Source organism: Cryptomeria japonica, chromosome 6 (genome assembly GCF_030272615.1).
Source record: "Cryptomeria japonica chromosome 6, Sugi_1.0, whole genome shotgun sequence".
NCBI classification, from domain to species: Eukaryota; Viridiplantae; Streptophyta; class Pinopsida; order Cupressales; family Cupressaceae; genus Cryptomeria; species Cryptomeria japonica.
The window spans coordinates 143,429,344-143,501,432 of record NC_081410.1 but is presented as its reverse complement, the minus strand read 5'-3'; the positions used below and the strand labels follow the sequence as shown (position 1 = coordinate 143,501,432).

The 72,089-nt window shown below is 34.2% G+C and overlaps 2 protein-coding genes across 2 annotated transcripts; both read left to right on the top strand.

Annotated features, from left to right (window-relative positions):
- The first annotated feature begins 24,928 nt into the window (after positions 1–24,928).
- Positions 24,929–57,480, top strand: LOC131064973 (uncharacterized). Its single transcript, XM_059207238.1, has 6 exons — positions 24,929–25,514; positions 25,607–25,741; positions 26,099–26,406; positions 26,500–26,699; positions 56,127–57,140; positions 57,233–57,480. Exons 1-5 carry the CDS (start codon positions 25,188–25,190, stop codon positions 56,651–56,653), a joined length of 1,497 nt encoding a protein of 498 aa, XP_059063221.1. The 5' UTR covers positions 24,929–25,187; the 3' UTR covers positions 56,654–57,140; positions 57,233–57,480.
- LOC131856056 (uncharacterized) lies at positions 57,147–58,394 on the top strand. Its single transcript, XM_059207239.1, has 2 exons — positions 57,147–57,499; positions 57,605–58,394. The coding sequence occupies exons 1-2, from the start codon at positions 57,239–57,241 to the stop codon at positions 57,995–57,997; spliced, it is 654 nt and encodes a 217-aa protein (XP_059063222.1). The 5' UTR covers positions 57,147–57,238; the 3' UTR covers positions 57,998–58,394.
- The last annotated feature ends 13,695 nt before the right edge of the window (positions 58,395–72,089 follow it).

Here is a 72,089-nt window from a genome sequence, read left to right as displayed (position 1 = left end):
AATTGAGGTTCATGCCAAAAATCACTGTCCACTTCTAAATTTTCTCTAGCAAATGCTCGACTATCAAATTTGTATCTGGCAACATACGGTTGAAGCTTGAACTTTTTGAATTCAAGTTCAAGGTTCAATGCATCTAAAACAGATGCACAACTATAGTGGCCAGGTTCCACAGGAAATATCACCCCGGATTTCCCTGCACTCTTTTTGCCAATGTATGCCAGTTGACGACATACCTCAATTAAAACATAACTATCTAACACAAACTGGGGCAACCTGAAAGGTTCACCCTAGAATCTGCCAACTTGAATATAAGTGAACTGTGGAAATTGGATAAAATAAGTACCATAAATGTCGATGAATTAAATGGCCTCCATTGTCAATCTTTTATTTATGTTTCCCTGCAACTCGTGAACCAATCTCCCTGCAAAAATGTCATTCCACCTCATAAAATTCTCTGCATATTTTTGTTCCTGCGGGTGAGGATAATATTCATACACCTTTATCCCATCAATCCAGAGTTCATGATCAAGCCCATTCCAATCACAGGTACATGCAAGCATATAAAATAAATAAGATGACATAAAGAAGCCACTCATTACTACAAACCTGTTCAGACTTTCATGCAATCTTTTTGCAATTACCTACCCCCAATCCAGGTAGGCACTCCCATTCAACATTACTTGGATATAGAAGTACATCCAATCTTCCCAATAGAAGGCATGGGCATTCTCTTTTAACCTATTTGAAAGAATGACAATGTCCTGCACCTCTGCTATGAAGTGTTCTCTGGTAAGCAGCTTTGGCAATCTAGACCCCCCTTTTTGAATCTTCAATAGCCAATTTCTTGTAATCACACTTTTATAAGTGCTCTTCTTCTCGGAGAAGAATGAATATGACGTTCCAATAGTCCAGTCCTCATATGGCTCTTTATGAGGTATACCCATGGTTGCCATTATAGTTTCTCTATCAATTTTTAACAGCACTTCGCCATTGACATTCTGGATGCATATGTGCTCTGCATCATGCCTATTCATACATTCTAGTACCAACTTTGGGCATGGTGCAGCAATGGGGAATACGGTGGCCTCAACCAAACCACTCTTCACTATTCTTTCCATCATTGAATTATGAACTAAGTTTTTGGCTCTCTCGAGAAAATCAGAGAGGTCCGCTAGAGCTAATGAAGTATCTCCCATCTCTGCGAGTGAACTAACCAGGCAAGAATTGCAACCTAGTTTGGGTAGGGTGGGCCTCATTATGGCACCTCTCATTTACAAGAAATTTATAGGGATGCAATGAACTTATACACAACAAAGGAGAATGAACGACAAGTAATTTCTAGAATAAGAGAATATAGCAAAAGAGAGAATGACTAAAACTAACCTGGTTTCAATAGCGAATTCTTGAAAATCTTCTACATGCAGATAAAATACCTTCAATTTCTCCCGCTTGCATTACAACTGAAGAAAATTCTAGAAACAATTGCTAGCTTCCGCAACAATTATAGACAAAATCACACTTAAAATTTAGCAAGTGGTACAAATTAAGGAAGTTTGTGTGAGCTATCACCTGATTTGACATATAGCCAGCATGCATTTAATGTTCGGATCACTTCATCACACGGCTCATGCCTTATCATAATTACTTGTCATAATTTTTAGAAACTAACCTTTTTTAAATCCTCAAAATATTCTCTTTTCTCGTCGCCACCTTACTTAATGATGCATGTATCAATTCTGCATAGAAATTTTTGATCTTTTAGAATTGAGACTTTGAACCTTGAACCAAGAACCAAAAAGGCTTCAAAGGTTCAAGTTCAAACAAGAGAAATAACATAGAACAACATAAAATACCAACTTTGAGACAAGACAAATAACAATTAATGAGTGAAGACGAAACCGACACATGACCAACGTTGAACCTTGAACCTTGAACCAAAAAGGGTTCAATGGTTTGAGTTCAATACAAATTACAGCAAAGCACCCGCCTTATCATAGAACAAAGTCACAAAGAGAAGCCCTTTTGAGCGCGTTTTTAACTTTGAACCTTGAACTTTTACAAAGGTTCAAGGACTTGAGTTCAAAGATAGAAAATATATGACCAAAAGGAAAAGAGAAACCAAAAGGTGACCTTTGTGATTGAAATTTTAATGAAAACTGGGGAGGACTAACATTGGCTCTGACTGGGGACTAGGACGGTAAGGGACCAAAACATGAACTTCAGGATCTCTGGTTTCGCAAACAAACCTTATCAGAAAGGACCAAAACAAACACAAAAATGGAACTGGAACAACAAACTAAACAAACCAAAACTTATGTACAAGACTCACGAGGGACTCCCACTTATAATTGATATAGCTTCAGATCCTGCCCATTATAGGTCAGGGGAAGAACAGTACCATCTTGATATGCTAATTTGAAAGAGCTAGGGCCTTTTACCTCCTAAATTGCAAATAGTCCTTTCCATAATGATTCAAACTTCGCATGTGCTCCTTTTGGTTCCCTTCTTTTGTCCCAAAGCAAAACCTGATCACCCAGCATGAATTTATGTGGCCTGGCTCACCTGCCAAATTTTTTTTTGACCCTCATTTGATATTCTATGATCCGATCAACTAGCTTGTCTCTTTCTTCATCAATCCTCATCAAATGCATAATCCTTTTCTCCAAGGAATTTTGAAAATACATATCCTCAATGACAGTCTGTAACTTTGAAGCTGCAAGTTTTAAGGGAAGTGACACCTGAGCCCCCACGTCGTATACTAGTTGAAAAGGTGACATCCCTATGGCTCTTTTCGAAGATGTACGATCTGTCCAAAGAGCTTCATACAATCTTTTGTGCTAGTCTTTGAAATTTTCACTCACCAATTTCTTCATAATATTTATTAGATTTTTATTACTCGACTCCACCTAGCCGTTACCCTGAGGGTAATAATCTGAAGAGTAAGCAAGGGATATCCTATGATCATAACAAAACAATGAAATCTCAGCAGAAGAGAAGTTAGTTGCATTATCAGCCACAATTTTTTCAGGAACTCCAAATCGAACTAGAATATTTTCTTTAAGAAAACTACAAACAATCTCAGAAGCCATCTTTCGCACTAGAATGGCTTCAACCCATTTGGTGAAGTAATATGTGGCTACCAATATGTGTGTATGCCCTGCACTTGAGGTAGGTGACAAGGGACCTATAAAATCTAAACCCCGTTGTTTGAATGGTTCATTCACAACTACCGGTCGAAGAGGTAATGCTACAAGTTGTGGCTTTCCTGTGAATAATTTACACTTTTCACACTTGGCTACCCAAGTGTATGGATCCTTGAACATACCTGGCCAATAATAACAATTTCTCAAGATTTTGTACGCAGTTCATGTTGATGAAAAATGACAACCACAGGCTTCATCATGAAAGTTCTTTAACAATGACTCTTGAAGTGACTTATCCACACAGCGCAGGAAAGTTCCATCTAACCCCTTTTTGTACAACACATCATCAAAAATAACATATTTGGCAGCCTTTAGTCTCAAGTTCCATTTTTCTCTTGGAGAGAGATGTGCTAGATAGTCCCCATAGGTTAAGTAATATGCAACATCTGCAAACCAGGAATCTTGAAGCCCAAGAAATAGGACTAAGGGTGATGCGGAGCAACATGAAAAATCCTTCAAGAACCCCAAATCAACATGGAGTTTCAATCTCAACACAACATCTTCACTTGTATTAGAGGCATAATCTGATCATAATAATTATTCTACAGTCCAAAACAATATTATATCAACCAACCAATACAATATCAAATGCATCATATCATTTTACAACCCTTTGAACATTAATCAAGACCAAAACAATGCATTATGTTGTCCCGGTTAATGATAGTTTGATATACCCGTACTCAGTTATTAATAACTATAAAATCAGAGCATATTTGGAAGATCTCTTTGGTGAGGCTATATAAAACTAGGTTTCTAAAACCATATCCAAAATTGAGAACGATCCAACGATGAAATAAAAAGTTATCATCTCTGCACCAAGACTAATTTTGACTATCATAAATCTGGAAAATGTATGCTTGCTGCCTGCTAGGGCATCATATTTCACAACAAATACTTAAAAAAAATAAAACAATACAATACTCAAATGAAATCACTCTGAGTCTACTTTCATAATATTCAAGTCATTAATTTTTCCAATGGTGAAATCACAAGATAAGTACAAACCCTTTCCAGCAACTCCATTTAAGACAGTTTAAAACCAGTTTTCACCAAAATCTTCATAACTTCCACAAATATAAAAAAAAATGCCTCAAACCAAAGGGAAAAGAAAGATGATTCACATATATTTCCAATAATTTTATTTAGAGGTCTTAATAATATCATATGAGTTCATACCATACGCTGCAATGTGACTGTTCTCAGGAAGTATCAAATCTGCAATTAACAACTTTCACCAAAACTTCCATATCTTCTTCATTTCTAAAAATAATAACTCCAAAAAAAAAGTAAAAGAAAGGTAATTGACATATATAACTATACATTATACATATACAAAGGTTTCCAGGCCATACATGGTCGTACAAGGCCTGGAACCAACACAAAAACTGGAAAGCCAACCAAAATAACAATAGTAGAATGCACCAAAATGTATTCAAAATGTTCTCCTTTCTTCTATATTCTTCCAATAATGATTTGGTTCAACAAATACAACATATTTATAGACTCTTTGGTAGTTATAAACCATCCAACTACCTTTATGACCCTTCATCTTCCCTTTTACAACTTTATGTGCAATTTTTGCACTTTTACATTTTTGCAAATGTTGCACTTTTGCAATTTTCTTGCAACTTTGACACTTTTTCCTGATGACTCTCCAAATTGTAAAAACCTTATAAAAATGTCCAAATAATCTATTTAATACCTTTTACATACTTGATAGCCTTCTCATGGCCTTTTATACAATTTTGACCATCTTGACCTATAAGGGCCTATATGGACAACTAGGACACAATCAGGACTTGCTTACATTTTTAGGCTTCCAAGTCTTACAAATCATTTCAAATGGATTCAAATAAATTATAAATGACATTCAAATATAAATTATATTTCAAATGATGAATTTGACCATATATTTTCCTTATGCCATGGGTGCTCCTGCACCAAAAGGCAGCTCCTCAGTCGTTTCATTCTTACTTTCTGCAGTCAACTTACACAGGCCTTGTCCCCTCACTAATTCTATTGGTTTAATGTCCAAATTAAACTCTTATATTTTAGACACCCATGAGGCTCTATTATTCATTCTTATACCTTGTTGTGTTAGAATTCTCTCAACTGCAGAATGAGGCACATAAACAACTGCATGAGAATGAAGGATATAGTACCTAAATTGTTTTACAACTTTCATGACCGCATACACTTGTTTTTCCATTAGGGAATATTTCAGCTCATGTTTCTTGAGGGGAACACTCATGAAGGATATTGGGACTTCTTCATTACCTTCATTCTTTTGTAACAAAATCCATGACATGGTATGCTCTGAGGCATAACAATAGATAATAAAATCCTTCTTAAAATATGGATTAACAAGAACAGGTGCCTGAGCAATGGCTTCCTTTATTGATTCAAATTCTTTATTTCCCTCTTCATTCCACTTGAATGCTTGCTTTTCACTCATCAAGTTTACAATGTACCTAGTGATTTCTGCAAAATCTAGAACAAATCTCCTTATAAAATTTACATATCCAAAGAAAGATCTGACTGCATTTTTTTTTTATGGTAGACTTAGTTGCTAAATTGCCTTTACCTTCTTAGGGTCCACTCTTACTCCTTCTTTAGAGATGATATGACCAAGAAATTTACCTTCTGTCACCCCAAATACTGACTTCTTTGGGTTCAGTGACACTCCATGTTCACGACACCTTTGCAACACTTGCCTCAAGTCTCTCAGGTGATTAGTTATCCTCTTAGAAAAAATCGTTAAATCATCAAGATATACAACAATTATCTTATCTTTTAGATGACCAAAAGATAAATCCATATCCCTCTGAAAAGTTGCCCCTGCATTGATCAGACCAAATGGCATCCTATTATAAGTGAAAGTACCCCATGAAGTGATGAAGGCAATTTTATGCTGGTCACTTTCTAAAACAATGATTTGATTATAACCGAAAAATCCGTCAAGCATGGACATCATTTCTGAACCTGAAATTGTTTGCAAAATATGATCCATAGTAGGTAATGGGTAGTTATCTTTGAGACTGGCCTGATTCAAGTTCCTAAAGTCCACGCAAATTCTTATTTCTCCCTTTTTCTTATGGACAGGGACAATATTGGCTATCCAAGTAGAATGGTGAATCTAGGGTATATAATCCTAGCTTTCAACATTTTGTCTACTTCCTAAAATATTGCTTCAGCTACCTTAGGATTAAAATTTCTAAGCTTTTGCCGAAAAAGACTCACTCCAAGCTTCAGATGAATGTGATGTTGAAATTTTCCTCCCCTTAAGTTCTTCAAGTCATCATAACACCAAGCAAAAAATATTTGTATTCCAACAGGATAGAAATGAATCTTTCTTTCTCTGCATGTGTGCAACATTTTCCTAGATTTATATATTTGGGATCTTCCTCAGTGTGAATGTTAATTCTTTCATAACCTCCAACATCTTGGACTGCAGGAATCTATTCATCTTTTCTTTTCTTATAGTCATCATGGCAATCAAAGAGACGTTCTAAATATACAAACCCTTTAGGAATCTTATTCCCTTTTAACTACATAACCCCATCACTCAGCTCTTTGGCCCGCTCTGGTGAAAACTCTTTACATTCCGCATTTGACCCTTCAAAGAATGTAGTAGCGAATGTTTCTATACACTACATGAAATTGTTAATTTGTTTATCATTTTCAAAGACCTGCCAAAACTTAGAATTATCAGGTACACTAGGTCGATATATCAACTCCACTCGGTAGGTATCATTGGTGAACTCAGGATGAGGAATTAATAAAGAAGTCGATACTGCCAAAGAATCTGCTTTGGATTTTTGTTCTCTGGGAATGGCTTCAATGGAACATACATCAAAATCTTCAATTTCATCCCAGACTCTATTTTGGTAATGCTTCAATCTCTCATTTTTCACATTGAACAATCCTCTGACCTGTTTCACAATCAACTCCGCATCTCCCTTGACTTGGAGAAGCTTTACTCCCATTTTTTTTGCTTCAGCTAATCCTAACAATAAAGCTTCATACTCAGCAATATTGTTTGTGTTTTTGAATTCCAATTTAAAAGAAAAAGGAATGTGAACACCAGGGGGAGGAATAAGAACTACCCCTATACCAGAACCTGATGTCGCACAACTCCCATCAAACTCCATCAGCCATAAATTTTCTTCTGCCTCCAGTTGTGACACATTTTTTGCAGCTTCATTATCAGATAAAATCATGTAATTTCCGAATTGACATTCATGATATAAAATTTGAGCATTTGGATCGTCAGAGGGAAAAATAGTGAACATAGATTTAGGTTCAAGCCACAAAATGACTCGATGTTTTCCTATGGGAATAGTGGCTTGAGACCAATCCATCTTTATCTCACCCCATAAGTCTCTACAGAATGTACGACTTAGTAACATGCCACAACTTGTAGGGATATCAACTATTAAAATAGTTAGCTTGATTCTTTTATTCGGGTGAGAAGCAAGGACTAATTGAGCATCTTTGATCTATCCTAATAGGGGTATTTGCTTGGAGTCCATTGAATAACATTTGCCAAAGGTTTTTGTTAAGGATAACCCCAACGCCTTGGCTACTGTAGATGGCGTGATATTATCTGATGCACCTAAGTCTATAATACAATTGTTTAATTTATGACCATTTACGAACAGAGATATATAAAAAGGCTCGGTTTTTGACTCAAGGATAGATAAAGTATCATCAGTTTGAAGGGTTGTTATTTTAGGAATCATGTCATGAGTAACATGATGGTCTGACACATCACTTTGGGAAGACAATGTAGCATTTACTAACTGGTGTGCCCCATTAGCTTGTAATACATCATTTCCTTTTACAAACTTAACTACTCTATCCAATTCTTTGGGATTTGATTTAAGGTACTCAACTGGTGTAATTTGAATCCGAGAGGATTTACAAAACTGTACAATATCAAATGAACCCTCTATCTCTATAGATTTTATCAACTGAGGTTCTTGAGGCTTATGATCATTGTTATGAAATCTAGAAACAATATCCTTACCTTTAGAATTCACACCAAAGGATGAAGAAACGCCCTGAGGTTTTACATTTTGTTGATTCCTTGTCAGCACAGCACATGAAGGATCCTCTAAAGTAACCAAAATGTCACCTCCTCTTTCTGAATCTGACTCGTACTCTAGGAAGTGGATTTCAAAGTCGCCAGGTTTCCTAAAAGATTTTTCTTCACTCAATTCATTTGAAATCTATTTAGAACTAATCAGCTACACATAACACACCATTTCATGACAAGAATTGCCATCATGATCATTCATAAGATGAAAAACACACATACTTCCCTTTGGTGGTGGGGTTTCAATCACCAATCTTTGCTGGGTCGGGGGTAATTGTAAAGATTTGTTTCCAATCCCCAAAGACTAATTTGTGTTCCTCCTAGATATGTCTTGATAAGGTGATGAATAAGATGTACTAGTTCTGGGTAGCTGTCTTTTAAGAGTTATTACATCGTTCATTAGTATCTGGGTTACAAGATCTGAAGAAGTAGAGGGTTGAGCATTAAGTACTTTTACTTCTTTCTTCCACTTTCATGCAGTGATCAAGTCATCCTCCAACTCAACGGCAAGTGTTTTAACATCACTCAGGATTGCAACTCTTTGTCTGCGGATCAAGAAACCTATCTCTGAAGGCATGGAATTTATAAAAAAACATTTCAAATTGTCATCTGAGGGTTTTTGATTGATGGGAATTTTATGTACAATCGTATCAAATTTTGCTACAAAATCTCTCATAGATTCTGAAATCTCCTTTTTTAACTGGGCTAATTGAGCCAAAAGAGAGTGCTCGTCCTCTACTACTTTGAACCTTGCTTCACACCTTGTTTTCAAGTCCTGCCAATTTGTTATTACACTGTTTGGCAGGTGATAAAACCAATCCGCAACAATTCCAATTAGTGTTTGTACAAATAGCCCCACTGCAACATCTTCATGCTAGAAAACTATTATACCGCAGGCAACATTGAATGCATTCAAGTGTTCATCAACCGTGATCTTCCCCTCACCACTAAATTTTGGCAAGTGGTCTCTCACTCCTTTGGGTAAAGCATTCAAATTTAAACCCAAATTTAGTGGACCTATTGCGGCCCCCCAAGAATTTTTTGTTGCCATTGGAAGAATGATATTGAGAGGGGTTGGGTTGATTATGCTGGGTAAAGAAACACCATGCAAGGTTAGGGCTTAACAAACTAAGGATACAGGGAGTGAAGGAGACGAAGAAGGAGGTCTACTTCTTGCTCGTCTCCTAGGTGAAAAGGACGACTAAAAATTTAGGTTCTGCAATTCTTGAAAAACAGAGTCAACTATCCCTTCCTGCCTTTGAGACCTAGTATATCTGCTTGGCTCCAATCTGTCTACAATGCAAAATTTTGATGGCACCCAAAATGATTCTTAAAAATTGACAATCCAATTCTTGATATCCTGTAACCAGGCAACCAGTCTTATGATTCGACTCCCCAGCAGAGTCGCCAGAAATCTGTTGGTTAATAGATTTGCCTTTTCTTCAATTTTTATGTGTTTTTAAAATAAAGACTCCTACACACCCATTATGAAAAAGCAAATGTACCAACAGTTGGGTTACCAAGCTTTGGTTTACCCTCTGCATAAGAGTGCAACTCCTCGTAAGATGCTCAAGAAATGTTTATGTAGATTACTCAAGAAACAAACACACTTTTAACCAGAAAGCGAGAAAGGCTTCCACATTCATTTGTCAACACAAACGAATGCTGCAAAATATCTATTTAAAAGTATAAAGCTCACAGACTCTATCTTTGTATGCATTCATTCAACATAAAATTTATTCCATCCATAATACTCATAGTAATGAAAATGTTGATCGATTCTCGCTCATGTCTCACAGGACAAGGGGGATCAGAGTCATTCAAACAACTATGAAGTAATATTTAAACAAAGAAAATCAATGAATCCACAAACTAAGATAAATCTAGTAATGAAGAAAATATATTCAGCGCATAAGCATATATCCCAACAGAGACTGCTAATCTTTCAAACACACAGATTTGAAGATTGAACCACAATTTTAATTTCACTCAAAAACCAGAATTGTCTATATTGAAAATCCAAAGAAAAACTCAGTTTTTGTTTTCTTCAATCAAAATTTTTGGACCTTTTAAATGGCTTATCCAACCATATAAATAGCCTTCAGGATATGATAGTTTGTTACACATAAAACCAGAGTTAAATAATTAACTCTATCCCAAAGTTTAAATAATTCTAGTTTCATAAAACTGAAAGCGATAACTAAACTAAAAATGCGGCATGAGCCACGAGCTAAGAAAGCACGATCAAGCTCCAACAGTTGATGTGGCTTCAGCCTGTCTATCCTGTGATCTGGGAGTACTTCGAATGTTCCACCATTTCAGGTGAGTTGTTGAGAAGCTTAAGATGATCTGGTAATGTGGAGGCCTATGTGTAAAATCTGTTGCTTCCATACTTCTTTCTTTTTACCTACCTGCAGGAGTTTACTCTTGTGCATCTCCAAATGATCGAAACAGACAACCAACATAGATTCGACTCTTGCGACCTTTCAGAAGTCCTCAATTGTTAAGGACTTTGCTTCCTAAACCTGTTGTATTCGATCTTTGAAGGCCTGAATCATTTGTGATGAATCCTCAAGCGTTTGCTTATCTTCTCTTAAGAGCTGAAGATCTATGCATTTCATGTATTTTTGCATAGTGTGAGTCAACTCCTTCAATTCTTTTAAAAGCTTGAGGAATTCTTCATGTCCTTGTTGAATGATTTAGTTCCTCTAGTCAATGTTTTCTTTGCAAACAAAGAGTATGTTGTCATCTAGGCCATGCACCATCTTCTCAGCGAGGAAGTTCATTACCCCATATCTCTATGTATCTCTCATTTGCCTTAACACAACCAGCCATTTACTTTTCTCTTTCTCCCAGGCAACCATGTATTTTTCCAGCTCTTTCCCAATAGATTCCACATTCTAAAACACTTTGACCAAATCAGATATATAACTTGTCCCTTGTTGTGCAATTGATTCGAATCATTTGCTAAAAACATCTGTGATCATTTGGCTCCTTTGAACCTGATCAAGTAACTTTTGATTCAAAGGTGATTTTGGGTTGAATGATAAAGAAACTTGGGAGAGGGGCCGAGGATTTGGATTCTGGATTGCATTAATATATTGGGCCATCTGTATTATAATTTGTTTCATCTCGCTTTTATCTTTCTCATCCTTCCAGGTCCTTGTGAGAATCCTTTTAGTTGAAGATTCCAAGTGTTTAACATCAGCGGTCCGAGAAGTTGTCCCTAGATTGATCTTTTCAATGATAAAGTATTTCTCGGTAACATTCTCAATCTCTTTATCTATTGGAGGTCTAGCTACCTCTGCAACCCAGTGTCCCGTCTACTCATCCACATCAATCATGGTTTCTGTTTTGAGTCTTTTGGACTTTGAAGTCCTCCCTAGGCATTTGCTAACCATATCCTCCATTGGGATTGAAATAGGGATGACGTTCCTCTTTTTGGTAAGTGAGGCACTCATCCACTTGGGAGTGGTGGATGTTTCCTTTGGCAATGGTGATTGTTGATTATTGGTGACAACGATCATAGTATTCCTAGAATCTTCAAGTTGAATGATTTCTTTTCCACTATCTGCCGCATCTAGGAGAGGTTGATCTTGCATTTGGGCATCCATTGTTTCTTGAGTTTCCTCCTTATAATCTGTCCACTACCATTGAACTTGTCGGGGTTTTCTGATTACTTTTCCTGCTATGTGATCTAGTAACATGGGTGGAAGCTGAACCCACATAAGACTCTCCTAGACCTGTATTTTTAGTCTTCTTTGTCCTTTGTTTCCTTTCACCCACAATATCAAGAACAACATTAGAAGAAGGAAGAGATGTTTGGGAAGCCGCATGAGTTCGACCAACTTTCTTATCCTTAAGTGTAGGAATAGGATTTTGTTTGAAACAATGATCCTTCAACCATTTCTCTGTTCTTCTGATTACATTAAAGGTTTTGGACTGAATGCTATCATCCCCTTTTCTACTCCAATCAATTTTTGAGATAAGATGTCCCTGTATCTTCTCATCAAACTCGGGATCAACTACTTCTTCATCTCCTTCTTCTTGCACCCCAGAAACATTCATAGATAGGCCCATTGTGACAATTTGTTGAATTGTGAACCTTGACCACAATCTTCTTCGGACTTTGAACTCATCAACACAGTTTTCCCAATAATCCTCCAATTGAGGTTCATGCCGAAAATCATTGTCCACTTCTAAATTTTCTCTAGCAAACGCTCGGCTATCAAATTTGTATCTGACAACATACGGTTGAAGCTTGAAATTTTTGAATTCAAGTTCAAGGTTCAATGCGTCAAAAACATATGCACAACTATAGTGGCCAAGTTCCACAGGAAATATCACCCTGGACTTCCCTCCACTCTTTTTGTCAATGTATGCCAGTTGATGACAGACCTCAATTATAACAGGGTCAGTGCAAGAAGATGAGTCCACTTTTTGGCGAAAAAGTGGAAGTGTTTTCCCTGATTTTCAGATTTTGTCTCATTTGAGCTTAAATTTTGAAACACTTAGAGATTGAATCTTGGAAAAAGTCAGTAATATAAAAGATATCCCTCTGAGTATTCTTTCCAAATATATAATTTATTTTAATACCCACATAATAAAAAATAACTTTTTAAATGGAGTTTTGAAAACTATGTTTTAAAAATGCTTGTTTCAAGACCATACCATGCATGTGTACGACCCACACTTTTTGACACAATTAAAATTATTTTCTCAAACCATTTTGGGAAATGGTTTGTAACACACTGAAGATTGATGAGCATATTTTTCTGTATTTTTTTTTCTAATATTTTTTTTTTAAATTAATTTTTTAATGGCCGTAATTATCTTTTTAAAAATTTGACATGTACGACCCACATAACTTGATGTAAACTTCACATTTTTTGATTTTTTTTTTTTTAAATACAAAAGAATTTTGTGTAGATTGATGACATATAATTTTTTTTCCAAAATTCTTTAAAATAAAAAAGTTATTAAATTAACAAAATTAGTTAATATTTCAAATTTATGGACCCGATTTAGTATAAATTAAATGAAAAATAGTTAAAATAATCAATTTTAAAATAAATTTACATATTTAGAATCTAGACAGTATAATCTGAAATGGGTTTTAATTTTGTATAAAAATTCTTTGATTAGAGGCACGTAAACTATTTCTGAAGTTCATATTTGTGCTTTCATTCATGGAGATTTGAATTTGTAGGTCCATGTCTTAGGTGTGGCCATCCCAGGCCTGTCCCGGGCCTAATCCCGAGCCAAGTGGCGGGTTGTGGAATCAACTTCCACAAAACAGGCCCCCATTTTCAAACAAGGGTGGCTTGTGGAAAAAAATGAAAAAATGCCATTTAGAAATGGGGGCCCACTTTTAAACAAAACGGGGGCCTGTTTCTAAAAAACAGGCCCCCGTTTCTAAAAAACGGGCCCCCGTTTTGTTTAAAAGTGGGCCCCCGTTTTAGAACAAAACGGAGGCCCATTTTTTTTTGTTTCGAACCCCCGTTACCTTTCGGCTCAGGAGCCCGAAGCACAAACGGGCCCCCGTTTATAAGAGCGCATTTTCCAATGCACGGACTTCCACAAATTTGTGACTCATTACCTTGCACTTGCCCAACATAACTATTTAACACAAACCGGGGCAACCTGAAAGGTTCACCCAGGAAACCGCCAACTCGAATATAAGTGAAATGGAGAAATTGGATAAAATAACTACCATAAATGTCAATGAATTCCATGGCCTCCATTGTCAATCTTTTATTTATGTTTCCCTGCAACTCATGAACCAATCTCCCTGCAAAAATGTCATTCCATCTCATAAAATTCTCTACATATTTTTGTTCCTGCAGGTGAGGATAATATTCATACACCTTTATCCCATCAATCTAGGGTTCATGATGCAACCCATTCCAATCCTGGGTACGTGCAAGCATATAAAATAAATAAGATGACATAAAGAAGCCATTCATTCCTGCAAACCTATTCAGACTTTCATGTAATCTTTCTGCAATTACCTTCCCCCAATCCAGGTAGGCGCTCCCATTCAACATGACTTGGATATAGAAGTACATCCAGTCTTCCCAATAGAAGGAATGGGCATTCCCTTTTAACCTATTCAAAAGAATGACAATGTCCCGCACCTCTGCTATGAAGAATGAATACGACATGCCAATAGTCCAGTCCTCATATGGCTCTTTATGAGGTATACCCATGGTTGCCATTACAGTTTCTCTATCATTTTTTAATAGCACTTCGCCATTGACATTCCTGATGCATCTGTGCTCTGCATCATACCTATTCATACATTCTAGTACCAACTTGGGGCATGGTTCAACAATGGGGAATGTGGCAGCCTTAACCAAACCACTCTTCACTATTATTTCCATCATTGAATTTTGAACTGGGTTTTTGGCTCTCTCGATAAAATTAGAGAGGTCCGCTAGAGCTAATGAAGTATCTCCCATCTCTGGGAGTGAACTAACCAAGCAAGAATTGCGACCTAGTTTGGGCAGGGTGGGCCTCATTATGGCACCTCTGATTTACAAGCAATTTACAAGGATGCAATGAACTTATACACAACAAAGGAGAACGAATGACAACTAATTTTTAGAATAAGAAAATATAGCAGAAGAGAGAATGATTGAAACTAACTTGGTTTCAAAAGAAAATTCTTGAAAAGATTCTACGCACAAACAAAATACCTTTAATTTCTCTCGCTTGCATTACAACTGAAGAAAATTTTAGAAACAATTGCTAGCTTCTGCAACAATGATATACAAAATCACACTTAAAACTTAGCAAGTTGTACAAATTAAGGAAGTTCGTGCGAGCTATCGCCTGATTTGACATATAGCCGACATGCATTTAATGTTCAGATCACTTCATCGCACAACTCACGCCTTGTCATAATTTTTAGAAACTAACCTTTTTGAAATCCCCAGAATATTCTCTTTTCTCGCTGCCACCTTACTTAATGACGCATGTATCAATTCTGCATAGAACTTTTTGGTCTTTAAGAATTCAGACTTTGAACCTTGAAACAAGAACCAAAAAGGGTTCAAAGGTTCAAGTTCAAATAAGAGAAATAACACAGAACAACATAGAATACCAACTTCATGACAAGAAAAATAGCAATTAATGAGTGAAGACGAAACCAACGCATGACCAATGTTGAACCTTGAACCTTGAACCAAAAAGGGTTCAACGGTTCAAGTTTAATACAAATTACAACAAAGCGCCCGCCTTATCATAGAACAAAGTTGCGAAGAGAAGCCCTTTTGAGTGTGTTTTGAACTTTGAACCTTGAACTTTTACAAAGGTTCAAGGACTCGGGTTCAAAGACAAAAAATCTATGACCGAAAGGAAAAGAAAAACCAAAGGCGACCTCTGCAATTGAAATTTTAATGAAAACTAGGGGGGACTAACTATATATATATATATATATATATATATATATATATTTGTTCGTAATATAAAGTCACATTCATATATATATAGACGTATTCCTTTACGTATATACATATATGTATAAATATATTTACACTTATAACATATACATATACATATAATAGTTTGTCGAAAAGTTGATATGATCTCTATAGTTATACCCAATAATGAAAGAGATTTAACACATAAAAAGATCAACACAAGGTTAAACACTAGGATTTAAAAAAGATAACTTACAAAATGAAATTGACCTGGATCATAAATTAATTGCAACACTTACTCTTGACTGTAGCAACTTAGTGTGTGTGTGTGTGTGTGAAGGTCTCAAGACGACGTCGACACATTTTCCCTCTATGTATACTCCTCTCCCAGATGATACTCTCCTTATTCTTTTGGTAGGATGAACTCAACAAACTCCTTCATGGATATCACTTGGGCAATCACACATGTAATCAGAACACTTTCATACATAAAGTTATATTCCATAATAAAGCATTCTTGTATTTCAAATATATTGCGATATGAACAATTTCATCTGTCTTTCATTGCAAGTTTCAAAACACATTAGAAACTAGATCATAACATGTCATTAATGACGATTCGTCCAAATTCATAGTAATTCTAGCTTTATAATATGCTAGTTAAAAGTAAAAACCATTTAGAATTGGAATGAAATACTAAACAAAAATTGGGATTGTAAAATGGAGTTATCAAAATTTACTTTTTATATTCATTTTTTATATCAATTTTTTTATTACCCCAAAGGTGTATTACACTTACATATGGATGCAAAAACGTTCATCAATAAAAAATAAAAAAATAATAATTTGACTTGTTTGTGACACTTGAATGCATAAAAAATAAAAAAAATATTTCATTATTATTTTTTAATTTAATTTTATTTACTTCTCCTCTCATGCACTCAATTAAATAATTTTAATCATATAATGCTAATTATATCTTCACTTGCATCTCTCAACTACCACTCACTATAGTTTAATTGATTAATCAATTCTATCTATCTCAAGGATAAAGATACGAAGAAATATATTAAAGCATAATAACATAATCAAGTATTAATACTAATTTAATATTAATTACAATATCATACTATAATACTAGTTTAATATTAGTTACAATATAATAAATATTAAGTGGAATAATACACAAATACAATATATTTCGACGTACTTTACCTATATTCCTTTAAAGATAGTTATGCTAGTTTATTAGAAATCAAATTAAATGTAATATTTAATTTATTTAAATTTCACAATTTTATTTTTAACAAACCTTAATTATAAATCTTAAGATTTTATTATAATTTAATTATATGTCTTTTGTTTGATTTATATATTTAGGAGAATTTTTATTTAAATATTGGGGATAATATTATTCATAAAAGAGATGGGTACAATAAGATAATAAATCCAAAAAGAAAAAAAAACTAAAAATTATTTGTTAACATAAGGGAAGAGTACCAATAGATAACATACTTCCAATAACCGTCACCTTATTGTCATGTTGAACCCCCAATAGCTATAAGTAGTTAAGTTGCATACGAAGACAACTAAAAAAAAAATCAAAATCCAATGTACCGTTTAGGATCTCTGGGTGTGCGAAGTTAGCTATGACGGCTATTGGTGCTCTTCCCCTACTTATAGCTATTGTTTTGGCTTTTGGGTAATGATGATGCACGTTGTGGGAGCCGTTATGCACCCAAGGGTCAAAAAGTACGCACCCGATACATGCTTAAAGATGTCCCAATAACTGTGCACTTGAAATGACCAATACTTATGCACAAATGTCACAATAGTTGCATACTATGGTACCAATAAAGGTGCACAAATGAGTCAATTATGATCCAAAAATGTTAAAAAATATACCATTATTAATATATATGAAATTTATTAATGAACTGTAAAAAAAATTATAATTTCTTTAAAGTAGTTAATTGAAAATTTAAATGTACAAGAAATGATGCTAGCCCTTGCACATTGCTGAACCTCTATCTAATAAAATAGCTATCAAATAAGATGTTAGACTAATTAAACACAATGTCCTCTTCTTCCACTAGTTAGCCACTCATCTTCTGCTGCTAACTTTGTCACTTGTATGACATGTTGTTCTATGTACGGATTTTTGCATGGACATCGAGAGTTGGAGACAGCTTATTCTGAGGACTTTATATTACAAAACAGTACAATAAAATGTTTGAATTGACTCGTTAGTGTATGGTACTGCGTTAAAAAGTAGTGGAGAGCAGAGTGGGGCCCCAATAGACTACTTTTATCATTATTCTTCTGTCGGCTTACGCATGTCATGTCTATTTTCTAAACTTTATGTCCCTTTCAGCCCGCATAGTCATGTTACTTTACTGATAGAAAGTACTGTTTTTCTTTTTCTCGTAATTTGTCCAATTTAATAGTCCTTTACAACTAGTTGAGGACAGCTATCAAATAAGATACGGATTAAAATTATGAAATTTCCACACCTCATAAAGCATACGGATTTTCAGAGTTTTAATATATATATATATTATTTTTTAAAAATATTATATTATATTATGTTTTTAATATTAATATTTTTTAATATATTTTATTTTTTAATATACTTTCTTTATATTACTATATAAAGTATTGGGTGCTAGAAAGTTAAAAAATAAATTATTTACATATAAGAATTATTCACTATATTTCTTAAATGGATATTATTTTTATATTAAAGACATTTTGAGAAAGTTAAAAATTAATTATTTACTTTAACTTTTATTTGAAGAACTATTTAATATTTATATAAATATTATATTTCAATATATTTTTTAAACAATGCATCAAACTTACTTTAAATTTTATTTGACTATATATATATATATATATATATATATATATATATAGTATGTTATGTTTAAGGTGTACATATCATGGGGTGATGATAGGGGTTAAACCTACATGACATATTTATTATTGAAAGTTCATTATTCAATCTAACATTAGATGATTTAATTTAATCTATAATATTGTATTACCTTTCTTTCACCTAGAATGTATAGCCTTACAAATTATGTGTTTTATACCACTTAATTTAGAAGAGTTGAGGAGAAAAAAATATTTTGTTTTATTAAAAAGGGTAAAACTAATTAGGTCAAACTTTTATTTAATCAAAATTAGACATTGAATTCAAGTAAACAATTCTATTAATGAAGTTACCCCAATAACAAATAAAATAGAATAAACAATGAGTCAATTTAGTCAATGAGTCGATTTTATAAACAATGAGCCAATTTTGTACATATATAATAAGTCAAAAGTATAATACACTAATGATGTATCTATCTTGAATCTTCAAGCTATCCCCTCCAAGCTCTCCCGAACAAAATGGAAGGTAATTACACAATCACATTGAAGAATCTCTATATTCCCCAAACATTATTGTAGCATAAAGTATCTAATAGACTATCAAAATTTGAAAGTATAGTACACCCAACTTTATTATTTGTAATAATGTTGATCATGATTGGCCATTGCAATCTCATCAAAACCTGTACATTACATAAATTAGTTATAAAATGTATTTATAAATGTAAATTTAAAAAGTATTAGAAAATAATTTCATAATTGTTTACCATCTTCTATTTCAATTGCATCCATTGTACCAGGTGCCTGGTTAAGATCAATACGAAATGGTAACCTATGTTGTCCACTATTTTGTTGATCATCTAAAGATGCAATGACATTTACATTTAGCAAAATAACTTAAATAAATTGCTAAGTGTAAGAGTACAACATGTAGTTAATGTAAATAATATTGAAATGTAATTACCTAAAATGGTTTGTTGAAATGTCTGATTGGGGATAACATTGATAGTTGATGATGGTTGAGTTCCACAAATTGTACCTAGTAATTGTTTCATGAAGTGTAAAAGAGATGTTAGAAATAAATGCTTAGCAATATTACAATTAATAAATTAACACATTTAAAAGTTATAAAATTACCATCTATAATTTGCATTTCATCTATTGCTGACTGGTTCAGATCAATAGAGAATGGCAATCGATGTCGTCGACTACTCTCTTGATTGTCAAGAACTACGTTCACATATTTCTTACACATTAGATAAAAGGAAGAATTATTATGATGAAAAAACTAGAATAAATTAGAGTAAATCTACTCACTATGTTGTTCTCTGATAGTAACCATTTCTTCTTGTATGGCTATGCCTGAACGTCTTAAGACCTTTTTTTCTTTTGCTTTCTACCACCTGTAGAAGGGAATTGGAATTCATCATGCTCCTTTACTCTTTCATTTAATTCTTGATGAATGTCATTGCGTCTTCGATGAAGATAATGGCATTTGCACATTTTGCTAGGGCTAAACCATGGTGGTATTCATCTCACGGGCATGTTCTCTGAGCTAGGGATGGATGTAAACTTTGAAGAGGAAGCAAGAGATGCATGAAACTCTTTTTTAAATTTCTCAACACATTCAATAAAATGAGTTTTTCATTTTGTCCAGTTGGCAGATTTTGGAGTATTGAATTCATATAGTCAATAGAATTTTGAAATTTATCATTGAAAAAACTTGATGAATTTCGGCCATCTATGAAAAAAATAACAATGATTCATTAAAATAATATTTTAAAAAAAAAATATTCAAAAAATTGTGACATTAAAATTTACCAATTATTTGGTCTTCACTAGTTGCAACCCCAATCACATCTTAATCTTGTGATGGATTACAAACATATGCAATTGGAATAATAGTTTATTAAGTTTAAGAACCATAAAAATCAATAAAATTTTATACCATAAGTCCTAACTTTACCAAGGATATTATTCTCATGACTAGAACTCCCTCCAACCTCGTGATCATCATCAATCGATGGAGTAACGCCATCTGCAATTTAATGAAAATACTTTAGTTAGTTTAGAGAATAAATAATAACCATTAAAATACATAAATGTAATACTTGAAGGTCAAAAGACTCTTACCAACAAATTGATCTTGCTCATTTGTTTCTTTTATCTTAACAAGATCTAAAATCTTCAACACATGCTTGCATGTGTTTCCACTTTTTGCCCACTAGAAATCACACACATGCAAATTTGGTCCAAATTTCCTTACAAGGTACCATTTTGTTCGATCTGTTTGGCTTCTTATCTTATATGTGTTAGGGAGGAGACCACATGGACAACAATATGCATCTGCTATTGTTTTTTATCTCTCCAAAGCGGTCATGTAATGTCTTTCCTTTTTAAAGTTATTTAAAAATCCAGATAACTGCAAATATCTTTTATTCTTATAGAATGGTTCTACCTTGTGAAGAAGTGTATGTATTAGCCAATCCATCCTCCTTGTGCATATCTTAGAATGATCACTTAAATGGCGACTCTTGATTTGGAAGTGATATGACTCTATGGATGCATTGGTTTCTTGATTTGCATGAGAGAAGCCTCTAAATTTTGTTTGCCCACATTGGTATACAAACAAACATAATGATGTATTAACATACACAATATACAACTTAAATAATGTAAATGCATAAATACTATAAATAGTTTTTTGATGATCTTACCGATACACCTCTCATCATGAGATCAAGTTTTTTTGAAAATACTCAATAAATTTCTTCTCATCTTCGAATTCCTCAATGAAATTTCTTATTAGGTTAGTAGTGATGTCTTCGTTGTCACTCATCACATGCATTATCGCACCTAGTCTATGGAACATATTTGCTCCAACATCCTTATTACTGACATACCTGGATTATAAATCATAATATCAAGCTATGATGTTCAAAAGTGTAATTTTTCATAAATTCTAATTAAACATTAACTTACCTATACACATTCTACAACCATGCCCTATGAACATGCCATAGACATAAAAGTACTCGGCAACCAAAGGATAATCTACATGTTACATTATAAAAGTTCATTAGTAGTATAAACTTAATATTAAGTAAATACAATATCATAAATATAAATGGAGGGCAATAAAACCTGATTGCTTCAATCTCAACACTCGCATCATCTGTCATGAATGCGTTGACATGCCAATCTTCTTTACATTGTTTTCCTCTTTTATAAACTTCTGATAACCATTCATTTCTTTTCCATGCATTCAATACATCTTGCCTTAGAAAACATGTGTCCCTCTTATTCAACAACTCTGTCAAACCACGATCTAAGTAGTGTTGTTCGCATATTGTGTCAATCCCCACGCCCATCAATAATAAGGATTCAATATATGATTTACATTCATTTGATAGTCTTGGCGCAATAATGCTCCTTGGATCACCAGAAGGGTCATTCTTCCCATGACAGAATTCACCATTAGCATCCTGGTGGGTAAAATTATATGTAAGTATTGCAACGTCAGGTTTTCCATACATAACCCTAACAATGAAGTGGGTTTGACGACCCTTTTTTTGAGTAAACTTTCATATCCTTTGCACTTTTTTATATTTATTTCTTTTATCCTCAACCCCAAAAGCACAATGATGCCTGTTTATACATGTACCAAAATATATTTATTAATATATATTGTAAATGATAAGTATAAGATGTGACATAGTTGATTATTATATTAAATATAGGCAAACCTTGAATACATCTTGGTAGCATGATCCAGTATGATTTGTCAAGTTGATCTCTTGATGATCCTTGCGTATAAATTATGTCTCTGCACTATCCAATAAACCTTCTCCTTTGACGAAGTGAGAGAGTCTCTCAAGAGGAATAGCAGCACATAAATCCAGATCTTGGACATTCTCATTTACAATAGGTGTCCATTCAAGGTTATCACTTGAAAAATGATTTTCTTCGTTGGGAATGTCTTGCACATCTAGTTGGATGAGTGATTTCCATTTCCACTTCCTCCCCATTCTCAATAATATTAGATGGTTAGTGACCCTCTATCTTAAAAAATGTAAGAACAATAAAATGTCATTATCACATGGTTAAAGGGCTTGCTTGATATTTTATTGCTAGTGGATAATCTAATATATTTTGTTCCATGTTTGTTCTATGAAGATAAAAATTAATTTAGGGAATGATTCTATAGGAAAGTTAAACCATAATAATTGTCAACTTTCTCCCACATCACCCTTCATTCTTCTTGCTCAATTTATCAAAGTACATGGGTTGGGATCCGCGGTATGTGTTTGGTTGTGTGGTAGAAGCATAGACAAAGTTAGCTGTATTGTAGAAGGGCATGGAGGATTGAGGAAATGAAGCATGTATTGATGATGAAGGAAGAGAAGTATGAATAAATGACGAAGGGATAGAGGTATGTTGGGTTAAAGGTATGAAGGGATAGAGGTATCTATGCAAGAAGGTCCTATGCTTAAGCAAGAGTCTATGATTAATGTACCAAAACTTTTGGTGCCTAACAAGTTGAGCTTGTGTGAGCTTTTTCTTTTTAATTGGATGTGCAAGGGTTTTCTTAGGATGCTTATACAACTTGGGCTTGTAATACATGAGACGGACAAAGTTTTGATGTGGTTTAGACTCATTTGGGAATTTGGACTTGTTGACAAAAAGTCCAAATTTTTGTCGACCATGACTAGGATGATGACTAGGACTTTGACTTTGACTTGGAAAAAATGTTTGTTTTGGATAAATGTTTTGTAAAGTGCTTGGGGATGATGATGTGTTAGATCTACTCTTGTTAAATAAGTGTCAAGAAAAGCAAACACAATGGTCAAATGAACTTGGAATCAAAGATACTCATACTCATTTACAACATTCCTAGGGCTAGTAAGGACAATAGTCAACGAATCCCACTTGGTTTCCCAGCTACGCCTACCCAGAGAGAACACTTAGATGCTTGACCCCACTGGCTCCCCTCCATGACATTCACTTCTTCGGGGTAGCCAAGCATTAGTTCCCATGAAAACTCCCCATGGCAAACTTTGTGTCTCTACTAAAGGCCGTAAAAATGTGGGTGCCTTCGGAGGTCCGACCTCCTGCACCAATGAATAGAAGGTTTTTGGTCTCTAAGCACAAGGATTCTAGTAAGGATTTCAGTTAGAAGACTACTCTTCGAGGTCACGCAAGCGCAATTGAGGCATATAGCCCAACAAACTATCAAGCACCGTAGTAGTCATGCAAGCGTGATTTAGACCTCAAGGGCCCTACAAGATGCTCAATATGAGAGTAAACTCTCAAATAGCTCCAACCTTCGAAATTTTCATCTCAAGAGGCCTATTTATTACATATAACGAGTTGGAACGCCAAGGTCTGGCTGTAGTCACTTGGGTTGTTCCCCTCTCACCAATGCCTGTGCAAGTGTGCCAAGCGAATTGGGAGGGCGAGCCCGCTAAGGGTATGCAAAAAACAAACTAGAAAAGGTTTGAGGGTCTATATTTTTGATTGTCTAAATAGACAAGAGCATACACTCCTACCTCTACACTTTCCTCAAACACATCAAACAAGTATAAATATGGTGATATTTGAATTTTACTCTAAATACCTACTTATTGAGTTATCACTATCTTCTAGTATAATCTATAAAGATGATTAATATAGCTTAACTTGCATTGATACTAGGTTAGAAATTAAGAATTTGGTTAATAATCATCACACATAAAATATAAAATAAATGAAATGAGAATTACAAGATGTACACATTTAAGTATTGCACAATAGATACATGGGAGAATATTTCTAGATTAAAAATTCTATAAAGTATCATTATAATCTAAAACACATACATTTGTATCTACAAATCAATAGTCCAAACTTAGGGAAACTCAATTCTTCTCACTTTCACAAAGTTGATAATATATCTTGTGCATGGTGATAAAATTCATATAATCTCTATGGGGTGCGGTTGCCAGAAGAGAGGGTTAGTACTGATTGAGGGTTAGTATTAACTATACGGCTAGTGATACCCTTCCCCTATGCACAACAGAATAATAAAAGCAGCTTTGGATGCGGGAAAAACGTTTGAATTGACTGGTCGGTTTAGTGGTATCCACGTCGAAAAGTAATTGAGAACAGAGAGGGACCCGTTCTCCTTGACCAATGGATTACTCTTTATCATTATTCTTGTGTCAGTTCACGCATTTCATGGAAAGAGGTTTTCATGTTATGGAGTGAGATTTCCAGAGTCCAAATCCAAAGGCATTCCTATTAAATCTTAGAGACTAGTGTTTTATTTTACTTGTAATTTGTCTCTGCCACTCCGTGTCAATACACCCATTTTCTTACAGTATAGGTTTTTCCCTTATAACATCAGCTTCAATCCAGCCTAGAGAGTATATCTTTATTCTCCTAGTATTGGTGCACCCACGGCTTAGAGAACTGTGTATTTCTTTAGATGTCTTAGGGTTTCACAGTAGCAAGGAGCTTGTGGAAAACAATAGAGAAATTTTTTATATGTGATTATTCAGCTTGTCCGCTAAGTATCTCAACCAAAAATTTCTCTGACTGGCCATGGGTCCTTCTTGTAATTGTTGTTGGTGCTGGAAAAGAAAGCCCACAGAAAGTGCACCACCAAATCCTCCTGTAAATCCCTGCACATCCTCATCACAAGATCTAGTCACTACTTCCATAAATCCATCTACACATTCTCCTAATCAACTTCAGATGGTGATCTCCTCCACACAGCCATCATCTACAGCACCACACCCACCTCCTTCTTCCAAAAAGCCACCACGCACGCTCGAAGAAGTTATCAGCAATTTTCAAGAAATCGACATTAAAAGCCAGGGAGATGGTTTTATCAAAGCCATTGAAGATAACTTAAAGACGGCTCAAAAGGTTAGTATAAGCTTGATCTTTTTTTCAATTTTAAGGGTAATATAATGATGAGAGGTCTTCCATAGTGTTCAATTCTTGTTATTGTTTTGCAGCGTACAACAGATACTCCAAGCACAAGTAGTTCTCATACAGACAAGCCGTCAAACTGGGCTTCAATTATCCAGAGCGGAGGCACATTTTTAAAATTTGTTAATGATCATACAGAGAAAATAAAAATCGACACTAAGGTTAGTTAATGATATCAGTTGTCTACAATTCATAATGTTGTTTGTGTGTTGTTTTTAGATTTCAATTGTATGTTTTTATTTACATCAATGTTACAGATCATACTTTGTAATCCATCATCAGAAAGTTAAATTATGTATTTTTATTTTAATCAATCTTTCTTTCTGTGATCCATCATCAAAATATTAGATTGTGTGTTTTTATTTGTATCAACATTTCTGAATTTCTATTATATGTTTTTATTTACATCAACATTTCAAATCATATTTTTTCAAATCATATTTTTGATACTTGCACAATGCATTTAATAACTATACATTTTTCCCTGTTCTCTTAGCCGTGCTTTACTTGGATTACAGGATAGCTCTTGTCAGTTGGGAGAAGCAACAAAAATTGTAGGAAATATACTTGAGCAAATTGGGCAGGTGCATTGGGCAGTTGCAGGGCTATCCATGGTAGGCTATCTGGTCTCAAAATGTGCAAAAGTATCAGAGAACAGGATTGAATGTGTAGAGCTCTTGCAACAAATGATCAAGCTTGTATCTCATATTACAAAGTTAAACATTTTTATAAAAGAAGAAAAGGTGAAATTTGAAGAAGCTTTTCAATACATTATAGAAGGATCTCTAAGTTGCGCATCCCAACAACAACCGGGAAAATTTTTCAGGTTAGTCAGTACATCATTTCCTCCACGATGTTATGCTTTCTTTACTTAATTTTGTTTTGTTACTCCATTTAATAAATACTTTTAATGTTGCAGCTTCTTGAAATCAAGTGTAAACTCTGAGAAATTGAGCGGTATTCGCACCAAGATGAGTGAGCTCTATATGGATCTGAATTTGACGGCTACAACAAAGGTTCTTGATGAAACATTACAGCAAAAGACGGTCACAAAACAAATATTAAGGCAGAAGACGGTTAGAAAAGAAATATTACCACAAGTCTTTCCGGAGGGCACAGGTAACTCAAAAACAAGCTATTCGTTCTGTATAACATACAAAATTTTGTTAGATCTTTAGTTTTTACACTTGCTCTCTTTAATTAATTCTTCAAGAAAGTGTGAATGAGCGAAAAAATTACCTTGAGAAACACTCCAAAACATCTTTATTTTATTACTGAGGTAAAAATAGGTTACTCTTTCCATTCTTCGAGACTGAGAGTTACATTTTTTATTGGATGACGTGTCCACCGTTCCTTACCTTCATCTTCTTTATGTTTTGCAGCTTTTATCAATTGAATAACAACAATTTGTATATTTTATTTTTGGTATGGGTATCATGATATTTTCTAAAGTAATTTTTAGGCATTATATGCTAGCTTTTTTTTCTTTTCTTAATTTTCTTTATGTTTTGCAACTTTTATCAATTGAATTACAACAATTTGTATATTTTATTTTTGATATTCTATCATGATATTCTCTACAGTAATTTTTAGGCATTATATGTTGGTTTTTTTTTTCCTTAAAATCTTATATGGTATTAGAGTTATAATGTTTTAGGTTAGCATTTTTATATTACATTTTGAGAGAGTTAAGGTTATTTTTTTTAATAGAATAAGAGTATCTTTAGTGATCTTTTTTTTTCGTAAATAACACATGGTATGACATAGTTTAGTCTCATTTTAACATTACCTTATCATTATATAAGGGCTCCAAACCTAGGAATATCATTCATTAGCTTAAATATAAACATTCTGTGTAAAGCCTTCATCCTTTTTCCAATATGCATACAAAGGTAGATTTTTTTAACAATAGTATATGGCTTTAGGTTCAATAACATACCATATTTTACAATTTTTAATGTTTTACAATGGTTGAGGTAAGAAGTATGAAGTTTTATGAGGTTCTCAAATGATACTAATTTGTGGTACCCTTGGTATACCAATACTTGGTGTACCCTCCACTACACAAATTTCATAGCATACATTGGATGAGTACTAAGAATTGGGTTCACTTTCTAACCAACATACCTACTTCATGATGGCTATAATTTATTTCCTAGATGCAATTTCATCCTTTGTCACCTCTTTTTGTCTCTTTTGTTCATTAAGACATTATTATTCTTGTGACATCTAGTGTTTGCCCATTGGCTTTATCATTTAAGTACCATCTCCTCAATGCACACACTTGCCATGAACATTCTTTTCCAATAATCAACCTACATGCCCACTCTACCATACCTTGACTATTGAATGTTAAACTATTAATTGGAATTCTATCTTTGAATCATTGTCACCTATGCATTCCACATAATCTAATGAAAAGTCAATGCCACACATCAGGTCCTTCCATCACCATACCAAAAGTGGTACACAACATCTTCTCAATTTGCTAAGTTAGCACTACCCATGTAGATATTATTGTAGAAACTAATCAAACACACTAGACATATTTCTCTTTAGGCAAGCATGTGTAAAACTTTAAAGGATAATTCGTATAAATGATTTGAAAGTTGAGAGTTATTTTTGAAATTATAAATTTTTTGTGAAGCTACATTTTTGTAAGGGTTTGCCAAATTTGTACATATTCCTTAAGGCTACTAATCCCTTAAAATTACATGGTTACCATTTTCAATTTAGAATAAAGTTTCAAAAGTTTCATTTGTATCTGCAAGGTGATTCTCTCATTAAGAAATATTAAGGAGGTGTTGTGCGTACTAGTGTGTGTGCTACATGATTTTTTCTTTCATTCTTATTTTCAATTATACACTAATGGATTGACAAAGAATACATATTTTAATGCTCTACAAATATTTCATATGGAAAAATAAGATGATTTTATTTCCTAGGGACAAATGATTTCTCATAATAAAATAAACTAAGAAAGTTAAGCCTATTGTAGACATTGATAAAATTAATCAGTTTAATAATTAATATGAATTTTAGGGTTTCCTTTGTACATAATTAAGTCTCTTGATCTAATATTACTCTTTAAGAACTATATAAACACAAGCACATGGAAAATAATTATGAAGTTTTTTAGATAAAGTGGTAAAATTAAAAGTAATTTTACTTTAGAACATATTAGGTAATTAATTAAGTCAAAGTAATGTTAATAACATTTAGGACTTTATCCACAATGGGTGGCTTGTTTCATCAATGACACTCCCACTAGGCACCCAAACAAACCACTATGTCGAGGCTAAAGATGTTTACATTTGGTTACACATGCTAATCAGAGAAGGGTTCAAAAAAGTTTGGTTTGAGAATGATTCTCTAAATATCATTAGGTGTGTGAGTAAAACAAATGATCCCAACTGGACCATCAAGCATTTGATTCAAGAGTGCCACATCATGATTACCAAATAGGATGATTTCAAAATCTCCCACATTTATCAAGAAGGTAACATGCTAGTGGACCACATGGCGAACATTGGTGTGGATTATGTGGACATATAGTGGTGGATGAAAAAGGAAAATTTCTTGATACAATTGTGTGAACTGACGAGAAAGGATGTTGAATGCATTGGCCATTCTTAGCGCATTAATGATGATAGATTGCCAAATGAATAATAATCGTTCGTGGGATTTTAGTTCGAAATCCAAAACTAGGGTTTCCAGAGTTTTCTTTTGTATTTGGTTTTTCATTACCTGGTTTGGGTTTGGTACCTTCATCCATTGTTGTAGAGGCAATTTGCTCATGGGAGGTGACAAAATAGAATGGAGCCTACTTCCTACAAGAATCGGAAAAAGAACAGAGAGATATGGACAAAGATTACAGATGGAGGCCTTGTGTCGTATCTCGAGAGGCTTCATGGAAATGACCCCAAAGTGACAGAGGATTTTGTGAATGGTTGGGAGAAAGGCATCCTCATGACTTTTGGAGCAGAGTTTAGAATTGATGAAACCTTCAAGGTGAAGATATCCGGTTTGCATATGGAAGGCAATAAGTTTTGCAAAGAGAGGAAGACAATGAAAGAAGTCATAGTAGAATTCTTTGACAAAGAAAGCGAGAGAAAAAGGGTGTGAAAGATGAAGGACGCCGGCTATAATAGGAAGGACCTGCAATCACTTTGGGTGGAGATGGTCGAAGTGATTATGTGGTACATTACTCTTGATGGATGCTATTCTAGTATTTTCTCTTACCACTTTATGATATTAAACCATTTTAGGCACAACAAAAGAATTTCTCTGCCTTTCTATTTGTTATCTTCTCTTGAAAATAGCCTAGCGAATCATGCGAAAAATAGTGACAACCCTATTATGTATGATGCCCAGTTAATCATGCTCATCATGGAATATGCTAAGGATCATGGGATTAAATCCTCTTCGACGATTAAATCCCTCAAATCTCTGGCCAACACTGATGTACATTATGTGTCTGATATGGAGATGGACAAATAAGAGTCTAGTAGGGCTATGAACTAGCAGGACCCCAATGTCTCGGATGATTTGGAACACCGTCCTTCTCAAGAGGAGGGCCCCCAATAAAATATTACACCTGGCACTTGTAATAGTAGAAGAAACAAACATCCTAGATGGGCGATCGGTAAGTATAAAACCCCTAACCCCAATTTACAGGGTTCTAGTCCACCGAATATGAAAAAGTCTAAAATTGGAAAAACCGGGGATACCAAGGGAAAGGAGAAGGAAATAAATTTGTAAATATCTACTAACATTGAACAGGGGGAACATGGGGATACCCCAAGAGGCTCTGATTTTGGTATTCTCCTTAACAACTTTGTCAAATGCCAGGAGAACTGCTTTCTTTGAGTTAGATTAAGGAGTTTAGAATTGATTTCACCTTTGTAGTTATATGGTGATATATCCTTTCTCAACACTGCATATGGGTCTTCTTTGTCTAATTTCTTCTTCTTGTAGAATTTTGAGCCATGGGGAGCAAAGTAACATGCTGAAAGATAAATTATTTTCTCCTTTACCTCTATTTTTACCCATATGTACTACTTATTTGAGTCTTCCTTTTCTACTTGTATGATTTTTCTCCAAGAGTCTCTTACTAAAATTGTTACCCCTCCATATCCCTTGTCACTTTCAGTTAACTCATTCCAAACTGACATCTTTGTGTAACCCTCAAAATTTGAAACCCTGCAGCCCTCATATTCATGTGTTTCAAGGAGGACAATTATGTCCATCCCCTCAGCTATAGGCCCTAAACCAAAGCCCCTTTTGTTTTGAGACAACTTATTTTTAGGCTTTACGGTGTAAGGCATATATACAAAACAAGTGAAACTAATTCAAATTTTATGATAATCAAACTAAACAATTAAACAAAATAATAGAAAATATTTATTAGATGTAAAATAAAAAATGGCAAAATCCAAGCTTAGGTTATGCCAAATTAACTATACAGCTAGTGATACCCTTTCCCTATACAAAAAAAATAAAATAGCTTGGATGCGAGAAAAATGTTTGAATTGATTGGTTGGTTATTGGAATCCATGCCAAAAAGTAATTGAGATGAGAGACAGACCCCACCTTCTTGACCAATGGATTACTCTTTATCATTATTCTTATGTCAGTTCACGCATTTCAAGGAAAGAGGTTTTCTTCTCTAAATTTTAAATCTATATCTCTCTTAGCTAGAAAAGATATGTTACTTTACTCTTACAAAAAAAAAACATGTGGAATGAGATTCCCAGAGTCCATATCCATAGGCATTCTTATTAATCTTAGAGATTTGTGTTTTCTTTCACATGTAATTTGTCCTCGCCACTCTGTGTTGATGTACCCATTTTCTTATAGAATAGCTTTTTCCTTATAACATCAGCTTCAATCCAGCGTAGAGAGTATATCTTTATACTCCTAGTATTGGTGCACCCATGGCTTAGAGAATTGTGTATTTCTTTAGATGTCTTAGGGTTTCACAATAGCAAGGAACTTGTGGAAAACAATAGAGGAATTTTTAATATGTGATTATTTAGCTTATTCACTAAGTATGTCAACCAAGTAATGTTAAGTAATTAATTAAGTCAAAGTAATATTAATAACACTTAGGACTGTTCTTTGAAGGGTGGGCTCTGTATTTTGGTTTCTGGGTGGCTTTTCTTTGCCCGGTGATATAACTATGTAATTTTATGTTGTTCTCGATTCAGGGTCGTCTCCCTGCTTTTATAATAAAAAAACATTTAGGACTTTATCTCCTAGGTCTAGTTAGTTTTACTTGAGAACATATTAGGCTTGTTGCTCCTTGTGCCCTTTGGTGCTTTGGGGCTCCTTTCCTTCTCTTCTCTGACTCTCTGGTGGAGTAGCATCACTTGGGTTTGGCTCCTGAAAGTGCCTTGGGTGCTTCTTTGGGCTCCTTTGTTTAGTATTGGTTCTATCGAGGTGGGCTTTTGTGCTGAGTCAGGTGACTTCCTCTAGTGTTGTTGGTCTTTGGAGTGGGGTAGCTTTGTCTCCTCTTTCGTGAGACTTTCTTTTGGCATTCCTTACTTATTTGGAAAGGGTTATGGGATGGATGTTTTCTTCGCTTCTTCCACAGTCCCTATGGAGGCCAGCCCGGAAGGTGCTTGGATCTTCATTGACCATTTTGCTAATAGAGGTTTGTGGGGGTCGAGTGGTTTCACTCTCGAGAATTATGACATCTTGTTGTATAGAAGTTTTGTTTGGGTTGTGGTGGATGGAATGTGGAAAGGTTTTGAGGGCTAGTTACCCTGCAGGTGTTTAACCAAAGAGCACCCTATTTCTTATGAATTTGCTTTGATGCTATAATCCTTCTGTTGTTGGGGGGTGCTATTGTTTTTTAAGTTCTCTATCATTGAACCCTGCTCCCCCCATCAAGTGACTTTCCCCTTGGGTTTGTTCCCCTTGAGGCCTCCTGTTCGGTGCTAGAGTTGGGATTCATTTGTCTCTATTTTTGTTCTTGTTGGGATTCTTCTCTTGTGTTCGTATTAATAATTGACCTATTGAGGTGGCCTTCTATGGGTTGTTTTTCAGCTTTTTCTTTCAGTCAAAGGTTTAGGGATACTTATCAAAACCTTATGATATTGTCTACTATGAATAGTGTTGTTCGTAATGACTCTTTATGTAAAAGGTTTCAGGATGCCTTTCAAAACTTGATGTTTGTTGTCTTCTCCATTGACTGCATTGTTCCAGTGCAAGGGGTTTCCATTGGTAGATGGTTTAGGGTTCTCCTAAATACCTCTGTTGTGATTAGGTAATTTTTATTGATAGGGATCTCTCTCCTGCTAGTTGATGCCCCAGTCAAAAGTATCCTTTTCAAAAATGAGCTACCTTTTTTGTTTTTTGTGTTTTTGATGATCTCATTGCTTGTGAATTCCCCTTGTGCACCTGTATGGCTGTTATGTACCACTAATAGGCCTATCCCATCTTTTATCTAATCAAAACATTTAGGAATTATCACAAAATTCAAGTATTTAAGAATATAAATCAAAGCTCGCAACTTTTGGAAGAAGTAATATCAATTTATTTTTAAGTGTAATTTCAAAATTTTAAATTTGATTATTCAATATTTATTTATATACATTATGTTACTATGTTTGTCATAAAATAAAGATTCACAATTCTTTATTTTGATGACTTTGCCAAGGCATTCACTAGAGAGTAGGATAAATTAATCTATATGGGCACATTAAAGTTATCAAAACATCATGATTGTGTTGGGAACTAAATGATTAAAGACCAAAAGGATACATGTATCAAGGAAAAGAATAATAGTAATAGTATGAACAAGAGAAAACCCCTGATCATTAGTGTAGCACATTCTTAGGATATTACTTCTTCTAGAGTATTCATACTTTGCATGGATTACTCCTATTTGAAGATAATTTTAATAGAAGATAAAATTTCTAGTAGAAGATCCTGCCAGGAGATAAGCTTGTTCATATTTTGTGGCTTGACCAAGTACTGTCATTCTTCAAAAAGATATCAATTCTCACATGGTTTCAGAGTGATGTTATGGCTTGAAATATTGGTATAGTAAAATTGCATGTAGTTTATATGAAAAGATGTATTTTGTTTACACAACACCAAGATTTATCTGTTTTGCCTTTCTATGTGTGATCTTTGCAAAATAATGTGTAGTAGAGAGCTAAGGAGATTAAAAGCACATTTAGGGGGTTTTGGATCATTAGATCCATATAATGAATTTTTTGACTGAATACACTATGTAAAGGGTTTGGATTTTCCATCTGGCATGTAAAGTCATTTATATGCATGTGAGGCCATAAAAATTTCTTATAGGTTGCAAGGCTTAGACTTGCATGTGATGATTTTTTATTTAAACTTGTAATTTCTATCTTTATTCATGTTTGAGATCTTAGGAGTACTTAAAACTATGATCTACTTTTAAATCTACGATTTACATAGCAATAGTCGATTCACCTCATAGTTTGCAGTTCAACTAACAAAAATCGTGATTTGAGGCTATTTGTATGCATCCAATTTGTGCAAACCTCTTTTTGCATGTAATTTTGGTATGGTTTTTGTTTTCATACTTAAAATCATTAGGTAAATCAAAGCTTATTAGAGTAAAAGGGAAATAACTAATTCCTTAACTAATTAAGTAAATCCTAAACATAAATCAATAAAATAGATGCAAAATGAATAATTAAAAAACTCCCTATTTTGAATCATGTCTTCCATTGTTCTTCTCCAATATTGTGTTGTAGGTGGCTCTCAAATATTGCACTGAGATTTTTGCATATATTAGACACAATTATTTCAAAGATCATGATTTATTGAAATGGAGAAATGATGTTTCTTTTATAGATTTTTGAGACAAATTGGGTGAGAAATGGAACTCAAGTGCTAATTGACAGTTAAATTGATTTGATTGTTTTGTTAACTCCTTTGATTGATCTGCTAAGTGGATAGATTGGAGAGATAACTTAATTGATTAGATTGATAACTAGATATATTAGCTAGTTAACTAAATTGACTAGGGAGAAGACTAAATTGATTGACTTGTTAGAAAAAGGTGATTGGAGTTAAAAGTGGAGATTGGAGAGTTAACTAAGTTAACTGGTTAGTTAACTGATTTGACCAATTAGTCATGATTTTGAACATGTGATGTATAACTTTTGAATTGAAACTTTGATTTTCGAATGATGAAATTGAAATGCACATTAACTTGAAATGTGATAAAATTGAAATTTGGTGAAATGTGAATTTTGAAAGATGAAATTAGATGAAATTAGTTGAAATCCGAATTTGGGGATTTGAAGAATGAATGAATGAATTAAATAATTTAATCAGTAGAAATAAAATTTAATTAAATAATAAAGACTATTTAATTAAGGAATTTAAATCGTAATTAATTAAATGAATGATATTTAATTAATAATTGAGAAAGGGTTGAAAGATTAATTAATGAAGAGATGGAAATTGAAAAATTAGTAAGATGGATGATGATGATGATTAAAATCAATTTAGAAGAATATTATTAGTTTAATTAAATAATTAAATAATTATTTAATTAATAAGTTGAATAATTAGTATGATATGAATGAGAGATTTTTTAGGTGTCTACATTTTCCCTTCTTTGAAAAAAATGTCGAGACAACATTGTTTCGAAGAAAATTAAAAAAATTCCCACTTCAGTATGCCCTGACAACGCTTAGGGTATAATGCTCCCTCAAGAGATTGTTTGTGCATTAAAGACATGAATGATCTCTCTCTCTCTCTCTCTCTCTCTCTCTCTCTCTCTCTGAATGTTAGATGAAAGAAGGCATGAAAGATTAGAGAGAATAGATGTGAGGACATGTTAGAAGAGAGATTGATTAAGAGAAAGAATCAACAAAACTAAGAAAAATGAAATGAAAATGAAAATGATTGATGATGATAGATACACGAACTTGTGTGCCTTTATTCATAGTGCAATATATATTCATCATTGATCCTTATTATGTGACAATGGAGATTAGCACACCATGTTATAAAGAACCAAAATGTAAAGATATCTCATTGCATAAACAAACATGTTGCAGACAAGGAATGAACCCTTTATTTTGGGTATAATGATAGGGGTTGAGGTATGTGCAGTAGTCACAAGCATAGTTATCCTTCATGAGATACTTGCCAAATGAACGTACCCATCACAGACACTCATGGCACCATTGCCCCATAACTTCATTGGTCCACACCACAAACAAAAAACAAAGAAAAGGATCATGCCCATCCCAGCTCTCTAGTCACTTGTGGACATCCTTGAGTAGCATAGAAACATGACCTATCACCAAATGATAAAATATAAAGACTAATTAGGACCAAATTCAGCAACCACACTAATCTGCGCCTTTTCTTTAATTGTTTGATGTGATGGTTGATAATGTTTGATCTCTAAAAATGTGGACCTCGTTTAAGACTGACATGTCTGGTTTCGAGTGTATCCTTCTTTTATTTAAGACAATAATGATCACTTGATACTATTGATAAGACAATTTGATCAACTTGATTGCAGATTTTGATAAGATAGTTTTTTCCTTTGCGAACTTCGTGTGAAGTGTTTGCTTGATATTTTCTAGGGTGTTTGATTCTTGCGAAACCTTTTATTGTAATTTTTTTAGATTGTTTTTGGATTTTTAGTTCTTTTCCAAGAGCTTTTTTGATGTTTTTGGGTTTTTTCAAGATCATATTCAAATTTTTTTTTTATTGCTTTTGGTATTTTTTCGACGTTTTTCTATTGATTTCTTTAGAATTGTATTTGATTCTTTTGGTATTTATTCATGACATTTTCTATTTTTTAGGGGTTTTTTAGGACTTTATCTAATGGATAGGATTTTTTCAAGACTTTATCTAATTTTTAGGTTTTTATTTTTGTTGATTTTGTTGAAAGATTTTTTTGATTTTTTGAAAAAGGGGATATGTATGAAGATAGGATATGGATAGGAGAAGCAAGATCATAGACAATGATGTATGATGAAAGGAATGGATATGATAAGGGATATGGACTAGAGGGTATGGATAAGGTGAAGCAAGATCATAGATAGTGATGGATGATAGAAGCAAGGAATAGATAGGATAAGGAATATGGAGTAGAGGATATTGATAAGGTGAAGTAGAGAGGATGGCTAATTCTTATGAAGATCCCTAGTTTATTTCAAGATCAAAGATAGAAAAACAAGATGGATGTAGATAGGGTAATGGGCTTTGGAAGAAGGGTAATGGGAGATTTGATAGGAAGGATAGAGTGGATGAAACTTGTCCCCAAGTGTAGAGGTCTCCATTTACAAAATGGCGATGTGCAAAATCATTAAAACATATAGCACCACCTGAATAAGTGTTCTTGAACATTTCAAAGATAGAGACCAAACCCATAATTAGAACCTCTGGAAAATTCAACCAAACATATCTAGCGACTAGGAAACATACTCAAAAGGAAAGAAGAATCCCAAAATGGATCAAGGTACGTAGTCTTTGATTACCCAGGTATGTGTAACTGGGTTTATTCCAACCCACGTGATCATTGTAATCTTTAGATTCCAACGTGACTAGCTACGTGAGTTATCCTGACTTCAAAAGTATCCTGAATAGAGCCTCGTTGCCAATAAGCGTTTATAGCTCCGATGAGGTTATCGCTGTTAATCTCACAAATATTGCTCCATTGCTAGCCAGGCTTCCATAGCCTCGATGGAGTTACTAACATGTTCCCATAGCCAAGCATTTTGACATTGCATTAAATTTCTTTTCTTGATATTTCTTTTATTGCTCATGCTTTTGTTTTGATCTTTTGATATTGCTTTTGTTCTTGTCATTTATTCTTTTGTGCATTGGCTCATAAACAATGAACCTCACATTGGTTAGAGAATTACAGTGGCACTGAAGTAGGATTTTAGATTTTTCACTAGCCACGTCTTCACCTAAGAAAACACAATGACTTAGGGAAATTGATTAAGTATGTGAGATATGGTAATCAAAAGATGTTGATATCAAGATAAAATGAGTGATTCTCTTTCTAGATCGAGTACGCATCCCAATAGAAAAGATCATCTTAAAGAGGAACAACCTTAGATTCTGAAGTGTTTCATGAATAGATATCTAGGAAATGGACTGAACATAAGGTTGAGTGTAGAGGAGCGATCATGTGACAAAATGACACAAATGCCTATTTTAAAGATGAAGGATTTATGCAATTGATTCAATGGGAGGAATGGAAGCATGGAAAAGAGATGTTGGATAATAGATAGAATGTTTGAATATTTATGCAAGGAAAGATGGAAATATCTTCAAGATGAATGTTGGTACACAACTTGAGAGGTGGTGAAGTGATGGAGGAAAATCGATTTTTGGGACATAAGGACCCAAAATGGATGAAGGAAATGATGGAAGAATAGATTTGGAAAGTGGGAGATGCGTAGATGGATGATTAAGGGAATATTTTGGAATAAAAAGCTTGGATGCTATATTTTGATTTTTCTTTGGGATGCCATGCTTTTATGCGAATCCACATTGATTTTAATTTTTTGTTTCTTTCTGATTCTTTGGAATACATTGCTTCTATGATTGACTTAGGAACCCACATAGTTTTTGATTTTTCTTTTTGCTCGATGGGCCTTTGTGGCCTTTTGGATATCACTTTATGCTTTTGGATCAATTTTTTCTTTAGTTTGACACCTCTTTTAGATTGGACATGTTGATTTTTGGATGTATGTGGATTTTTTGACTTATAGATTTCATTCTTGACATCCAAATTTATTCTAAAGGGATTGGGATTCATGGTTGAATAAGAATGATTTGGAGGTATTTTGGATGGATTGGTGTAGGTAGATGGTTGGAAGGTACTCAAATATGTGTGCCTTTGTTGATCTTGATTAATGATAAGAGAATTGAATTGTGAGCTAGGGATAATATGAATAATGGATGAAGGTACATAGGGTCCTAATATGGATGGAAAGGAGGAAGACTTAGATTTTGGAATAGACGGACCCAGAATGGGTTTGGAGGATAGCAACTATGTATGCTTGGATTTAGAAGAAGGGATACTTTGACCTTGACTTGGAATAGAATCATCGAAGTTTATGCTTTGCTCTTGATTTTGAATTGTATCATTGGAGGAGATGGAAGGGATATCATGATCTTTCTTAGGGAGTGGATGTTGGATGGGACCTGAAAGGACACTTTGCTCTTGAGATAAAAGGGTATCATTATGAATGGAATAGAAAAGAATGAGGGGATCATCATAAGATTCCTGATAGGTGGGATCTTGATCAAAAATTGGGTAGGATGGAAGGGTTTGTTCTTGATCTTGATTTATTTTAGGACTCGTTTCTTTTGACTTTGGATTGTCCTTTTGACATGGGGAAGGAGTTTGGATATGCATGGAAGATTCTTGGAAGGTTTCAACACTTTGGTTGATGAGAAAGGATTTTGAATAAGACTCTCTGAAGTAGGTTTTCTTGGAAATGGAACATATGGTGGCATTGGATCTTTAATTTTTGAAGCATGGAAGGGACTAGCATCATGAATTGGATTAGCTTGTATTTTTACTATGGAGATCCCTTGGTTGATTGTGTTATTGAATAGAGATGGTGTAGACTGCTCTTGTGTGACTTCATCGGATGATGAAATGGTGGAAGATATGGAGGCTACTTGGGGGTCAACTTCTTCATGAAAGGACAAGCCCTTGCTAGACACTGTTATATGATTTTGATCTTTCTTGGAAAACATGACTTGGGAAGTTCCTGTAAGAATATTTAGTATTGTATTCTTCTTTGGATGATCATATGAATGTTTTTGAGGCTTTGACATGGTTGGGTTTTGATTTTGGGTTTGGTTGAATGGGGTTTTATTTTGGTTGAAAGGGGTTTGAATGTTGGGTTGATGTGATGGATAAGATGGTATAGTCTCGTAAGAAAACTAAGGTTGACATGACTCTAATGTTGGTTGAACTAAAGTAGGAACGATTTTGTTGGAGAATGAAGGTTGTCATGTTTGAATGGTCTCACAAGAGAAGGAAGGATGCCATGCTAATTATTACCTTTTGATTAGAGGTATCATGGTTGTTACTTCCCTCATCATTTTTTTAATCAATCCCTATGGTTGTTAGGACTAGTCATGTCTTGGGATGATGCATATATTTTAGCTCTACTAGTTTGAATGTCTATTATTTTGTTGTTAAAAATTCTTAATTACTTGAATTAAAATTTCTACCACTATTAAAATCTCTCCCCTTTGACATCAAGGACAAAGGGAACACTAATAAAAATAATAACTTATATCTCCCTTTGAAATCAAGGACAACGAATGCAAACTTGAAAACTCTATACACCACTATAGACCATAACCTTTTATTCTCTTTCCCTTTCGGGGATAACACAAACAGCTACAATACTCCCCTTCATAGGTATATCATTCTTTTATAACCACTTTCATGCAATTAAAAAACCTCAACCTTAACTGCTCTCCCTTAGAGCAACCACTGCATCAATCCAAGAAGCAAGAGAAGATCTCTTAAAAAAACCCTGGATAGATGCACCACTACTTGCACTTCTTCTATCATCTGCATCTCTTTCTTCTCCTATATATTATTTCTCCTCGAATCTTCCTAGAGTCTCTTTTGCAACTTATTCTTTAGTAACTTTCTTCTTACCCTTGTTGGATTCCATATCTGAATAGGTTTTGAACCACAATCTCAACCAATATCCTCATTACTCTTCTTCTTTTGACTCATCTGCACAATCAATATTTAGTTTTTGACTTGCTCTAGCACAATTATTTTTGGGAACGCCCATATCCTGGCAACCTCTTTTGCAATTTTGATTGCTTCTTCATCTATTTGCTTAATCAATCTTTCATAGGCTTTTATATCCTCACCTATGATGAGGTTGAATCTTTCCTTAGATCTAGAACCTATATTGAGGGCACAAACTATCTATATCCTTTTTATCTAAAATACATCTTTCACAAACTATATAAGCTTTAAGCCAAAGATCCTATATTATTCAACCAAAATTCACAAAAACGCTATAGGTCACCATGAACATTCAAAATGCTTGAAAAAATTCTCCATAAGCTTTGTCATGCTAACAAAAATGGGGGAGGGGGGGGGTTCATCAGATCTACAATTAATTATTCCCCTTAGGCAATGCCTTTTTTCTAGTTACTGGAAGAGGAATCAACAATGTCAGAGGGTGTGGTCTCATCCACAAAATCAATTTCATCTTTCTCATCTGATTTCCTTACCCAAATCTTATACATCTTCTCCTTTTCATCATTGACATTAATTTTTTTTACCAAATCAAAGTCTTCACATCCTTCACTTTCAAGAACTTGGCAATATGTCCATATTAATTGCAATTATAGCATGTTGGACCTTGTTTGTACCATTTCTATTTCTTCTTACACTTTCATTCCTTTTGATATTACTTTTGCACTCAATAATCTTATGCCCAAATTCATTACAAGTATACCAATATCCATCGAAAGACAAAACATTCGTACCATTCATATTCCACATCAGTCTACTTCTACACTCATTAGCCTTATGAACAACCTTATTGAAAGCATAAAATTGTCTAATAAATAATTGAGTTCTATTATTACTTCTGCACTCACTTTCTCTATGTCCAAATTTATTTTATGAAAGGCAATTACCATTGAAAAATGGGAAATACCTAATTTGAGTAGGAGGAGCAGGAGACCTCCTGAAAGCCTTCTTATTTTGGACCTAAGGGAAACCATTTTGATTAGAGATCTTTACTGCATCCTTGAAGTTTTATTTTCCTTTACCATCTTCATTTAGCTTGTTCATGATTGCCCACTTGTCTTCTACCACACTCTTGTCTATCGAACTAAGTATTGGGTCCAATGTCCAACTTTCCTTTGTCTAATTCAGCTCCTCTTCCACAATCTTTGTCCAAATTTTATCTTCTAGAGCATCCTTCTCTTCTATATCAACAAAGGCAACCTCAGTCTTAGGTACAACCTCAATCTAATTCCATTATTCACAAATTTGTGCCAACAAATAATTACCCTTACTATTATACTTCACATAGTAGACATTCTCATAAGTTCGCATGCCTTTTGCAACCAATTTTTTGGAACTTCCCTTTTTGGTCTCACATTTGGTTCTATGAAGCATGACCTTATAACCTTTTCTACACATCTTACTTACACTCAAAAGATTGTGTTTTAGACCTTTAACATAATAAACACCACCAGTTTTATGCTTACCACCAATAGAAATACTTCATTTCCCACAAATAAGTGTAACTTCCTCACCTCCAAACTTAGTTGATTCACCATCATGCTTCTCGAGGTCAACGAACTTGAATATATCACCAGTCATATGATTTGAGCATCCAAAGCCAATTATCCACACATTATGCTCTACTTTTGCATGCAGTGTAGTCTTCACACTCATTGGTTTTTTACTATTTCACATTTCAGATGGTCAGATCCTTTTTTATTCTTCTTCTCTATAGATAAAAATAATGAATCTTCATTTGAGTCATCACTAACTTCATATTCACATGAATAAGTTTCCATTGAACAAAAATTCTTCTCAGGCATTTATTTGTCATCTATTCTCTTATTTCTATCATTCCTTTCATAGTTCTAGTCTTTTCCTTGTTGTCATCATCATATCTTTTATTATAATCTTATCTATAAGCCGCATCTAGAAGAATAATGGCCAATCCTTCCACAATTGAAATATTTAAATGGTAACATGCCTTTGTGTTTTCCAAATCCTTCTTTAGTTTTTTCACAAAGTTTTCTTCTTTGTAATCCATAACATTGCTTGCTTCCAGTTCATCTTCAATCTTCTCAGTAACTTTGAATGATTCTTCTTTCTTCAATTTTTGTATATCATCTAGCTCAACAATATCAAAGTCAAAGAGCGAGCCATACAACTGATCTAAATTGTAAGTATCCATATTTTTATGCCCTGCATACCTTACCCCCATTAGTTTCCTTGTGAAAATATGGTTCCCCTTTTTTGCTTTTTGTTGCTTTGTTTCTTTTAGTTTTGTTTTGTTTACCTCAGAACCTCGGAGTCTTGGAGTCTCAAGGTCTCTTTCTTTTGTTTTTTCTTTTCCAACCCTGGAACCCCGGACTCCCGAGGTTGGTCTCTCTTTTTTCTTGTTGTTACACAACCCCGGAACCTCAGAGTCCCGGGGTGTGTTTTGTTTGTCCACCTCGGAACTCCAGAATCCCAGAGTCCTGAGGTATGTTTGTCCATCAACCTCCGAACTCCAGGATCCCAGACTTCTATTGTTGATCATTTTCTTGCTTGTTTTTCATCACCCCAGAACCTCGGAGTTCTGAGGTGAGGTTTTTGTTCTTTGGTTTGCATCGACCCCATAACTCTAGAGCCCCGGAGTCCCGAGGTCCTCTTTAAGGCATTTATATAGACGAGGTTCGAGGGGGTATAAATAGGAAGAATGAACTTTTCAAAGCTCATTTGTGCATTCAAATTTCCATAACTCCTTTCCTTTGACCTCCACACTTCGTGCCTCCATCCTTTCGAGCTCCTTTCACGTTCTTGGGTGATTTTTCTCACCAGGTTGGTGATTTTTCTTTCCCTCCTTGTCGTTTTTAGTTTAGATCTTCTTCTTGTCGCTCATTTTCTTGTTTTTGTTTTGTTTTTCTTTTCTCCTCGCGTGCCCTAGTTCTACTCGAGAACCCTAGACCCGTAGACTTCTGGGTTAGTTGTTCTTCCCAACCTCGGAACCTCGGATTTCCGAGGTTGGTCTTGTACTTAACCCACGAGGAACCTGAAACCTCGGAACCCCGGAGTTTCGGATTACCCCTTTTTGAGGAAGTGAAACCAACAATAAACCTGGAATCCTAGCTCATTCTAGATTGATCTTTTGATTTATCATAGACCTCGAAGTTTCGAGGTCCGTTCTATTAAAGTCTTTTGGTATCTAGTGCACCCAACCCGGAACCTCGAAACCCCACAGTCCCGAAGTGAGCCTTATACATCAATCTCGGAACCCCAGAACCCTGGAGTTCTTGATCCATTTGCAATCTATCAAGCTAAGAATCTCGGAGTTCCAGACTTCATTCACAGTTTCCAGCCCAAAACCTCGGAGTTCCGAACTTCATTCATAGTTACCTACCCCGGAACCCTGGAACCCCGGAGTTCCAAGGTCCTTGCTTAAAAAATGAAATAAAGAGAGAACTACCTACCTTGGAACCTCGGAACTCTGGAGTCTCGAGGTGAATGAATTTTTTTATGTTTTTTATAAGGTATTGACACTTGTTTCCTTCTTGCATATTCAAGCAATTAGATGGACCCAACTTCTAGCAAGAGGGACAAGGACATTGATAGACTTCCGACAACAATGAAGTACCATTACCAAGGGCAGGTTTATGCTTCAAAATTGGTAATCAAATTAAATGGGTCACTGATACTGAGATCGGACATATCAAAATTGAAGATATTAAGTCCCAGTTAGACAAACCAAGGTTGGAACCCCCACAAAGAAGGATAAAGAGATTAGGCTTAGTAGAGGCTACCATCTTCCCACAGTTGGTGCAGGCTCCGAAGTTTATTATGACAATTCCCCAATTCTATGACCCTAACAACAGGAAATGCACAGACGCACAGGGTAAGACAGTGATAGATTTGCCCCCTGACATGCTGGGATTTGTGTTTGGCATCCCAATCAGAGACAAGATATTCCTCTCAACTGAAGAGGAAGCCTTGAATGTATGGAATGACAATGTGACCTCGAACAAGAGGCACATGAATGAAAATTGGTTGGAGGAAGAGAGGAAAACAAGTCTAAAGGCCGCAGAGATACTGAGGGCAGACTTTAAAGAGCCTTAGAGAGACCTGATCATCATGTTGAGCAAGGCCTTTGGCAAGCCCGACTGCAAACACTTTCACCCTCGGATGTTTCAATTCATGACCACCATCCCCATAGGGAAACAATACTTCGATTGGCCTTATATCCTTTTGGGAAACATTTGCAAGCAGATGAAAGAGGTCCACCAGACCAAGAAGTTCTTCTTTACCTCTTATCTCATCTAGGTGGCCGCAAGAGCTGGAAAATTTCCAGGCCTATAGGTTGAAGGTCAACTAGGTGACGAAGAAGGCCAGAAGAAGGTATGGGAATATTATTCCCAACTTCCCCTCATCAATGCAAAGGCACATTTTAAAAGGATCAACGATTCCTTCCTTTTTCCTGTAACTATTAAATTGACAGGAGATATAGGATACAGGATTAGCCCGGAGGCCATGGCTATCATCCAAGAGTGGGTATGTTGGTTTATTCAAAACCAATGCTCCACTTACATAAGGATCAGTGGGTTTATATGAAACCCACTACTGCTGCCAAAGTACTATAATGACAGGATCATCTTATTATAATATGTTAGGCAGTTGCTAGGCCTCCAATCCCTCCTGTCATCCAAGCACAAAATAGGGATTGACTGTTCAGTATCTATTGGGTATTTCTCTTGCCTAAAGATCCAGGTGGCAAAGTTGGCGTAGCTAGAGCTCCAAGATTTGAATTTAAAGGAATTTGATTATGCTAGGAAATTTTATCATCCCTATAGGAAACTCAAGCAAACTATGCCTAAGGCATATGAGGGACATAGGCCTAGACTGGAGGATTTTTGGGAAAACCTCCAGGATAGTTTTGAAGTAAGAGAGAAGAACTACAACAGTTTATCAGTTCCCCAAATAATGGATTTTGAAATTAAAACCAATCTCCCTAAAGGCCTAAGGGATGAGGGTGACTTACTAGATGCTGAATACAAAGAGCAAGAAATTGATAAAAGGCCCCTCTCCCCAATAAGGTGGTCCACAAATGAGGATGTGAATATAGAAAAGGTCTCCCAAGCGGTCATCAACAGGACCAAATAGTGGCTAAGTCAAAGGGTGAGGATGAGTGCTTCAAAGGGGAAGCAGAAAGAGTCTACTTCAGGGGTGCCCCAATCAAGGGGTTATAAGGAGTATGCTTGGAAAACAAGATCAAGTTCAAGACAAAATACATCTATTGACCCAGATAAAGCACTAAACCCCCAAGATAGCATCAAAGACTTAATGAGAAAGCTTCATAAAAAAATGAGGAAGTTTGAGTTATTGAAGAAGGCTGTAGACCTAGGAGTAACAGATGGATTAGGAGCAGTGCCACTCGCTGAAGTCCTTCCTCCAAGGACAGCTATAGGATAGACTGCAGGGGAAGGTTCTCAGGAGGAAGAAGAAGAAACAGAAACAGATGAAGATGCGCCTACTCAGCCTCCCCCAACAACTGCAACACAGGTCCCAGGTACCAATGACCCTATGCCACCACCAACTAATACAGTAGTTCCCCCAAGAAACAGGCATTTAAGCCTACTACAAAGACTATAACTGTCCATAATATTGAGACTGATTCAGATCAAGAGGAGGAACAAGGAAAAGAGGAACCTAGGGAACAATGGTCACTTGGAGGGGTGAAAGAACGAACTGAGGCAAAAGATTTATTGAATGAAAGATTTGTTTTAACCCCTCAGGACCAAGAAGACCTCCTCAAGGAAATTGTTGCCAAGCAGGACACGACATAAACAAAGGAGGAGGGAAGGGCATTCAGAGAATAGGTTAGTGATAGGTTGGGAGAGTTGCATAAGCAACAACAATTGAATGAAAATATAACTCTTTCGTTTGGACCTTCTCACCAAATAACTTCACTCCAAGGATATAGAAGCATAAGAGTAGAGGATGAAGGTGAAGCAGAAGAAGAAGAAGATATTCATGTGGTAACTGCTGACATCATACATCATAAGGGCGATGAAGATAAAGACGTCCCACAATGGTTGGAGTTCACCTTTGAGAAAAAGAAAAGAAAGGTAGAGTTTCCTAAGGTGACATTGCAACAGGAAATCATGAAGGAATCTAAAAAGGTCAAGAAACCAAAGATTGTACATCATTTGTCAAGGACAGGGTCTGGTGAAGTGGTTGCAGATGTGGCAGTTCCACTTCAGACTGAAGGTCAAACCTCTCCCAAATACCAAGTATCCCAAGTAAACTTGGGTAAGAAAACAAAGTGGGGAGATTTAGACACTTTAGAACTAGCCACTAGTGTTGTCAGAGGACGTGTAGAAAAGGAGCATACTTCCAACATAGAGCTTAAAGCATAGCTGGGGCAGTATAAGCAGTTGCTAGTAGAGATGAGTAAACCTCTAGACTCCTGTAGGATTGACAACCTACCTTCAACCTCATCATTACCAGAGGGAGAAGTAAAAGCATTAATGGAGGTGAGACAGGTGGCCGCTGCAGCCAAATCATGGGCTCAAATAAATGCTACCAAGAATAGATTATTTTTGCAGGATACGATGAAGGTATACTGGGAGGCAGTGCAGGTAGGTGGGACATTGGCTTCTTGTTCTACGCAATGGGAACATAAACACTGTTTTAAATAAACAGTTCAGAATTTCGAATAAAGTTTTGCATTTAGGAGAAGAGGTAAAGTGGAGGAAGACCTCTTAGGAGGAGGTAACTATAAGAACTTGCAGTCTTATGCATACATTTTGTAACTAAAGACTGAAATGCTTCAGTAGTATGTAAATGATGTGGCAGAAATTTGAGTCCCTCTCCTTAGGGAAATTTTGAAATATGAGAATTTTGTAAAGCATTTGCTTGGAGCTTTTGGGTTGGGGTTAACCAGTATGGGATCATGGAAGAAGAGCAGGTATTAACTCAATGAGACACATTTGAGGCTCAGAACCTAGGACCCTCAGCTCAGTCTAACGCAACATTAACGGATAGATACACTTACCTGATTACCCAATGTCAAGAAGTGGTAGAAACATTAAGGGAGTTAGAAGAGAGAAAAAAACACACCGAGGAAGTTTCAAAGAAGTATAAGTTCAGAATCAAGCATGTGACTGATCCTCCTATTGAAGCAATTGCATGCATTATTAATAATTATAAATCCTTTATTAAGAAGTGAAAGATAAACACATAGCTGCTAAAGATAGTAGGACTTCTTGCATGACTCCCAATTTTGTATTTTAGCTGCAACTCCAACTCATGTTCCAGTTTTGAGCAAAATTCTGCATGACTACGAAAGCTTGGCTCATACAACATGGTCTTCATAGTGCCCATTCAACCTCCATTTTTTAGTAGTTAACTGGAGTATAAAGGTAGAAACTTGCAAGTTAATTGCGACTCCTAGTCTTATGTTCTTAATTTAGATTAGGTTTATTTCCTAGATAGTAGGGAAAAAAACTCTATAAATTGAGGATTTGGATTCATTTGTAAGGGTCCCCAAATTAATGATTTGTGGCCCACTTAGAAGCTTTTAGATTATTTTGTAGATTATGATAAATTTCAGTTATTCTTTATTCTTTGACGTAAATACAAGAAGCAGCTTGTAGATTGCCTGATCTACGTTTATATTCTACAAAAAATGCTCTGTGTAGTCTCATAATGTCTATTATTTGGAATTAGCAACGTGGTTTGATCTTCTGTATATTGCTTTATGAATCATATTGCACACATAAGTGGTGTATGAGAATTATTGTGGTAGACGATATTATTGGTGATTTTATTTCCATAAGTCTGTAAAGTTGATGATTTTGCAGGTTTACTGGAGGTCCATTGTTGAATGCTAATCTAGATAATATTTGATAATTTTGGATTGCAGGGAACTAATTGAGTAGTTTGTTAAGTTGTTATTGAATTGGCTTCATTGTTGTTTTTTCTTGTTTCCTTTATCCTTCGCAATTTTATTTTCCAGAAAAGTCTTAAATCATAAAATACAAAAAAAAAAGAGGAAGTTAAGTTGTTAATGATTAGTGGGATTTAGTTTTAACCAGCAGGCTCCTTAACAGGTACAACCACTTCAACCATTGGGCTGCCCGTCACCGTCGAGACCCGACTACAGAGACCTTGGAGTGATTAATTCCCCAGAACTTATTACTTTTCAAGAGAGGTGCTGAGTGTTCACATTGGCTACCTGACTGTTGGCGAGTGTGTCAAAATAAACGTTAACACATATCATGACTTTGTTTTCAATAGCATGCTTCTTAGGTTCGTAGCATTTAGGCAGTGTTGACATAAATTTTCTTACAACATCACTTTATTCCAACATTCCACCAATACCTCTTAGTGCACTCACACTCTCATTCACTCAATGTAGATATATCTTAATGTTCTCATCATCACACATCCTCATATTTTCAAACTTGTGATTTAGATTTGTCAACTTGGCTTTCTTTGTCTTCAAATCATCTTCATAAACACTACTCAACTTCTCTCAAATTGCTTTAACAGACTTCAACCCAACAACTTTAGAAAATATAAAATCACCTAAATAGTTGATAATTGCAATCTTAGCCTTCACACTATTCTCATGTGTCTTAAACTCATTTGGAGTATGAGGACCATTTGCGAGAGTAGTATATCTAGTTTGGACAATTTCCCATATTCCAGTTAGTAGAGATTCCAAATGACATTCCCTTCTGTCCTTCCAATAAGAGTAACTTGTGCAATCAAACTTTAGTGCTTTGTAATTTACTTCTTGCACCATATCAACTCTTCCTTAAGTAGTTTAGCTTCTCTAAGAGGAACCAAGATCTCTACCAATTTTTGAACACATGGAACTAAGAGGGGGTGGATTAGTTTGGACATCAAAACACTTTACTTCTGATATATTAAACTTGAAACCACACTTAACAGGGAGAAAACACAATGAGAATCACATCACAATATAAATAATTGATTAATTTTTTTAGGCTCAAGACCAAGGATCTCACTAAACTTGAGAGACATGCAAGAGTAAGGCCCATGATAGCTCATTTCCAAGGTAGCACACCCATTCATTCCAACGTCATCATCAAATGAAATATGTAGATAAAAAATGTAGCATACCAACCATTCAGCCCCAAAACATCTTCCAATGTAAGAAAATCAATGCAAATCTAAACATTATGGTTCTACCCATATCGACATCCAAAAATAATCACTAATGTATATCTAGACCAAAAAGGCATTATCTAGATAGGATACACCACCTTAGTCAACCAAAAACCAACCCAGTTGACAACACAAAACTTTGAACACCATAACTTTACTTGCCAGTTTCACTACATAAACCAAATGAACATTTCATCCAAGCTACAACACATGACTCCACATAAATCAGAGAATCACCGAGCATTCTTCGAACTAGTTCCAATAGACAACCATATTGTCATAATAACAATAACCTAATCCCTAACATCTGAAATAAAAAAGAGCTTGTAAAATTGATAATAAAACATACATAGATCATAAACATTATATTTAGAACCATACTCCAGAGACATCAGAGAAATGCAAAGCATTATTCTGTTGGGACATTAAATACTCTTTGCTGCATATTGAAACTTCCACTATACCAATATTCTGGAAACACTTCATAGATGTTATACAAAATCACCAAACACCATATCAACATTTGAACACTCATTACTAGACCATATACACTACTAAAAATCTGATACAACCTCTCCACATCTACATATAGATAACTGAGACATTACTAACAAACACTAGACAAGTTTGACATCAATGACAACACAACTAATCATAAGTCAGGTTTTCAACATTATTTGAGACATTAATGACAAATAGTAGACAGGTTTGATATCGATGACCACACAACTCGTCATAACTTAGGTTTCCAATATTGGTAGAGTACCAAGACCCAAGACACAAAAATTGGTCTCAATATTGACATATGACAATAGTATGATAGCATAATGCCTAAAAAAAATTGAAATGATTGATGAGGAGGATCCCTAAATAAAGTACCCAAAAGGAGTATCAAATTGTATAGGGGTTACAATCTATGAAAATAAGTTTATCCCCGCTTTAGTGGGAGTATGAACTTACACTCACACTCACGATAATGTAGAGATGTAGAAATAGAGCAGCTAAGAGCAAGACAAGCTAGGGATAGGATGACACTAAGATAAGGAATGATAAAGTCCCCAAGATTAGGATCCTATAAATCCACACAAAATATTAAAATATACACATACAAAGAATAAGACTTTAGTAATTTTAAGAGAAAAAAAGGTTCCATGTATACTAGGTAGTCAATGCTAGGTTACACATTTTGGTACATCTTGTTTTTTGCTAAAATCACACATTCTATAGAAAATATAATGATTTAATCCTTGAGAGGTCCCATTTGAAGGAATTAATTGAAGAGGGTTAGATCAAATCCTCTTAGATCAAACTTCGTTTGGTAGAACCTCTCTACTCTTAAACCACATCTACAGTGCAGTCTCCTTTGCACCTATCAAAATGTTAATAGAAAACCACTTTTACATTAGCTTTTGTGGGGTAAAATAAATTCATTTAGAATTTTTGTTTTGTAAGTATGTATTCTTTATTTTAATCTTTCCAAAAAGTATATATTTGAATATATTTACTTCTTATTTCTTATGAATGTAGGTTTTTCATTGAACATTAAGGATTGTGTCTCACACAATTGGAAAAATTAAAAAATAGATTTTTTTTTTTTTTGAAAAATATATTTTCCCTAGGTATCAATATCCTCATTTCAACACCAAAAGAAGTTAAATGTACACAAAAAAAATATGCATTAATAAATAGACCTCCCTCCAAATTACAATTACTTTGACTTAAAAAATTAACTAAAAAGAATATATGCAACAAAATATTACAAAAAAATATGCATACACTAGAGATATTGATCTGACAAATCTATGATTTAAAAATTATAATTTTATTCTTTCTATAAAAATTTTATGCATTACAAAATAAATGTCAAATCTAAGAAATGTTGATTATTGTAAATAAGTTAATAATAGTTACATAAGACATGCACAATTCATTTCTATTTTTAAAAAAATATATTTAAAACTTGCAATTAAATTCTCACAAATTAGTAGATTACTTCATCTTCAAATTCTTAATGGTTTAGTTGTTACAAGTGTTATAAAGTGAAGATTTGGTGCAAAATGTTGATTCAAGTGTAAACAATGGCAATGATCATGCTAACACTTTATGTTATTTTAGTTAGCTAATTCTCAAGGAGAAAAAAGTGATAACAACATTCAAACTAGTGTGCCATGCTATTCTAGTTTAGAAATATATAAGAAAGCATATAATATGGTTTTCAAGGGATCAATGTAGTAAGCCGCATTATGCTAGATGACCAAAACAAAGGTTAAATGCTATGCAAGTTGCTACAAATATATTGATAATCGTGCCTTATAGGGGGTTATGTAACAGAATGTCGTCGCTATGAGAGCACACCAATGAATGACTACAAGCTATGAGGAGGCCTCATATGCCTCCACTTAATATGTCAAAATATTGTCTTGTTGATACCTTAAGGAAGATAGAGATCCACAATAAGGATAAAACACCTTTAACACCAAGGAGATATCCTCAACAAAAATGCATGTGTTCTAAGTTAGGAGGAATATTTTTATAAAGGATGCAATTTTTTGAGAAGGAAGAGATATTTGTAAAGGAGATATTTTTCAACAAGTGTAAAGGGATCCTTATTAAGAATACACGCCTATCAAAGAGGAGGAAGAGATCTTTGTCTAAATATGTCTACCTCCATATAGAAAGGAGATCTTTAAACAAAGATGGCATCTTCGACACTAAAAGGAGAACGAGATCAAGAATTCATACCTTCACAATTGCTAGGAGAGGAGATTCTTGATGAAGGATTACACACTTTCAACACCAAGAAGAGATCATTTAAAAATTATATGCTTTGAAGAAAGGAAGAGGTTTTAATAAAGGGAACACACCTCCAAGAAAGGATAAGATCCTTATGAAGAACAAAAAATTCTATATGCAAGAAAATAAAATCGTTATAAGAGATATAACTCAACAAAGGGAAAGTGGATCCTAATAAAGGATAAGTATTTGAAGGCTATTCTTGCCCTTAGTATAGATGCAAGAATAATTAGGATATTATGTTTTTATTCAATCTATACTATATTTCATTCTCATGAGGAATGCATCCAACATTTTTTTAATGACCAACACAGTGTTCTGGACATCAAATCTTCCATTTTTTTGAGAGCTTATCATTGGATAGGCATCCATCCAATCTTATAGAAGGTATTTGGGAGGTGTTAAAGGATGAAGGAACTAATACAAGCACCCATGAAAGGCATTACTCCATGCAATAGATATAATTTTCTATGATTTTCATGCATATGACCAAAAGTTCCCTTCTTGTATAAAGTCATATAAATATATAGGTATTTTTGAGATTGAGTGTATAAAGGTTTCATGATCATGAAGGAAGACATGACTACATTTATTTTTAAGATCACTATATTGTTATACGGGTTGTGATTGGATACATATTTACTATTTGTATTTGAAGGTATATGTTTATTTTAGCATGGGTATATAGAGGAGAAAGTGGAATATTTTTTGAAAGATTCAGTTCCCTTATTGTCAATCCATAACAAAATTTAATATAATGTCATCATTTCCATTCAAAATGGGCTACTACATTCATTGAAATGTGTTGAAAAGTTTTCCCTAGAAGGAAAGGTCAATTGAATGTGGAAAGGAGTAAAATGGCTTTGGTAATGTATAGCTTTTATTGTGTATAGGGTTATTTATTTTTGCAGTGATTTAATAATAATATTTGTGGAGAATATCCAAACATAATGCATTGGTGAGTTGCTGAAATCTATGGATGTTTAAGTGAAGGAATTCAAAACATGATTGCGCCTTTAATAATTATTTTTGATGATTTTATATTTGAAGTATAAAGATAACTAGTGTAAATGGATCCATCACTGATTGAAATTGACATAACTATTTTTAACACTTGACCATGACACACATATGTCAAACATTTCTTGTATTTTTGAGGTCATCTTTGTTATACATGTCGAGGCATTCCAAGAATCACATGCTTACAATATCAAAGAGATCAATGTGACATTGAATGGATAAAGTGTAACAAGGTAATTGAAAGCTAGTGACACTAGAGGATGGAGTGATTTCCATCATCTCAAGCCATCTTCTTATTTTGAGATGGTGTTTTGCATGAGAAGCATTCTTTGTTTCCTTTTTATGCTGATATATTTTAAAGATGCATATAATGTGAATCTTTTTTTGAAGATAGGTGAGAAATTTGGTGGAAACAATATAGACTAATGACCTATGAGTTCATGGCTATGTGATTGATATTTACACCCTTTTAGGGGTTGTGAGACAATTTGATGGATCTCTATGAGTACAACTCAATATTGATTCTCATCCAGTAATTTAAGAATTTATGATTTGAGAGTTCAACAAAAGGGTAGTTTGAGAACTCAAGAACTTAGCTCAGAGCTACACCTTTTTGAGGGTCACGAGACAACTTGATGGAGTTCCACTTGGTTCAATATTTGTTTCTTCAAAGAAATATCTTCTTAATAATGTGTATTTATGTTATGTAATGAACAAGTTTTGTCACATGTAAACCTTGAGGGGGTCCCTTGATGATGTAAATAAAGAACTAGCTGAAAGTAGAAATTTCTTTACAAAACATAGGTTAACTTGTAGGTTTTGTTGTTTATGGTCTTGTCTCCATAAATTACATCAATGGATTGCAGAAAGAAAGGCTCAAAATTTATCTAGTGCTGGTGGTTACTTTGTTATGATATTTGTTAGGATGTGGAATTTCTCCCATCCCCTCTATTTAAAGAGGCAACTGTCATGATTTTATTATTTGAGTGTGTAGCTGATCCAGTGATCAAGAAAATATGAATTGTAGCATTTAAGCTGTAATGATTTGTAACTGGACTGGTCAATGAATAGAGGATGTGTCGTAGCATTTAAGGTATTTGTTTGTGGTTATGTGTGATTGTGTATATATTTGAATTTGTTTGAATCTATTAGTCTCTATCCACCACTAACGATATTTGATTGTGTGGAGGATCAAAATATCGTCTTTTGTAATTTATGGGCTTGAAAACATCTTTTTTTATCGAATCGTGGTACTCCACTTTTAACCCTTCCACAAAATTCTTTAGTGTCAAGTCTATTTGGGTTCATCTCTCTAATTTTTCATTGTTATTATTGGAGTGACTCCTATTTCAAAGTGATTGGTGATGCATTGGGAAACCATTAGGCTATAGACAAGAAATCTTCAGATTTCATGCACATGACCTATGCACACATTTTGGTAGATTTAGGTACTTAAAAAGATCTCTCGACAAAAATAATCCCTAAAGTGGATTGCAAAAGGATTACTATTTTTGTTGTCGAAGATGCTAGAACACAAGCCACCTTGTTGCTTATTGCCACAACTCCAAGTCCAAAGAAAATAATTTAGCACTATGGTGGAAAGACAATGCCCCTCACCACTATATTGTTGAGAGCCCATTGGATGCTTCAGATACTTTCCTTGGGCCTGAGATTTGGGAGAAAATTATAAACAATAGAAATTAAATCATGACCAAAAAAATCTATCAAAGTGGATGTTGCTTCTCATCTTTACTTGGTTGCAGGCTCAATGGGAGAACAAGAGAGTTTATAGGGGTCTCAACTTGTCTTGGACAATAGTTTGGATCTACGAGTTTTATCTCAAGGCAAGAAAAAATCCAAAGAAATGGCAACATTTGTAATTCAAAATGAGCATTGGCTTTTCATGAGAAGTACAATGAATCGTCTACAATCCTTATAACATCTATGCTTACCCATTAAATTGAAGAAGATTGCAATGTTGCATAGAGAGTTGTAAAAAAGAAAAAACACAATTTCCAACAACGGCATTAATGCTTTCCATAATATGCACATGCATTGACACTCTAAAAATAGTGGTAACATCTCCAAATTAGGTCAGATTATTTAGTGATAGTGAAATTTAGGATCCTTATACATCCTTGTTTTTATTGGTTGGTCCACTTTATCTTTCAATGGCCTTTTATTATGGAGCAATCCAAATCATGTTATTTATATAAAAATTTATAAGATTGACCCCTTCACCAAATTTACCAATAAAAAAAGAAAAAGAAATATAATATGAAAAAAATTGAACACACTAAAAAACATCCTCTCTATTTCTATAAATATCTTTTGAAATCGTACTAAAACTACATTCACAGTTGACTTAAATTTAAAACTAAGTAATTGAAATATAATATACTTAGAATTAAATATATTTCATAAAATATCTATGTTTCACTTTGCAACTCTTTTAACATACTCTTTTTCCCACAATTTTTAAATTCACAAATGTAATCGTACAGTTATACTCTATAAGAAACTTTCTCTGGAGTCGAAGTTAAATTCTCTCTTAAACATAATAATTACCGATTCATGAATACATTGGAATGCAGTTAGAAGTGACTATTTGGTTTACCATATAATCATCGGCCCTTTCTATACTAACATTTAAAGAACTAATTTCTGATTTTATACCATTTATTTTTTAAATTATGTATTTGATAGATTCCTGTTTATTTGAAATCTTCCAAACAGTTATAAAACAAAAGCTTAGCCTGCTTTCGATTGATATGATTGTTTGCTTTTTTTCTTTTACTTGTTTACAGTTGGAATCGAAGGTCAAGTGAAAGCAGTAAATGAGCTCCTCGACATGGAAAATATGGAAGATTGCTCATCTTTTGCCGTTGTTATTTGGGGTTTGGGTGGCATTGGAAAGACAACTCTTGCGAAAGCTGTTGTCTCCACTGTAGATAGAAACCGTTACAACTATGCCAGAATTGAATTAGATTTGGATTCTGGAAAAAATAACTATAAAGAAATGCAGCAACAAATTTTGAAGGATGCCTTTCCAAGCTATGAGGAGGGAAGAAAAATAGATTTGAGAAATGATGAAGATGGTAGAGAGAACTTAACTCAGGCCTATAAAAGTGGAGCAGAAAAGCCTGTGTTTTTATATATTGATAATGCTCTGCACATAAAAGACTTGGAGAAAATTCTGCCGGAAAACTTGCGAGGTCTTCCCCAGAATAGCAGAATTCTTGTTATGACCAGAATCTTGATTGTCACAGATGTGCTTCAGGAACGTGGTCAAAACTCTCTCCCACCATCATGCGCTCACAATTCTGTGCAATGACCCTGCAATCCGTCATGATTATAAAGATGATCTAGAAAGGATTGTCAAGCTCTGCAGCGGTATTCCGTTGGTTCTGAAAATTGTTGGTGCACATTTGCGCAAGCAGGAATATAAAGCAGATCGTTGTACACAGATACTTGAAGCTTTACATACAGGACAAAAAATCAAAGAAAAGGACCTCAGCAACTGTTTGTTTGACTTTGTATATAGCAAGTTGGAGGAGTCTACTCAAGACGCATTCTTAGACATCTGCTGTTTCTTTCACAATAATTGGCCTCGTCGATGGGTAGAGTACATGGTGGGGGCTGAGGAAGTCGCATTCCTTGTCGATGCAGCATTGATCACCACAGTGATGGATGAGTACGAGGAGGAGAAAGAGGTGGAGGTGTTGTCTGTTCACGATATTATTCGATCAATAGGGTGCACTATGTCAAAGTCGAGTAGAATTACGGATGAGGATTCGTGGTTTGAAGCTGAAAAGGATGAGGTATATTTCACATCTTGTTGTTATTAGATGGATAAATTAACTGATACTTGCTAAATAATTAAATAATACTTGCTGACACTAGAGTCTCGCAGGCCAAGATGAAAGGAATTAAAGGAATCTGGCTTCAAAAGAAAGATTGCAGGCTTGAGAAGAGACACCTTCGTTCGATGAAGGATACATTAAGAATCCTGAGGTGGGAGGGTATTATAGATGTCCACGCGACAGACGCAGTGGCACTGCCAGAGTTAAGATGTATTTACACAAGTTCTGATATTTGTGGGCTGAATGTAGAAACACTTAAAAAATTGCGTTTATTGGTAGTTTCAAAGCTTTCCATTAAAGAGGGGGATCATCTGAAGGCAAGTCCTCAATACAATAACATACATTTTTCTATTCTATTTTAACTTATGTTTTCAATTGTTTTACTCAGTTTAAGTTCTGACAACGAAATAGTAACTCTGCAGTTACCTGAAAATTTGATGTGCATATTAGCCTCAATTGAAGCGCAGCACTTATCAAAAATAGTGCCAAATTCCTCCTTGGAAGAACTAATTCTACAAGGAGGAGAGTTCTGTGATGAAGAAATAGATTCCTCCTTGGAAAATGTATGGCAGGAGATGCCAAGTTCAGGAGGAGAGTCCTGTGATGAAGAAATAGATTCCTCTAATAAAGAACGAGAGTCCTTCAATGAAATAGATTCCTCTAACAAATTTCTTCAGGGTCTAAATAAGTTGAAGCATTTGTGGTTGATGAATTGCGGGTTTTCATGTGACTTTCCAGAGCAAGTGTGTAGGTTACCGCTGTTGACTACACTCAGAATTGATGGCTGTGATGAATTGGGACTTAATATGGTGTAGAAGTTTGAAAGAATTGCCTTTCACTTTTAGCAATCTCAAATCTCTTGAATATCTATATTTAGAGGTTTGTGATAAATTGGAGTATCTGCCAGAATCATTTGGCCAGCTTACAACTCTAAGAAGATTGGAGTTAACGGGGTGTAGAAGTTTGAAAGAATTGCCTTTCACTTTTAGCAATCTCAAATCTCTTGAATATCTAGATTTAGAGGATTGTGATAATTTAGAATCAGATATTTGTCAGAAAGATGACATCATCAAAATTGTAAAGAAAAGTGAGCATAACTGCAGCAATTGTCATGAGGACAAAAACCTGAGGGTTATAGGATTAATGTAAAATATTTGACATTATTTTTAAAGCAATATTTTCAATCAAAATTGAAAAATATATTCAAAATAATCTTTTAATTAACATTTTTCAATTTGATATAAATACAGTTTAAGATTAAAGGTAATTTTTTCAAAGAAATTTTTTTTTTACATCAAATTTGTTTTAGATTATATAGAAAGTATGTATTAATACTTATTAAATTAAAATGAATATTATGAAAAAGTATCTAATTATTTATTTTACTCTATTTTAAAATTATTTTATTTATTCTATATATAGAAATATAAATTTTCATTTTCAAGTTAAAAAATTTAATTTATTTTTATTTGAAGAAATATTTCATTTTATATGTAATTTTACTTTTATTTTTTAAATAGGTGAATTTAATATTGTATATCAATATACTATATTTTAATAAATTTTTCTGTAGATATTAATATATTTTCTTAAAAATGATACTTATATATTTAAAAAATAAATAGTACCATTTAATTTATTAAATATATATTTATTTTTTATTTTGACAAAATAATACATATATTCATTTTATTTTTATTTTTAATTATACATATTATATAAAACATGTGTTGAGCATGTTTTGATTTTTATGTATATGGTTATAATATGAGAGGAATTATAATTGACTATGGATATTATAAAAGTTAGATTTCAAAATCAAATACGTTAAATGTAAATATGTAACTTTTATGAAAATTGATTTAAAAGATATTTCTAACATTTAAAAAATAAACATTATGCAACAAACTTAAGATAATGTAATAATTTGATGGCATTATTAGAATGCTATTATAATTTTATTTTTTTACAATCTCTTGTGAATTCCTAGAATGATTCTTACTGGTTTCTAGAAAATAGTGCAATAACTCATTTTGGGTCTAACATGAGATTTGAATTCATATGGCCCACTAGGTCTTTAATTTTTCAAGGGTGATAAAGATCATTGTTGTATTAGCATATTTGATACATTTTTAAAATAAGGTCTCATTTAGAAATCAGTAATAATAGGATTAAGGGATGATAACATTATGAGCTAATTCAAACAAATAAATGAGCTATTACATTAATGAAACCATATCGAAAGTAGATCTTATATATATCCAAAAAAATATCAAATTAATATAAATCTATTTTTTCATTTCTAAGTTAAAATTTGAATAAATAAAAAATTACTATAATTTCCTATTTTTTAATATTTAAAGTGCTAATTTGTTATAAGGAAATGATAAATAAATAATTTATTCGTCTATATTATGTGAGGTTTTAACTATTGCTATCAATAATATGTTAAGAGATGTTTAAATTATATGAACTTGATCTAACAAACATATTTTTATATAATATTGTTATGTTAGGGATTAGGGTGTGCCCTTAAGATTAATGGCTCAAACTTAAGGATTAAAAAACATTGTTAAATGAAAACCATGTTATTGTCAATATTCATAACACTCCATCATATGACATATATCTTATGCACACACCATCTATGGCTATTTCCACTCATGAAATAAAAATCTAAATGCTCAAAAGACCAAACTTTAATATAAAGAGAAAACCTCATCTCCATGGTAAGAAAGTGGTGCATATATAATCCAAACATATTCAAATGAATTATAACATCATTTTCATGAATTCCAACCATTGTTTTATTTGAAAACATTACTTTAAAAAAAATATTATATCCATTGAATTATATTTTAATATTTAGTGATCTAATATTGTTGATCTCAGTAAAGATACCTTTAATGTAAGTTTCAACATTATTAATTAATAGGAATATAAGCTTAGTCTACGAGCACATGTGGTTAATCTTAGTATTCATCTTAATAGACATACACTTCAACAATTTCTAAGTTAGCCCAATCACTTAAGTTGTCTTTGTAAACTTTAATAATAGTTAACTGATTGACCCTTTTTTTCTTGATGATTGGATATGAGCATTTGCCTATGTGATAATACTAGCACTTACACCTAAAAGAGGTGCAATGGTTATACCAATTGTAATTTTTATAGTATGCGGCACTTTATCAAAATATACTTATTTTATTTAAATTTTGATGGTAATAATTTTGAGTATGTGAGGCATATTTGCAAATGAAAATGATTTCGAATTCCAATTGCAATTATAGGCATTTTCTAGATTATCATTGCAATTGAAAACTAAAAAGTGTTTTTTTTCATACAAAGAAATACTAATTTTAAAATTAGTTTTCCTAAATCTCCTTAAATGAATAAAATCTCATTAAAATCTTAATAGATATAATTTTTCCAAATATTTTAACAAAATAAATCTTAACACATTTCACAAAAAAATAACCAAAAAAACCTCTAAAGATTAGAACTTCTAAGCTTCCACAAATGAATAAAAATCAAAGCAAGAATGTTATCTTTCTCCATATATTGACCAATAAACAAATTCATTGTTCATGTCAGAAAAATCTCACCAACAAGTTACCTACTCAAATTTAAAAAAAAGATTAAATTTATCAATCATAATATTAAAAGAAGTTCATTATTACTATGTTAGGTTTTAAAGATTAAAATATGTGAAAGCATATTTTTTTGTACACTTTGTACAAATGAATAATATTGAAGACATATTTTATATAATATACTAATATTATCTCTACTAAATTGAAATATGATCTCTAATGAATTGAAAAACATTATCAATGATAATCCTAAGCCCAACTAAGATGAAAGACACTTCAATGAATCAAATCCAATGACCAAAGTTTACATAAGCATATGTCAAAATAATGTTTTCCCTCCACACCTCTACAAATGAATATATCCAATGAAGTGGATGACAATATGAGCACCATTTCATTGATTTTGAAATTTCAAATATTTTTATCATTTTATGGGGAGTAACTTCAGCCTTCTGACAACAAAATAGCAATAAATTTCACAAAAAAGCTGATAAATAGAAATTGTCTTTCAATTATTTCATTAAACTTTCTACAATACCCATTCGTATCAAGTCCCTAGAAATGGAGAACCAATTAAAGGTCAAATGGTTTATGCAACATTTTAATTGCTTAAACTTTTTTTGGGTAAGATTTGAACTTCATTACATCAAAATAAGGGCTGATTCATAAACCCTAGCTTATGCCAAATGAATATAATTTTGCACTTACAAATAAACAATGACATTTTATTGTCTAAGGAATAGTTGTAGGTTATGATCAAACCAACAATTAAGCTCTAAAATTTGTGATCTAATGGGGTTTTTACTATGATCTTTGTCTCTCACCCTTGAAATAAATCAGACCTAGAGGTGGTTTAGATTCAACTATAAACCAATTTTCCCAACTAGAAAACTTGATGCAAACTCTTCAAAGTTAACTCCAATGGAACTCTTGTGTGAGGATAGCCTAAATGGAAATGAAGGTTTCATCCCCAATTCCAAAAAGTAAGCTCAAGAGGGTTTTCACCCTTTCAAAGATCCAAACAACCAAGGGGTTTTGTGCTCAGTTATGATTTTACTAATATGAATTCAAGCATGAACACTCCAAAGTGAAGAATTCGAAAATGAAATATAGATGACAAATGAAGCCAAGTGCCACCTTTTTATACCTTGCCAAAATGGACCATTGGATTAAATCTTCCCTCCAATGTATTTAAAAATATTTTTTATAATTAAGTGTTTAAAAAGCTCTTTTAAAATCAATTATAATAATATTATTAAATGTCCCATAAATTTAAAATTGTCAAGTCCATTTTAAAATATAAATATTAATTATGGAAAGGTGAAATGACATCCTTGATAAGTTTTCAAATACCAAAACGATGAATTTAATCTCATTTAGTAATGCTATAATTTGGAATGAAGTTCATTTGTTGTTAATTCCAACCAAAAGCTTGTACAATACTTTAAAATTAGGATTCTAATTGGACACACAATATTTAGTGCTTAAGTTGTAATAATTACACCTCATCAATCAATCTTTAGGCTTAGACAATGTCGTGTTAAAGCAATTGTATTAGCAAAGCATCATACTATTATTTCAACCAGGGAGGGGAAGTGTTTACTTGAGGATCAAACAAGGGTAAGGATTTCATTCAAGTTTGATTCTCCATATATCAGCAACATCACATTCACTTTGAAGTTGTTGTTTCTAGCAATCTTTGGCTTTTAGTGTAGGGTGTCATAACCCTCTTTTTAGACCTTCATTAGACTTGCTACTATTATTATTATTATTATTATTATTATTATTATTATTATTATTATTATTATTATTATCACCACCACCACCACCACCACCACCACCACCACCACCACCACCACCACCACCACCACCACGACTACTACTACTACTACTACTACTACTACTCCTACTACTACTACTACTACTACTACTACTACTATTATTATTAATTTTATGAGCCATGTTAGTTAGAGATGAAAATTTTAATAGGGGTGGAATTAGTTTAAAGAGTAAGAATTAATAAGTGGTGACTTGCACGTGAGGTCATAATTTATTTGGAAATTATTTATTTCCTCAATATTATAATTGAGCACATGGTGTACGAGAAATAAAATATTCTAGAAATGAATTCAAATTCATATTTTAAATGCATGGTCAAATGTAACTACCACTATAACAAGTTGTAAGGAATATGTCTTGCATGAAAATATTTCTGGGAAGGAATCTCAAATTCAAATTTCAAATGCATGGTCAAGTGTAACCCCCACTATGAAAACAATCATTCTGCATGAAATTAATTTTGAAATTTCTTATTTTCTCAATATATTAATTTAGCACATGTCGTAGGAGGAAATAGAAGCTTCTAGAGATAAAATTCAAATTCCATATTCTTGCATGTAACTCCTCCACTAAGTGATCAATCAATTTTGCATGAAACTAATTTTGGAGAAAGAACCTCCATTTTCAATTAATTATCTTGATAGTGGAATTGGTGCATCTTTTCTATATAATGTATGCAAAGCTAGTGCACCCTGACCAAGGATTTGTGTACAAGATTAGTGGACCAGTTCCACCCTATTCGACTTGCGCTCTTAGATTTATTAACAAAAAAATAGAAATAGTAACTCATAAGGATTGTTCTTAATTTACTGGTGAGGTTGACACTCTTTTCTTACATTACAAGTCTTTTTTAAAAACTAGTTGAGAGCAACCCCTTATTCAAATTATCACGCATTAATTATGTGATATTTTGGCAATATCAAGGGAACAATGAAAAGCATAAAGAGAGACAATAAAATGACAACAACAAACTATATTCTCGTCAATATACAAATGATCAACTGGATTAACCAATACAATGAATATGAGCCTGCTTATATAGGCAAGGCCATATGGATATACGAGCACACAATCATGGCATGTGGCTCACTGAGAAAAAAGGGTAGGTAGGAAATAGGTGTGGGTAGGTAGGAGAAACAATAAAATATTCCACATGAGATGGATCACCCACCGAAGGTGGAATTATCACTCCATAATAAGTAGATATGATAGAGTAGTAACAAGATCAACACAATAAAAGGTGAAAATTCTCCTATACACATTATCCCAATATGGCACAAACACCCAAGTGTCTAATACCCAAACTACTATGAAATACATGTACCTAAGTAAACTTAAGTAAGGTGTAATAATATCCATGATGAATAATTATTTACACCAACAAATTATATTATCATTTCCGACTTGCTGGAAACAGAAGTCCCTACTTTACAATAAATAAATTAATAAAGACACCAGCAGTAGTTATCACCCAATGACTCTTTCACAAACAATTATGCAAAAGAAGAAAAAAAGAAAGGAAGAAAGAGCTTTTGTTGAGTTTCTTAAAGAAATTTATCTAGCAAGTTTCCCCAAGAGATCACAACACTAAATTGAGGAGCTCTTCATAGTCATAATCTAATGCTTCATTGCAATAGTATATATGCTTATTATTGAAACAAAAAGTTAAGAGAGAGTCCAAATGCCTTTAATATGAAGAATATTGTAATAGCTTCATTGGTTGAGAAGTCCTAGCTACTATGGTGGCTGGTATGCACTTCCTTCCACTATAGAGGAAACAAGAAATATGATGCCTTCACTCCATCCCGTCTAGCCAAATGAAAAGAGTAGAAGGAAGAAAAAAATAAGAATGAAGAAAAAATAAACCCCCTCCCCAAAGAATCGTTCCACTCCCTTACTGCATTGCCACCCTAATGTTTTACAGAGGAGTTGCACTATGATTTCGCCATCCCCTGTCATGGCCTTGGAAGGCGAAATCCCATCTGAGGAAAAATTGAAACAAATATTCCCTATAGCATATACCATATCGATGTAATAATCTATTTGAAAATATAAATATGTCACCGATAAGGAGTAAGAAAGATAAAACATTTTAATGCAAAAGGCACTAATATTTAATAAAATTAGATTTTAAAAGAACGTAATAAAGGTTCAAGAGAAATTTGAAAGACTAAGTCATTATATATATTAATAATAACATTAAATTAAATAATAAAGGTAATAAATATTTCTCTTTTTTTTAAATAATTAAAATTTAATAACAATACACATTTATAGAATTATTTTACAATTGATCAAAGTATATATATTTTAATGTAAATATATATGGAATCGACTTTCTTAAGTTGAAAACATGTCTAATAAAGGTGTTAATTAAGACAATGTTAGAAGATACATCAAAAATAATTTCGCACCGCGAGTATAAAGGTTCGATAAATGAGCTAGAGCAAGACACTAACGGACATAATTGTCATGGTCCTAATAGGGAAAATTAGGTTGACAAGGTGACACTAGCTGACATTAGGTAGTACATACCAATCTTATATACCATACAATCATTGACCATAACCATTTCACTTCCCTCTTTCCCGATGATATCTTTTCCCCCTTCTTCTTGGAGGCCAAGTCATTCATGCATCCACTTTTCCAAACTAGAGTAGTTAGTCCAACATCTCGACATTTCAACCTTAATGTTTATATTCATTAAATCAAAAGATGAGTTACAACATTACTTTATGAAAATGAAACAATACAACATTTCATATATTTTATAATATTTAAAATGATAAATAAAGCAATTTCCGACTAGGGCACCATTTAGGCTAAACCACTCTTTCTAGCATTCAATAAAATTTATGGCATCATTGTTTAACCGAATACCACTATTAGCAAAACCAAAATCTTGTAGGGCATTAAAATCATTGTTTCAGAAACTAGTATCCATCTAAGGCATCAACACAACTAAGTATCAAAATAAGATTATATAGGAGGGGATGTGACATATCCTCCCCCTTGTGAATCATCGTCCTCGATGATTGAAAAATCTAAATTATTTACAGTATTTACATCAAAATTTTGCTAAGCTAAATTAACTGATTATAAGCATTAGACAAGGAAATTTATGATGTATCTCATCATAGTCTTCCCAGGTAGCATTGTCTTCAGAGTATTGGTCCCACTGGACCTTGCATTGTCTAACCTCTTTGTTTTGTAAGCAAATCTTACATGTCTCAAGCACCCTAACGGGCTTGATCACGACCACTCCCAGGTCCTGCACCTGCAAGGAATTCCAATCAATTATATGGTTAAAGTTTGTTACATATTTCTTAAGATATGATACATGAAAACATTATGCAATCGAGCAAGAGCCAGAGGTAGAGAAATCATGTAAGTGACTGGGTTGATGATTTCCATAAGCTCAAAAGGTCCTACATATCTGGGAGCTAATTTGTAGGATTTTCCAAAGGTGATGGCACTTTTTTGAGGTTTGACTTGGAGGAGCACTTTCTCTCCCACCTCAAAATGTCTGGGTGTTCATTTTGCATCTGCATAACTTTTCTGTCGATCGTTAGCTTCCACTAATCTCTGTCGGATCAGGTTTAACTTGCCCTTCCATTTCTGCAAGCATCTCTGGACCGAGGACTATCCTATCTTCCATCTTATCCCAGCTGATAGGAGTTATGTAGCTCCTTCCATACAAAACTTTGAATGGAGCCATTTTGATAGATGATTGATAAGTGTTGTTACAAGAAAATTCTACTAAAGGTAAATAGTCCTCCCACTTGTACTGTTGTTCCATACAGTACATTCTAAGTAGGTCTTCCAATATTTGGTTGACTTGCTCTGTTTGACCATCAATTTCCGGATGGTAGGCTCAGCTAATATTCAATTGAGTGCCCAATGCTACAAAAAGTGTCTAGCAAAATCTTAACATTATTTTCGCATCTCTATCTGATATAATCTTCTCTGGAACTCCGTGAAGTCTGAAAATTTCTTGCACAAACTTGCTGGCTAATGTGGGTGGTCTGTCTATGAGGTTTCCCGATATAAAGTGGGCCACTTTTGTAATTTTATCTACTACTACAAGGATGGTATGGTGCTTATTCCGTGACATGGGTAAGCCTTGAACAAAGTCCATACTAATCACCTGCCACTTCCATTCTGGTATGGCATGTTGATGGAGTAATCCTACTGGGTGCAGGTGCTTTGCCTTGAGTTTGTGGCATTCAAGATAGTTGGCTACAAATTTGGTTGTATCCCTTTTCATGCCCTTCCAAAAATAAAAAGGTCTAACATCTGCTAAAACCTTGGTAACTTCGGGATCACCTGAATATGGAGCAGTATGTATTTCCTTGCACACTAATTTCCTTAGCTCTAGAGATTTTGGAATATACATTCTGCCCTCAAATCGTCACAACCCGTCGGGTTCAAATTTAAATCTGTCATACCTATGATCTTGTGGGTTATTTTGGAGAGCTTCTTTTACTTGGAGATAGAATTTGTCATTTCCTAAACTTTGAAGGACCTATTGTCTAAAGCTTGTTTGGATGGAAGTTATAGCTGATATATGTGGTCTACGACTCAGGGCATCTGCCACATGGTTTTCCTTCCCTTTGATATAATTGATTTCAAAGTCGTAGTCGGAAATTAATTCCAACCATCTTCTTTGGTGGGCATTCAAATTTGGTTGTGTAAATATATACTTTAATCCTTGATGGTCTGAGTTCATTTCATAATTCTTGAGTTTTTGAGACTCATATGCAACTACTTGCCCTCCTTCCATTAACACTCCCCCTAAGCCTTCTCTTGAAGCATCAGTTACTACTAAAAATTGTCCTTCAGGGTCTGGCACCTTCAAGATCAGTGTCGAGGTTAGCTTGTACTTAAGGAGCTCAAAGGCTTGTTGATACTTTTCTATCCATTGAAATCATTTTCCTTTTCTTTGGAGGGAAGTGATGGGATGTGCGATTTAAAAAAATCCAGGACAAACTTTTTGTAGTACCCTGCTAGCCCCATAAAACTTCTGAATTCTTGTACATTTCGAGGAACCGACCACTCAGAAATGGCTTTGATTTTAGTTGGATCTACTACAATACCTTTTGCGGAAATGATGTGCCCAAGATATTGTACTTCCTTCAAAAAGTTGGTGCATTTGGACAATTTGTCGTACAATTGATGTTCTCATAGTCGCCGCAATACTATGCGAAGATGTTTCAAATGTTCTTCTTCGTTCCTGGAATATATAAGGATATCAACCAGAAAAACTAGAACGAATCGATCCAAGCATTCATGGAACATGTTGTTCATAAGGTTCATAAATGCAATTGGTGTGTTAGTTAGTCCAAATGGTAGGACCATGAACTCGTAGTACCCATAATGAGTTCAGAAAGCCATTTTAGGTATGTCTTCTTCCTTGAGTCTTAACTGATGATACCCAAACCGCAAGTCGATTTTAGAAAATATGGCGGCCCCTTGCATTTCGCTAAAAAGATCATCGATACAGGGTAAGGGGTACTTATTTCTAATTGTTATTTTATTGAGCATCCTATAATCTATACATAATCAAAGATTTCCTTCTTTCTTTTCTCACAAAAATGACCAGTGCTCCCCATGGAGACACGCTAGGTCGAATTAGACCCTTATAAAGCAACTCTTGTAACTGTGCTTTCAATTCTACCAACTCTATTGTCGTCATTCTATAGGGTGCTTTAGATATGGGAGCGACACTAGGTACGAGAGCTATAGAAAAGTCAAAGACTCTTTTTGTGGGTAATCCTGGTAACTCCTCAGAAAACACATCACAAAAGTCACAAAGATAAGTGTATTTATCTTCAAAGGACTCCTTCCATTCTCCATTACCATCCATTTCTTCCATCTTGACAACAAACATATGACATCCCTTTTTTTTATTGCACCTCAGCTGAGATGCAAAGAGTTGTCTCAACTTAACTTCCTTCTTGATACCCTGTAATGATATTGCATTGCCTAAATCATCCAAACATTCCACAATTTTATAGAAACAATCCACCCTTTCACGATGTTGCCACAACCACTTCATTCCTGAGATAATGTCATACAATCCTAAGGGTGCTACAATTAGGTTAACCTATGTCGCGAAGCTTGGTAGCTCAACCTTAGCCTCAAACAAACATTGCTCTACTTGGGCTCTAGATTGATTCACATATTCAACTGTCCATGCGCTAGCCATATACCCAATCCATTTTGGAAATCTACTAAGTATCCTAGGTGAAATAAAATTCTCTGTGGCTCTTGTGTCTATTAAAATGGATATTGGATTACCATATAGCATACCTGACATCTCAATGGGAGTGATTTGATAGTCTGCCTCCCTGTTATCTGCTGCTGCGTGGATTATTTGCTGGAAGGTTGTCTACTGGTTAGGGAGAGGGTTCCTCTGAGCTTGTCCCCCTTATGTCCTAGTGGTACACTGGTTTGCATAGTGTTCTCCTCCACATGTAAACATCCTCCTGGGGATCCTCTTTTTTCAGTTGTCTTACTATGTGGATCATTGTCTCTATTATTATTAGAAGTGGGCTTTTTGTCTCCATGGAAATCTTGACGATAACCTTTGAAAGTCTTTTCCCCCTTGATGACACTTTCTTCTCTGTCAGTTCTCTTCCTGAAGGACTGAAAAAGACTGAAACCCCTTTCCTCTTTTTTGACTTTTATCTCTGATGGAGTAATCCTTCTTGAGTTTGAATTCTTCACAGATGACCTTTTCATAGGCTTCTATAGTAGTCGAGGGATCTAGGACATTTACCGGTCCTCCAATTCTGTTATTAAGTCCCATAATATGCCTCCCCAAGCAAAATGTTTCATCTGATTGCAACTGCAGAACATATTTGAGTAATCGATTAAACTTCTCTATGTACTCATTAACTGATAATTCTCCTTGTCGGAGATTTTGGAATTCTGATAGTTTCTATTCATAGAAGAGTTGTGGCAGCCACCTCTGCCTCAACAACTCCACAAATTTGGTCCAAGTCAAACTAGATGGTTTTAGTTTCAGTTCAGCTTTCTTACTCTCCCACCACCTGGTAGCTTCCCCTGTTAGCTGATAGGAACCCCAAACCAAAATTGTATTTGCACTCGTAATGGGCTCCTCCTGGTTAGGAAGTTCAGTATAGGGTAGAATTTTGTAGCCTGGAGTAGGCTCTTGTTGAACAACCAGTGGATTTGGTTTAGTTACAATAGGAACATGAACTGGCTCAGCTACTATGGTGGTAAGAAATATTGGTTCTTCTATTTTTCTTAAAGTCTGAATAGTTTCTTTTATGGTTTTGGGGTTTTGTTGTCCTGTCTTTGTTTTAGTTAGATGTTTATGTTTTGCTAGGAGGGCTACTTTAACTTTAGCCCTTATTTCGAGCATCCATTTGTGCCTATGCTGTTTGATCCTCTCCCAAGTTGCTGCAACGTTTTTATGATCGCCCAAGGGTGCACATTGGAATAATCGTAATCCTTCAAAAGGGCATTCACTAGTTTTATAGAAAGAGGGTCTCAGATGCTTTTTCATTTAGTTTGGATCATCATCATCATCTTGACAATAACTAAAATTCCTTGATCAGTTTTGTTTTTGTTCAAGTGTTGACGAGCCTAGGTCCAGTGCTGAACCTGGTAGCTCTGATACCATATGTAACATACATCAAAAAACTCAATCATATAACGACTAGTTTATGAACACTAAATAACAAGAAAGAAAGTAACGACTAGTTTAACCCCCTTTTTTTTAAAAGAAAATAATGAACATGAAAAGTTGATGCCATTATCATATGCATTTTTTTATAGTAAAAACAAAATTACAGTGCGGGAAGAAAAATATTCTTCATTGAACAAAATAAACATTAATTCTTTGGAAACATGAACAGAAAATACCTTTGCAACTAATTTCTATATAACACTTATTTTAGTAACAAGAATTCAAAATCAAGATCTTAATGAACTTGATACCTTATCAATTGGAAAAGAACATTCAATACATTAATTTCAAAAAGATGATTTAAGAGTAGATCATTTATATTCAATATAATTTTACTTCAAATAAAATTATCAATATATCCACCAAATCATTTATAGAAAGAAATTGTCCTCATTGTGCAAGAATTTATTCCTTTGTGATATGCATTCTTTTGAGAATAATATATATTCTTCCATATTAGATTGATAAAACATCAATGTGACATACATATAGGTGTTGTTGTTAAAACCTTAGTGTGACATACATATCGGTGTTGTTGACAATGACTCAACCACTGCTAGATGAGAATCCATGATGACTAAACCACTGCAAGATAAGAATCCAAGATAAATCAACCACTGCAAGATGGGAATCTAATTTGGACTTCACATTCCAACATACTCTCACTTGAAGTCAAATTCAAAACTCATGAATAATTCCTCTACTGAAAGAGTTGCCTATCATCACATAATCTGCAGACCAAGAGAAGTTTTGTACCAAATGAACTTCTCTCTACTTAAAGGTTTTGTCATAATATCTGTAGGATTTACATCATTGTGAATCTTGGCTAAAGAGATCTATCCTCCTTCCACCACTTTACAAACAAAGTGATATTGAAAATCGATATGCTTTGTTCTAGAATGGTAAGCTGAGTTCCATGCTAAGTGTAAAGCACTTTGACTATCACAAATCAGTACCATGTTATCTTGATTCACTTGGAATTCACCCAAAACTCTATGAAGCTATATTGCCTCCTTGATAGCCTATGTTGCTGCCATATATTCTACCTTAGTAGTATACAATGCCACTACTGTTTGCAACTTTGACACCCAACTAATAGCACCTCCAACTAAAGAGAAAACATAACCTATTGTAGACTTTCTTTTATCTCTATCTCCACCAAAATTTGCATCCACATACCCATTAATTTGAAGACTACTCCCACTAATAGATAGCAACATCTAAATTCCCTCTCAAATATTTGAGAATCCACTTCACAATTGTCTAATAATTAGTGCCAGGATTCACCATGTACTTACTGACAACTCCCACTGCCTATGTAATGTCTAGTCCGGTGCACACCATGGTGAACATAATACTTCCTATTTCTGATGAGTATGGTACATGAGACATCTGTGTCTTCTCTTCTTCTATTCTAGGGAATTGTTTCAAAGATAATTTAATATGAATAGGAGATGGATTACTAACTAGTCGTGCATTTTGCATATCTAAGCATTGTAGAACCTTCTCCACATAAGTTTTATGTGCAACTATAATTTCTTATTATTTCTATCTCTATGTATCCTAATTCCAATAATTTGATTTGCACTTCCTAAGTTCTTCACCTCAAACTCCCTAGCAAGCTGAGTTTTCAAATGGATGATTTTATACATTCTGGGACTTGCTACCAATATATCATCAACATATAGTAGTAGAATAATAGAACTTCCATCATCATACCTTTGAACATAGGCATAATGATCAACCTCATATCTATTG

Bases quoted from the DNA above. Each gene is read 5' to 3' on its own strand.
- LOC131064973 (XM_059207238.1), top strand. From the start codon at position 25,188: ATGGGTCCTTCTTGTAATTGTTGTTGGTGCTGGAAAAGAAAGCCCACA. The intron at 26,407-26,499 runs GTTAGTCAGTAC...TTAATGTTGCAG, and splicing joins CAACCGGGAAAATTTTTCAG to CTTCTTGAAATCAAGTGTAA. The intron at 26,700-56,126 runs GTAACTCAAAAA...ACTTGTTTACAG, and splicing joins AGTCTTTCCGGAGGGCACAG to TTGGAATCGAAGGTCAAGTG.
- LOC131856056 (XM_059207239.1), top strand. From the start codon at position 57,239: ATGAAAGGAATTAAAGGAATCTGGCTTCAAAAGAAAGATTGCAGGCTT. The intron at 57,500-57,604 runs GCAAGTCCTCAA...GTAACTCTGCAG, and splicing joins AAGAGGGGGATCATCTGAAG to TTACCTGAAAATTTGATGTG.